At 39.7% G+C, this 70,536-nt stretch overlaps 3 protein-coding genes and 2 long non-coding RNA genes across 11 annotated transcripts in view; 2 read left to right on the top strand and 3 right to left on the bottom strand.

Annotated features, from left to right (window-relative positions):
- The window catches only part of PMPCB (peptidase, mitochondrial processing subunit beta), an 8,708-nt gene extending 450 nt beyond the window's left edge, over window positions 1–8,258 (bottom strand). Inside the window, exons 1-12 of one of the 2 annotated variants that reach the window (XM_080575355.1) lie at window positions 8,099–8,258; window positions 6,403–6,543; window positions 6,003–6,089; window positions 5,413–5,542; window positions 4,752–4,950; window positions 3,993–4,072; window positions 3,345–3,457; window positions 2,543–2,686; window positions 1,873–2,036; window positions 410–495; window positions 242–330; window positions 1–5 (exon numbers count right to left, since the gene is read on the bottom strand). The exon at window positions 1–5 is cut by the window's left edge and continues 71 nt beyond it. In XM_080575355.1, coding sequence (XP_080431481.1) covers window positions 1–5; window positions 242–330; window positions 410–495; window positions 1,873–2,036; window positions 2,543–2,686; window positions 3,345–3,457; window positions 3,993–4,072; window positions 4,752–4,950; window positions 5,413–5,542; window positions 6,003–6,089; window positions 6,403–6,543; window positions 8,099–8,188 — 1,328 coding nt within the window. In that variant the 5' untranslated portion in view covers window positions 8,189–8,258. The remainder of the gene's footprint in view (window positions 6–241; window positions 331–409; window positions 496–1,872; window positions 2,037–2,542; window positions 2,687–3,344; window positions 3,458–3,992; window positions 4,073–4,751; window positions 4,951–5,412; window positions 5,543–6,002; window positions 6,090–6,402; window positions 6,544–8,098) is intronic. The other variant, XM_080575356.1, reaches the window with a different exon arrangement.
- Window positions 8,259–18,303: 10,045 nt separating this feature from the next.
- On the bottom strand, window positions 18,304–26,911 carry LOC308187426. Its single transcript, XR_013944679.1, has 2 exons — window positions 26,176–26,911; window positions 18,304–20,633 (listed from the first exon to the last, which is right to left on the bottom strand). It is a non-coding gene; the product is annotated as an uncharacterized lncRNA (long non-coding RNA).
- Window positions 23,892–49,187, top strand: NAPEPLD (N-acyl phosphatidylethanolamine phospholipase D). Of its 6 annotated transcripts, none has more exons than XM_080575362.1 (5): window positions 23,892–23,973; window positions 38,743–39,046; window positions 44,435–45,081; window positions 45,987–46,101; window positions 48,030–49,187. In XM_080575362.1, exons 2-5 carry the CDS (start codon window positions 38,759–38,761, stop codon window positions 48,153–48,155), a joined length of 1,176 nt encoding a protein of 391 aa, XP_080431488.1. In that variant the 5' UTR covers window positions 23,892–23,973; window positions 38,743–38,758; the 3' UTR covers window positions 48,156–49,187. The 6 variants fall into 6 exon arrangements, with proteins under 6 accessions (XP_080431488.1, XP_080431485.1, XP_080431484.1 ...); XM_080575359.1 differs by having other exon boundaries at window positions 23,962–24,041; XM_080575358.1 differs by lacking the exon at window positions 23,892–23,973 and adding an exon at window positions 27,641–27,855.
- Window positions 49,188–50,866: 1,679 nt separating this feature from the next.
- On the bottom strand, window positions 50,867–60,299 carry ARMC10 (armadillo repeat containing 10). Its single transcript, XM_080575369.1, has 6 exons — window positions 60,143–60,299; window positions 58,777–58,928; window positions 57,151–57,285; window positions 55,674–55,850; window positions 53,894–53,965; window positions 50,867–52,387 (listed from the first exon to the last, which is right to left on the bottom strand). The coding sequence occupies exons 1-6, from the start codon at window positions 60,264–60,266 to the stop codon at window positions 52,133–52,135; spliced, it is 915 nt and encodes a 304-aa protein (XP_080431495.1). The 5' UTR covers window positions 60,267–60,299; the 3' UTR covers window positions 50,867–52,132.
- Window positions 60,300–60,426: 127 nt separating this feature from the next.
- LOC308187439 lies at window positions 60,427–70,127 on the top strand. The gene is made up of 2 exons (XR_013944693.1): window positions 60,427–60,749; window positions 63,554–70,127. It is a non-coding gene; the product is annotated as an uncharacterized lncRNA (long non-coding RNA).
- Window positions 70,128–70,536: the final 409 nt, after the last annotated feature.

The raw sequence follows: 70,536 nt of genomic DNA, 5'->3' as shown, positions 1-70,536 counted from the left end.
ATAGCCTGAAAGGGTTAGAGAGACACATTTTGTTACTAAACCTGTCTTAAAAAAGTATTAAGTCAGTGATCTTAATTTCTTTTGTATAATCCAGAGGAACAGGAGACAGAACAGTTGAAGTATTCTCCTTTGGAAACAGTCTAAACTCTGTACTGTTTCTTCCTATAACAATTAACAACTAAGAAGTTAAATTACTACAGTAAGGGCCTAATCAAAGAACTCCAGGAGGAGTGCCACTTACTTCAATCCTTGCTTCAAGTTCTGGAATTGGGATTCTGCGCTTGTAACAGAGCATTTGTCTTCCAATGTCTTCACAGATTGGGGTGGAGCCTAAAACAGGGGAAAACCCACTTCAGTTATCAAGCATAGAGTAGCAAGAAGTAAGAATAAAAAGCTCTCTGGGTCTCACCATCAAGTTGTAGCAGCATATTTGTCTTTAGAAGGTTTTTTGCTCGAGCTACTTCATTTTCTGTAACGCTTGTGCAAAGTCTTATCCTGAAAAACAGTTTAAATCCAAAAGCATTAAATAATGCGAACGTGTAGCACACGAGATGGTTGTGTACCTCTGCCACAGGCACTGAGTACACCTACCCACGCACATCTTTTCTACAGACAGAGTTGATAAGAGTTCTTGGTATGAAGATAAGCCACAGGACTCATAGAAGCAGCATAAGGAGAGGGTTTTTCTGGAAGCATACCAATACTCAGTCTAAAAACAAGTTTTTCCTCTTAGAAGAGCTGCATTTCATTTTATTAATGTTTTGAGCCACGTGCAGTCCATGCTTGCTAGCTTGAGAATGGCTGTTGGTAAGATAATGGGAGCCAAGCAATTAGAGGTAATTAGCCCAGAAGGCAAGCCGTTACTTCCTGGCGCTTGGTAAGAGATGAGAACTGTATAAATAACATCACACCTCGTAGAGAAGACTCCACTAGGAAGACAGAGGGATGCAGCAGGTATCTTAACACATTATAGCACAAGAATGGTTCGCATCTTCCCTGATGCTAAACTGCAGCAAGCAGACAGCTAAAATGATATATTTACCTAAGAGTTCTTTACAGAGATCTCAGAATAATGGTATATGAGAAGTGCTCTGTGTGATTAAAGAAACTCCTCAGTTTCAAGTTTTCTTTTAATTTCAGCCACTTCAAGTCAATGCCCTTAAATAACACGTCTGTTTCTAATCACATCTGCAGTTCAAGTATTAGCAGTGCCCCTATGGACACTTTCAAATTAGATTTAAGGCCTTAGATTAATGAAATTATCTGTAGTCCCAATTTTTAGAATTCCACATAACAGCTCATCTACTTGACATAATTTCATTTTCCCATGTACTCACTAGAGCTCTGTGTAACACCACCACCACCTGGTGTGCCACGTGGGCCAGTGACTGTAGAACGGTTAACTAGTAATGGTATTTAAAGGTAATTGCACTCTCATTATGCTCATTCATTATTCTGAATATTTACTTTCAGGTGTCAAACATGCAGTTCATGAGTACTGCATGCTGACTTAATCGCATTCTAACGGGTTTAACACATTTTTATAACTCCTGCCACTTGCAAGACAAAAAGAAAATCACTGTCTATTTACCTTGTAAAAGCAATGTGAACTGTAGTTAGTAGTAGTAGCACTTATTCTTCTAGGGCATAAAACAAGCCTAAACCCTAAATTATTCATTCTAAGTAAGGGTGACAGAAACTGGCTGCTGGGACTGTGCATCTCAACTGTCAAAGTTTAGAACTAGATGTGTTTATTTTTCCCAGGCAAGCCTAAGCAGAGAAATAGAGATAGGCTCTTTAAATAATTACTATTTTTAAAAGTTTATTTGTCCACGGAATATAATCTTTTTAGAGAAACCGTTGTTTGCTTACCATTCTCTCTGAACAAAGTGCACCATGTCCTGGATAGTTGATGGCTCACAGACCATGTAGAGGCCCCACAGCCCCGTATCAGTGTAGCAGGTGTTGAAGGACTGGAAACTATGACACAAGTTACCATGGCAGGCAATCTGAGCAAGTTTACTGGATAAGTTCTGCTGAAGCAAGAGAAAACGTATTTCGTTCGTTTTCTGAAAGCTTACTAGTCTCCTGTTTTCAATGTGACAGAACATGCAGCAGTATCACAGGCTCCAGCAGAAGCTATGCAGTCAACTATCAGTTCTCCATCTCAACAATTTCTTCCCTTGCACGTAGTCCAAATAGCTTCCAAATAACAGCCCAGATCATAAAGCCACAGAGGTCCGAGAAAGGGACTGCTACTGATACCCCCGTGTTCTGATGACGTACAGGTATGAAACATTCCACGAGGGCTGGCAGACCTCGAGTCGCCACTATTTTGGCAATTTAAAATCACTTCCTAAAACTTTCTTAGATCTCGGGCAACAAAGTCTTTCAGCCTCCCGGCTGGTTTCCCTCACCCTGCTTCAGAAAGAGCCACGAAGTCACGGCAACGCCCTCAGATACGGCTGAGGGGGTCGGTACCGGCAGTACCCCAGGCAGACACCCTCGTTAACGCCAGGAAGGTGCTTGCAGGTTCACTCACCACGCCTCCTCCGAAGGAGCGGTCCCAGTTACCTATCAGAGTGTTTGCTACCATAAGGGGGATCGTATCCGGGTCAGCCCAGCCAGCTGCTTCCACGGCTATCGCCAAGTGCGCCAAGGGCATCTTGTCGTCTCTTATACGGATCTGTGGGAGCACACGAAAGCAGCTGTAGTGCAACCTGCACGCGGTAACGTACACGGCAAGTTAAATGTCAGGAGACAGCCATCTCCACTCCGTCTGTATCAGAAAGCATGCATGCAAAGAACCAAAAATTAAAGTGCACGGAGCTTTATTTACCATTGGCCTTAATTAGCCATGCTCTGGCCATGTCAGAGCACTTGCCAAACGGGAAGCCTGACACCACGAACATAAAGAGGGCATTACAAGGAATTCTATGACAAACAGCAGCAAGGAAAGTTGATGGCTTTTCAAAATCTGAATCCAGCTGGGAATGGAACACAGACGCCTTGGCTCCCCGCCATACCCTTTAAATCAGTGACTCCCAGTAAGAGGAAATGCTCTCACAGTGCAGGCCAGGCAACGAAAGGAAAGTAGCAGCAGGGGTAAGGGAGGTATTCCCTCAGGAACTGATGAGGCAGAGAAAGTGGTGGCAGTGGAGAGTGGAGGCTTGCCCAAGAAAAGTTGGTAAGTCCTGCTTTGGAAAGCAGCTACTCCAGTTGCCCTCACTGTGGGCAAGAAGCCTTGTAATCTGCTCAGTGTGCAGCTGAGAAGCTCTCCTCAGCAGGCACCATGTGCTCGCAGGGGATAAAGGGCCAGCTCGGAAAGCCGTTGAGCTGCTTACCTCACTGCCCGTGAAGCTACAAGGCGGCAGGGGTGGCAGCCCTCCTTCTGGAGCAGACGGCAAGTTACCGAAGTGGCATTTGGCTAGGTCAAGTAGCTCATTGTGACAGACCCCTGAACAAAGACGTTTCACATACTTTGTCATGTTACTCCGTGAACAGTTCATTTAACTTGCTATGCAGTTTAAAGACTCAACTGATCAGTAACTTATGGGTCCCCCCCCCTTTAATGCCACACTTTCAGATTTTCCCCAGCACCCCGTCATGCAGAGTAAGATCACGATCATACTCCAAATCAAGCTGTTTGCTCTCAATTTCAAGCCTCAAAATTATTTTCCCTCTCTCTGCTTTTCTTGCTTCTCCCCTTTCCATACTGAATTCCTTCCAGGCCCTTCTTTTCATGCCCACGTGGAACAATGACCTTACCCACTTCTAGTTGTTGTTTTAAGGATGTTTCTGAAATATTACTGAGGGAAGAAGGGAACAGAAGTTCAAAGGCTATGAAGGCAGAAACCAAACATGCAGGGCTAACAATGAACATCCAGGACGTACTGAACAATGGGCAATTCAGCATGTTGCTCCCTGAAACTTAAAAGACTATGGTTTTAAGTACAGTTTCACATGACCAAGGGTGAATATCTCATACTAACCTCCAGCAGCAGCCAGGACTATTCTGGGTCCTTTGTAATGTGTTGTTATGTACTCCACCAAGTCATTGCGGTTTATGGATCTAGAAACAGTCAAGGAAACATCACTGCCATGTCAGTACAGGTTTTTTTAAAAGAAGAAATAGAAATACAGAATAATATAGTATCAGAATAATTATAAGTTCTGCCAATGCACAGATGCAAAAAGCTAAAATAAGGACAGCTTCCTAAACAGAAAACTGGAACTTTACACATTTTTCCTTTCAAAGCTCTTACAGCTTCCTGATAAAGAATAAGAATTACAACTCTGCTCCCTGGTGATCTCACTCAGGTAAGAGATAAAATCCACTAATGATCCCATGCCAATTTTAAAACAGTATGCTTAGTAATCTCCTGTTCTGCACCAGTATAAACAGCTGCTGAAAGAGCCGTGTGAACGCAGTTTTATTTCTGGTAACGCCAACACCTGGATGATGGGAAAAAGAAGCACTTGCAATTTTCTGTCAGATGCATTTTTAATGAACAGGAGAAGTAATGTCAAATAATGAAAATGTGCAGTAGATATGTGAAATTCACATACACCATGATGCCTGGAAAAGGAGAACTAAAGCGATAGGAAATTCTTACAGTTACGTCCAGCACAACTTCATCTACCTTCCAGAGTTAAAAAATACAACTGAAGGTGTTCCCCACATTTCAGAGGGATCTTTTAAATATAGAAAAGTTGCCACACAATTAAAACAGCCACAAACTTGGACATACTTAATGTTTTCTGTGGGTCCTAAAATCGTCCTTCCTAGGGCTGTTTTCTGATAGGCCGTAGCATGAAGGTAATCAAAGACAACTTCCTGTAAATTGGTTTCAACCTCTTGCATCTCTCGAAGTATAACTCCTCGCTCACGCTCGATCTCTGCCTCTCCCAGGGTGCTGTTCTGAATTATGTCAGCAAGAATTTCCACAGCTAATTGAAAATAAAGATAGGAATAGAAATTATTTTCAAGCTACCAGAAAAATCTGGTTTTAAAAGTAAAACCCACCCGAAAGCCCAAGTGACCCAAAAGGTACTAGTAAGATTTGCAGCTTGGAATTTTAAAAAAATCTGATTTTTTTTTTTTAAGGATGCTAAAATGCTACAGCTTTACTTTAAAAGACACTTGCTCTGCAGGAATGGAGAAGTCCAAAAGGCATTTCTGGGGTAGGGGGAAAAAATCTAGCTGACAAAAATGTTTCAAGTATCAACTTCACTGTTAGCACACTCCTTTCCAAATCTGCATCCTCACATTCCCGTGAAGTTGAAGAAAGGACTTTTTGCCCGGGAAAGATGGGACTGTTAGGCTGCAAAAGCATCACTCTTATGCCTCATCCGGAGCTGGATAAGCATTTTTTGGTCTTTGCTACTTCTCTAATGAATGAAAGCAGTTACCTCTTGGTAAATCTTTTGAAAAAGCCTTTGCATAATACACTGTTTGTTCCCTGGACGTATAGGCATTCAGATGAGCTCCCATGTTCTCAATTTCTAGTTCAAGGTCTAACTGAGATCTCTTTTTTGTTCCCTGAAACAAAACAACAACAAAGTCAAACTAAACCCTTGAATTCACCCACTCAAAAATTACTACTGCTTGTCTGCAAAAGTCAAAGCCAAAAGGAAGAAAGTCTTCTGAAATGAAAACTGTCATGCTAATCTCTCCCATGTTGAAAGTCAAATATAAATCCTACTATGCTCCCAAATGAAAATAAAAAGCTGGCAAAAGGTAGACTGTGTGTCTTAAGAAAACTACAAGTTAAAAGCAAGTTAAAAATAGAGGTGTGTTACTAATGTAATTGTGTATCAGCTGCACACGACTACGAATTTAGCTTCATTTTCTAACTGAAACCAAGTCTGAGTTGGTTTCCCCTCTCTCCTCGATTTGTAAACCGTATTTACACAGTTCTGACAAAGTTCCCATCACTGATCTCTAAAGATAACTAGCTTAGAAATTCATCATAAATTTGTAAGCCAATACTCATACTCACCTTGAAAGCCATATGCTCAAGAAAGTGAGCAGTTCCATTGTTCTTCTCATTTTCATACCTGCTTCCAGCATCAATCCAAAGTCCAACCTCATTGGGGAAAAAAAAGAAATCATTTTATCAGCCAATCATGCAGCTTTGCTGTTTTTCCTGTACAAGCTAAACTTAGATTTTCAAGACCTACTTTTAAATGTTTTTTTTCCTTAAGAGACCCAGATTTTCAAGGAAAAAGAAAAATGATCTTCACAAAAATCGAATCACAAATCATTTAGGAAAATCTTAATTTCCCATCTTATAACTTAGGAATAACTGCTAGTAAACTTTGACAGAATCCAACGCAGTTCCACAAGGAAATGAACATACACAAAGTTATGAAAAAACATTCCCCTTACAAGTTACCTACTGTGCATGTTGAAAGTCCAGAGTCTTCAGAAGCTACTTGCAAGCCATTTTCCAGAGGACTCACCCTAGTCTCAGGAACATTTAAGACTACTTCTGTTGCTGCCTTGGAAACTCTGAACCTGCCTGTTCCCACATGTACACACTGTAAGAAAAAAGCATCAGTCACGTATACATTGTAAGTTATATCCTAGGATGCACTTCTAAAAATGTATTCCTGAACTTAAATATAAGTTCAGAAATCTATTTTAAAATATGCATTTCAAAAATAATCTTTACACAGAGTTATTTGCCAATACTTCACTTGGGAATACATTAACTGACTTCAGGAAAAAACAACAACAACAACAAAAAAAATGAAACTGTGGAGTAGACTGCATCTCCTTCCCTCCAACCAAATGTCCTGGCAGAAAACCTGCAGGAACTCTAATATGTCCTTTAGCATCTGAAATCTTTTTGGGTACCTGTTTTCTAAAATGAAGGGGGATCCAATGCAAGAAACTATGTCAAGGACTGCAAACCACAGTCATCTGGTTTTCAGCATAAGGCCAGATTTTGAAATTTACACCTTTTGTATAGTAACCTTGCAGTTAAAGCACATTAATCCAAAATAAAAAAAGAAATGGGAAGAAAGGGTTATAAAGAAAAAAAGCTTCACCGAATTTTTTCAACATTAAAGTATGCAAATATATAACCCAAATAAGTACTTCAAGCAATAAGCTATTCCAAAAAAGGATTATTTTAAATGTCCTATCAAAGATTTCCCTCACTATGTTAGACTGCCCTAAACATGAAAAGTACCAAATCCAGTACTCATCCAGTACTCTGCTACCAAAGGGCTAGATCTCAAAGCTCACATATTATGGGACCACAGGACAACTTGGGTTGGAAGGGATCTCAGGAGGTTTCTAGCCCAACCTCCTATGAGGAGCTGCTGAGGGAACTGGGGTTGCTGTGTCTGGGGAAGAGGAGGCTCAGGGCAGACCTTATTGCTCTGTACAACTGCCTGAAAGGAAGCTGTGGGGAGCTGGGGGTCGGCCTCTTCTCACAGGTAACTAGTGATAGGACCAGAGGGACTGGCCTCAAGTTGTGCCAGGGGAGGTTCAGGTTGGAAATGAGGAGACATTTCTTCTCAGAAAGAGCAGTCAGGCACTGGGACGGGTTGCCCAGGGAGGTGGTGGAGTCACCGTCCCTGGGGGTGTTCAAGGAGAGGTTGGACGTGGTGCTTAGGGACAGGGTTTAGTGGGTGACATTGGTGGTAGGGGGGGGGGGGGGGGGTTGGACCCTAATGATTCTGTGATTCAAAGCAGGGGCAGGTATGGAGTCAGACCTGTTTGCTCAGAGGGAATGGCGGCCTTTGGGGTTGTTTATTTATGTATTTATCTATTTATTAGAGTCTTGAACCTCAGCCCGGCTGTGCAGCCCCGTCCCGCCCGGCGGTGCCCGGTCCCCATGAGGGGGCAGCCGCCCCCCTCCCGCCTCCCCTCAGCCGGGCGGGGACTACAGCTCCCGCCATGCTCAGCGGCAGCCACGCACTGCCCCCCCCGCTGGGACTACAACTCCCAGCGTGCACCGCGCCGCCTCCAGCACGACCACCACCACCCCGCCGCCCACATCGCGGCCTCCTGAGCGCCAGCGCGGAGAGCCACCGAGGTGCTGGGCCCTCCGCGGCTCCCCCCCGTCCCTGCCCCACCGCCTACCCGGTTCCCCGGGCCGGGCGATCGCAAAAGGCGAGGACGCCAGGGCAGGAAGAGCCGCCGTGCCGCTAAGCGACCTGTAGGCGCCGCCATTTTGTGGGGCGGCTGGGCGCTTCCGGCGGCAGCTGCGCAGGCTCGCCTCAGCTCTCCCCTCAGCTCTCGCCTCAGGCGGCGCAGCTGCTCTCGGAGCTGTGTCTGACCGTGTCCTCCCTAGGGCTGTCCCCTGCCCCTCAATAAATCAAGAGATTAAAACAATTGAAAACTGTCTCCTCGTCCCTATCTGCCCTTTTTCTAGCCCGCACGGGGGTCCCGGCGGCTGAGGGGGGCAGCCTTGGGGAGTGGGGGAGTTGGTGGTCTCCTCAGGAGCGCTGCTCCCCCTGCGATTCCTATTTTCGGTGGGAAGCGCCAGCAAACTAATTATTCCAGAGCTGGTTAATTGTAAACTGCTACAAAATATGCCTATGTCTCAACCACCCAGCTCTTCTAATGATACTCCCAGAACAACACAATTGAGGAAAGTCAGTTTTCCTCCTAAGAGACCGCCAGCAGCTTCAGTACCCACGAAGCTGTGTGTTTTTATAGTCAGTTTGTGCTCTGCTGTGGGTAGAGCTTTCCAGCTGCTGAGGTTTGCTGAGCCTCCTGTTGCCATGCAGGATTGAGTTCGGATAGGCCGCTTCAGTAGTTGCCATCGTTTTCCATTAGACAGAATGTAGCTCACTAGGGATATCCAGGATAATAATCTAAAGATTTGTTTTATAAAGTATTCTGGACATACGGAACGTATCCAAGAGACTGGACTGCTAGGAGTAGGACAGCTTCATCTGCACCAGTAAACGTGATGCTCCACCGAGGCCAGCTGGCAGGGAGCAGCCCTGCAAGCAATCCCCGTGTGCTCCAGCTGCTCAGCGCTGGGCACGGCTTGCAGGAGTGGTACCGGAGCCAAACGAGGGCTGGGAAATGTTTTAGCCCTTTACTGGTACAGGGAATCTCACTGCAGTGCCAAAGATCATTCTTGGGCATGCTTTGAGTGTGTGGATGTAGATAAACATGCAGACTCATGCAGAAAGCAATGCTGTCAGCCTTCACTTCCTGTTCGATTTTTTATTTTTATTTTTATTTTTTTTACCTTTTTTTTCTGCTGGAGTTAAGGGCTTTTTAATGGCTAATCAAATACTCCCTCAAAAATGAGGGGAGAAGAGAGGTGAAATACCATTATTTGTCTGAGTCCCTGTGTGTTAAATGCAGCACACATGGAAACAAAATGCTATTTCTAAATAAATAAATAAATAAAACCTGTACAACAAAAAATGAGGGAAGCACTAGTTTTTGGTACTATTTTCCAACCTCAGGATCTCCCCTCTGCCTCAGACTGCAGCACAGTACCTGTGACAACCTCTGCCTCAGTACAGACACTACCGAGCTTTTCTACTGCTGTCTTGCTCTGCTCCAGAGAGAGAAAGCTGAGCTTTGGGCAGATGACCTGAACAAACAGAAATGCACCTGGATCTTGGACTCTAGATGTAGTATCAGCTTTTTCCCAGTTCCTTCAGTGTCTGCTTTTTGTGCCTCCTGTGTTTTTCTTTTTAATATATGCAGCCAGTTTCTGAAAGAGCTCAGTGCTTGGGGCTGACTAGTGCCCTCAGTCACTCTGTCTCTTGGCGAGGGCTCTGTTCGCATGTTGAGCTTCAAATATGGTGAGAACTGAGGATCTTTCTGCTCAGTGTGAGTTACCTTCTACAACTGCCAAGATCCTGTTATTCAGGGTCAGTTCACAAGAGCTGTCAGAAATGGTGTTCTCTCCCCCCTGAAATGTTAATATTAATGTAGATTTTAGGTGACAAAAGTACCAGGAATCACAAAAACAGTGATAATTGCTAGTAGCTCCAGAGTTGTCTCAGAAGCTAAAGCTTGAAAAGGTTATTCACTATTATCTACATCATCAGACTCCAAAACATGGGACAATTTCAGAAAAGTCACCATATTTAAATATACTGGGTTTTTGTTCTTGTTGTTTTCTGGAATATTTTTGTGTGGGGGCAAGTTCTTATACCCTTAGCAGCTGAGAATGAAAATATTCTGACTGCCCAAAAAGTTTTCACTGCCACTGCATATGCGGTGTACTTAAACAGAAGCTTTGATTCTGTAGAGGGGCCTGTCCAGTTTCTATTTCGAGGGCTGGAACTGCATGAAAATAGTAAAAACAAAAGCACAGCATAGTGAATATATTTAAAGATAAAAGTGGAAACTGTTGTTTTGTTTTTACTGTTGTTTTGCTGCCCCTACTATTTCAGTACCCACATAACCTATGTCACAAGCATTTTGTATCTGCAGTGTAGGCACAGCCTTTCACCAGAGAATTTACATTGGAGGCAAATTAGTTTCTGAGGAATAGAAAATCTATCCCTACGTGAAGCTATTTTTTTTTAACAGTTTAATTTATCCTTTTTTAGTTTATACATATTCAAAAGATCCATCCAGTTCCAGGACTCCCTATTTCAGATATCTCTCTGTCAAGCTGTAAAATAAAAAAGCAAAGCACCAAACTGTGCGTTTGAAAGTTAAAATTAATCTTCCCTTCCATTTTACAGTTAGATCTAACTGATCTCATTATGCTGGGATTTATCTCAAAGACATTTTACCAGACTTCACTAAGCCATTAGCCATCCTAGAAATTTGAATCCTTGCTAGACATAGAATTACAGCTTAAGATAAACTGATTATCCTCATAATATGTCTCCTACTTAACAAAATAGCAGTGTCTCATATGTAAATGCAATCTAAAATTTAGCATTCAGCAAAGGTCATTACAGCAATGCAACTTCAAATCAAGAAACGTTGTTATTCAGCTGAAAATGCAACAAAATAAAACAAATACCGGTGCTCTATCAGTATGAGATAAATATATAAACATTATCTTCTAAACTCCTCCAAAACACTTTTTTTAAAATGGTTTTAACAATCTCTTTTTACAATTAGATTATTTAAAAGCAGGCTATTATAACAAAGAATGCTCACAATATCCCTCTGGTTTAGGTAAACAGTATTTTCTGCTGCTTTGAGATGGAGAAAATGAGACCTTTCTCCATAGCCCTTTTGCATCCAGTCTCCAGCAACAATGAAATAGAAGGGCTGGGATTAGCAGAGGGGAGTTCTGTATAAACAGTCCTTGTAATTTCTCCTGCATTCATAAACATAATATACGAACAGTTCAGGATGCCATGTAGCTTTACGAAATGGGTAGAAGATATAGGTGAGATTCTCAGGGTGACAATCTGGTTCCTCCAAATCCAGACTACAGATTTCACCCTGAGTATGAGGAGCTTTGCATTGTACACTAAGTAGCTATTTCAGATTAGCATTCCTCATACACAGTACGGCACTTTTGTTTTTTAAGTAGGCTTTACCCTCCAAACTGGTCAGGAACTGCACCAAAGCCTGTAGTAAAACCCAGTCTGAATTATACAATTTCAACTTGTTTTCTGAGGAAATGAAGTTTCCGTGCTCGTTACTGTACAATAGCAACCAAACTCAACACAGAGTACACAGAGATAATGCCATTGCTGTGTTTCATGAAAAGGAGTGGCCAGGAAGCTGCAGCTGAGGAGAAGGCTGTTACGAGCTCACACAGAGTTTTAGAACCCACACTGGGGAGATTGTTACAAATACCCAATATGAAAAAAAAAAAAAAAAGATTCAGCTGCTTCCGGTGCCTATATATCTGTCTGGTTGCTCACAGAGTAAAATTTCCACTTAAAAATAAATAAATTAATAAATAGAAATCCAAGTAGTAGCAGTGAAAGTGATGTAAATCAGAAATCTGCATATTCCTACCTGATGCATACATAACCATGTGTCAACACAGGGGCTGAACGCCATCTTTTGAAACCAGCACGGCTCTAACAGTGCGCTAGAATGACTATCTTGATACGAGCAAAGCATGATCACATCAAAGGGATTTTATTTCAATTGAATAGATAAAATATTTCTTCCAAAATTAAGTGAAAGCTCCTGTCAGCAAGACCCACTGCCACGACCGGGTTACTATAGGAGTAGTCTGGAAGCGCTACCCTGACTTACGTACAGATTGATTCAACCCCAGGCACCAGGCAACAGCAACCCGGCATCAGAACAGCACTGCTGGGAGAAAGACCTTCAAAACTGCTGAAACCAGCACCCAGTAAAAGCATTAACAATTGAAATTGCCTGCAGCTAAACGACTGTTTAGTGCCGTGTTTGCTTTTGTGGAGTCATCATGTTCACTGTTTATTTACAATCCACTATGTTTTTAAAGCAATGATATAGTATTGCACTTAATGAATATGCTGAAATACTGCTGCCAGGAATTGCCTTTAGCTTAGCCAAGCAAGCAGAATTCAAACGAGCCTGAAAACAGGCTGAAGAAATGATACTTTCTTGGAGAGGCTTTTTGTGTGTGTGTGTGACTAAAGCTGGTTTGAGAGTATAAATCAAGCTTTGTGGACACTATGTTGTATGGTTTTCATGCCAGCTGCTCACTGGCATCTAGCTGATTATTTTTGTCATTATTACCTATAGATTATCCTCCACCTAATTAAATTTCAGCTTCCCAAAACTCCAACATTTATTTCAACTTTTTGCTCATTTTAAGAAAAGGTCATTTTAATAAATATTTTCTCCAGAAGGTAATTCAAAGGAAACCCAAATCCTTAGTATAATTCAATAGAAATTAATGCAGTTAGTGAAAACTGAAATTAATGCAATTACTGAAAATATTTGAATTCGGCAGCTGGCCAAGTAGCCAGTATAGCCACCATTCTATGTTTCTGTCATTCGTTCCTTCTCTGCCCAGACATCGTTCAGGTAACAATGCTGCGAGAATCTGAAGGAACTGCAGAAGGAAGGTAGCTTTTCAAAATCTACATTTTTTAACAAAAATGCTGTTAATGCTACTCTTCACAGCTTATAGCATAACAAATGTACAGTCACATGCTATCATAATATCCAGATAACTGAATTTTCTCTTTTATCCCCTCTCTTATACTCTTTTCTCGATCTCTAATCCCCGTAATCTCAGTAACGCTTAAGAAAGCATTAGCAAACACAGCTAGAGACTTACCCCAAACAGTAATTGATCCAAGGCTGGTTTTGGTTAGCTACCCCAGTTCCCTGTTGCGGTTTAACAGTGGAAGCAATGTATACAAGTATACAGCTTTACAGCTCTATCCAGCTTCTTCGCCAGTTTTATCTCCTGAGCTGATCTCCATGATGTTACAGACTGTCTGAGGTCCGTGATGCCATCATGGGCTAGTTGAATTTGAATTCCCATTCATCGTTCTGCACTGTAGGGCTGCCCTGCACCTACTAGGTGGTATCATTCATCACACCTAACTTCAGCTGGTTCTCCACACTCTCTCAATAGCCAGTGGACAGAAACAAGGCCACTCCAAAATGTGGTTATCCATTGTATTCTGGACACCTCTCTTAGGATGGTTACGCAAAAATGTCTCCTGGTGGCACTTACCTCTCCCAGCGAATGTGGAGAAACTAATGAATAGCTCAGCAGATGAAGATACCCAACTTCAAGGCAGCTGCCTTCGGGCAAAACAAATCTTATCCTGAGCTTCAGGCTAGTAGCGCATCCCAGACTTCCCTCATCTAAAGATCAGATCCATATATTTTATGAAATTTTTAGAGGATGTTATAGAGATTATAAATGCATTCACTCGAGGGCACAGCAAGTTGAACTTACATTCTGCAAGGGCCTCCAGCAACATGCAATGAGCTGGAAATTCTGCAGCATCTTTACTTAAATTTAAATACTGAGTTCTTGTCATTAGTAAAATAAAAATAAAACAATCACTTGAGTATTCTCTATGTTACTTAGGGTGGCTAAAGACTGTGTAGCAACTGTATTATTTATTTATTTATTTTGTGAAACAATTAACTATGCTGTAGAAGTTACCAAGAGAAAAGCTAGAAGTGTTGACAGATACCTGGTAAAGAGAAACCTGGGGGCTTTATAACCTGAGAAGCTAGAAGAAGGAGTTTGGGAATGTGGATAGTATTGGTTGGATATTTCTGCTCACATAATCAAGCAGCTAACTCACTGAAGTTATTTAAACTTTTAAATTTCAAGTAAACAATCACACTGAGTTTATTGGTACATATCACTGAAGTTCTTTTTGCAGACTGACTTCAGATTTACTGCCCTCTTTTATGGTTCTCTGAAAAATAAATACATCCTGGAGCTTCTCTAACCTACCATGCTCCCATGTCTCAGAGAGATGCCTTTCTCCAACCCTATTATAGCCCACAGTGCCAGACCTACCACTTCTTGTGGGAGGTGGCTGCTTTTGCTGGTCATTTTCTTCCCTAGAATTTTTCTACTAACTTCCAGATGTTTGGCAGCCAGTGCAGAGCAGGAACTCTGAGCAGGCTGCCAAACATCTACTGCTCCCAGACACTGTGCATGCACAGGTTTGCTCTGTATTTTATGGGCACTGTGATTCTTCAAAATGCGTTCCATCTTCTTCACAAAAGCCAGGTAATTTAGCCAGACACGCTCAGAAAATTGTCAGGTTTGCAATGCAAGAATTTTAGTGCATACGCGTTACTGAGTCGGTCTGTAGACAAGCAGAAAGTTTGAAACGTCCAGGACATACCTTAATTGACATACACGTGTAAAGATCCAACATGCCTTAAGCACGTGTTTCCTTCTGCCTTTGGAACTTGAGATGGTGACTGGGAGGCATGAGAGTACCTGTGTGCCTCTGAAACATGTTTCTTTCTTTGAAAAATCCCAATTAACTATGTAGGTAAGGAAGAACTGGGTTAATACGAGAGGCTTAAGAGATCTACCTAAGAAGGATTTTCAAACACGACATGGTCTTCGTGGCAGATAAGCTGCAGTATGCCAAACAAGAGGAGGTTTGGAGCAGGAATCCAAGTCACAACTAAGTAGATTCAACAGAACCAAGGGCTGGGCTGTTCGTCTCTAGCTGGTTTCAGCCACTGATGGCATTGCATGGTGGTTGCACTATTTTAAGCATTAGTCGTAATCTCATGTGTTTCTGACTACGGCTATCAGTCATCCTGCTAGTTTGATAACACAGGTTCTTCCTTCTGTACTATGTAACATATTCACTGTATTCTGAAACACTTGTTCCCAATCAGATATAAAAAATAAAATAAAACCAGAAAAGCTTCAGAACGTGCTGCCAGCTGCACAATGCACAAATCTCACAGCTTTTCCTTTTGACTTTCCACTTTTTTTTTTTTTCAAACGGTATTCTGCATTTTCTAGTCTTGGCTTTTTACCAGTGGAATTATTTACATCTTATCTTTTCTTTCTGAATTACAAGTTAAGCATTAGGAGTGCTTTTTAGTATAATTATAGATACAGCATGATAACAAGGAATTTATTGAGAAACTCTAAACTCCACAACGCTTCTTGAAACTATTCTTTTTCATTATTTTTCAAGGTTTTCAGCAGCCTCTGGATGAATAAAAGGAGGAATATGTGGCATTTACATTCAATTTTTATTTAATCCATATAAGGTCCTCATAAATTTCTCAGAAATGTATGGATTGGCTCTCATTTCCTACATAAAATCTGCCCCAAATCATTTATATTTGAATAAGGAAAACTCATCTACCCAGTTTGCAATAAGGCACCAGGAGCTATATGCATAGTTAAGATTCACTGTCTGGTCTTTACAGGCAAAGATTATAAAGGCCTGAATCAAAGTTCAGCACGGTCAATGAGATGCTCCAATTTAATTCAAAGTACCTGCCTTTAAACAGACAACTTGCACAAGGTGGTGGCTGACACTCACAAGCAGAACATCATTTTCCCAGTTCCCAAATTACTGATTCATTTTCTATTAAACCACAACGTAATATAATGTAAATTCACTTTATTTTATTTTATTTTATTTTAATATGTGCAGTTGCCTTTTAGCTAATTTAGAATACTTCAGCTTTGGCTAGTGTCCCATCTTTACTGGGCTACTGCTGCCATATCCCTATCAGCATCTGAAACCCATGCTGACTTCTTCCATCACAAACTTTTACAGATTTTAAATAGAGAAAAGACAATTCTGACCATGAGGTCTGTGCCCTTGTATCAAAATAGTCACAGATTTTCATCCAGTACATCCTACCGCAGACTCCCAGTTACTCCAAGTCAGACTACATGTACTAAGAAGGCATTTTAATCTAGTGAAAATGTTGGCTCTGGATTTATTTTCCCTGCCTTTGGTTAGGTGAGACATAGGAGCTTTGTGTAGCCAGTATCATTCTTCCATGGTCATCGCAGACAAAAGGAATTCTCTATTTCATCCCTCCATTAACAATTCTAATTTATGCAAAACAGAAGATATAATTCTAGAAGAAATGCCATTATGATTCTGTCACCACGTTGTGAAGTCCCAGAGACCTGAATCTGCAGCAGAGAATGAATTACTGTCCTGTAAAAGGCAGAGGACCGTCGGCATAGCATGGACCTCAGCACAGCTTATATTTGAGGCTCAGCTGTTTCTTTCCTTAAGGACTATGTGGAAGGTACTGATCATTCTGTGTTGCCCTTTATATGGGTGTTTTAGCATTTCAGGCCAAAATATGCCCACTGATATAGGAAGCATCATGAAAAACTCCAGTGGATCATTTATAAGACTGTGATTCATGTCTTAGTGTGAAGCCCGTATTCTTTTTATCCTCTTCTAATGGGCTTCTGAAAAATGCCAGTCTTTACCACTGTTCCTGCTAAGTCTTTGACTGAAACCTTCATCCACAATTATGTAGCCTATTACTTATTGTAATTTCTTTTACCATTCTTTTTTTACACCTTTATTTACCTCCTTGCTTTGCCTTCCAAAATGCTCGTGTGTTATGCATTGCTTTGATTTGTAAGTTAGAGACTAGCAGATAGAAAATGGGAAGAACAGGTAAAGACAAGAGAGAGAAATTAAATGCTCTAAATTGTGTCAGCCTGATATAACTCACTTAACCATTCACTACTAGTTCTCAGAAGTATCTGCTTCGTTCCTTCTCTAAATAAGGACTGTTTAAGCTAAATGAGAAAGAAAATGACCAAACATACAAATGGGAAAAAAAGAGAATCCAAAAAGGCAGGGTGTCAAGAGGATGGAGCCGGTCTCTTTTCAGTTTTATCCAGTGAGAGGACGAGAGGCACCAAGCACAAACTGAAGCACTGGAGGTTCCTGCTGAATATGATGGGGCACTTCTTTTCTGTGAGGGTGACGGAGCACTGAAACAGGTTGCCCGGAGAGGTTGTGGATTCTCCTTCTCTGGAGATATTCAAAACCCACCTGGCTGCCATCCTGCGCTACGTGCTCTAGGTGGTCCTGCTCGGCAGCGGGGTTGGACTGGGTGATCTTCAGAGGTCCCTGCCAACCTCGGCCATTATTATATCTGTGATGATATACCTGTGATTCTGTGCGCATTGTAGGGTGAACGTGTGCCCTGCCACTTTTGGTGGGTAGCAGGATTTTAGTCCTATAACAAACATACAGGGAAGTCAAAGCATTGCAAAGAGTTTCGGCTTATTCAGAGTCTGTATTCTTGTCTTGCTGCTGCTGCTGCTCCAGCCGAAGTTGCTGTAAGGTGGATGTATACCTGGGTGCCAGACAGTCCTGAAAAAGGCATCACCCAGCACCCTCTGGCAGCTGGGAGAACCTGGCAAACGGGGATCTGAAAAAGCCTGGCCTGTGCCTGGCACTGTTCAGTGTTTGAATTCGGGGCTTTGGTTACAAAGCGGAAAGGATATTCACTAAATTTTAATGACCCTTGAACAGAAATTGCAGGAACTGTGAAGCCTAGAATCAGGAAAAGAAAAAAAAAAAGTAGTAACAAAGCAGAGAAATGGTCTGGAACGAATAGGAAGTTGCTCACAATGGAAGGATGTGAGATATTATTTTTAAGAATAATTAGCTGCAGAGAAAGATGATGAAGTAAGATAATGAAGTGTAACTGGCATGCAGTATGCCCCTCAGAAAAGTGTCTAGGTGTGGCATTGCACCATAAACTGCAAATCCAACGCTCTTATAGTTTTGTATGACATCACGTACTGTTGCAGCCATCGCAATGGGGTGTAGAAACAGCTAGTATAGAAGACACATGAAGTTTTAATCAGCGCTGATAAGACCTCGGCTGGAGCACAACATGCACTTTTGGGCACCTCACTCAAAGAAAGACCAATAACAGAAACCGAGGTAGAGCCATGTAATTTTCAGAGCTATAAAAAACGGGACCCGCGAGGTAAGATTGGAAGAATTCATTTGTTTAGTCTAGCAGCGAATGACTGAGGGAAGATATGATAGCAGTTCTCATACACATAAACTAGTTGCAAAGGAGATATAAACTGTTCTTCATGTCTACAGATACAGCAAGAAGTAATAGCCTTAAATTGCAGCTTGAGCACTTGGGTTGTTTTTTTTACAAAACGCTTTTGAACCAAAAGGAATGTTATGCAGCAGCTCGCTGAGGGGAGGTTTGAAGAATCATCATCACTGCAAATTTTCAAGGTCAGGTTAAACAAATATCTGCCAGGAGCTGATTAGATAGAGTTGATTCTGCTCTGAAGCAAGAGGATGCACTGGAAAGCCTTTTGAATCCTTTTTAAAATCATGAAATCACGTCTGGAGATGCAACTCCTTTGTCCCCACTACTTAATTGACATGAAAAAGAAGTAAAAAAATGTACCAGTGTCACCTCTCCAAGTTTTTTTTTTAAATTAAGCCTTTTTTTATCCCTGATTTTTAAATCTCAGTATTGCTTTATCTAGAATTAAGGCATTTCTGGTAGAAGAACAGTGAAATGCACATGAAGCTGGAAAATTATATTTATTGAGGTTATATGATTTTATGTTTTGTAAATACCTAACTTAAATCACATGAGCAGTTGGGATAAAAATAAATTAAAAAAAAAATTATTTGTAACTACTCATTTTGCTTACATGTCAGGGGCAAGAACCCTTTATGTATTTTTTTCCTTTGCTGGGGAGCATCTCTTACTGTTGCCCTGTAAACCACTTTTGTCCAGGGCAATTTTACACTCTAAACTCCCCGAAGTTCTCCTCGTGACACAGGTGCTCAGACATCAGCATTTAGTTTCCTTTTGGCTAGCCTTGAAAACATGATCACAAGCCAACTTCTTCATTTCAAATCTGAAGAAATGCATTCCTAACTTTGTAGAGGTCCTGGTGAAACAGGGAGAAATAGCACTTGGAATTTCCACTACTTTTATGATTAAACATAAATAGTGGAGTTAAACATCAGTTAGAGAACACCAGTCCCTCACTCCATTTGCCACAAAGAGGCAAATCACTTGATATTTCTACCCCCAGATCCATAAATTTGTGGTTTCTAAAAGCTTCCATCTGAAGAAGCAGATAGCTTCCAATTTAGAAGCAATCTGTTTCCATTTTACAGATAGTTTTATCCTCTGCTTATGTTGTTTAACTACTTTTAATAAAAATTCTTTCATTAATTACCACCATTATTTTTTAATCTGACTCCAAAAGCATTTTCAATGGAAGAAGCTTACCTTTCTGCAGCCCTGTGCTGTATTCCTGAGTCAATTATAAGTCTTTTAAAAGAAAAAAAAATCTATGCCAGAATATTTAAAGACACATCAATCATCTTTAAAGTTATAAACAACATACGTAATAATCACATCCCTTTTGAAAAAGAAAATGACACTACTAATTACCTTGGAAAAAAAGCCTTAAGTTACCTTCACAGAGTTTATTGCCAATAAACCACCATCAACAATTATTTATGCATTTTAGGAAACAATTGTGCAGTTCTGTTCTAGTTTTGTGAGCACTAAAAGGCTCTGTTCAGATGCATGTTTTCCAGTGACATCTATGTTTTTTTTCTTTCTGCTACCCAGTGAACCAGCTGTGTTGACTGATGTCTGAGAAATCAAGTTCACTCCCAGAATAATGCCATTGTAGTCGATTTAGTCGCAGCGAGGACCCATTTGACCCATGGAGCTCCAGAAGGTCATGCAGCCTGACAGTAGCTCAGACAGGATTTAAATAGAGGATCCTCCCGAATCCCAATTCAAATGAGCTGCTTTTGACATCGTCATCATGTCTACACATTCAGAGTGACATTTTCTCAAATGCCACTCAGCATTGCTCATCTGTTGGCACACCAAAACGTGACCTTCCTGGCTCTAGTCGCATGCCCTCATTCTTCATTTACATTTATTTATAACCCTCTCCTCTATTCAGTGCCAGCTGTTGAAACCAATGCAGATTTCCTTTCCCTCTCCCCCAAGGGAGCTGTGAATGAAGACGTGAAGACGAGGTTTCAGCCTCATTTCAGCAGGGAGGTGCCGGGTCAGCCTGGGGGCCCAGCAGCTTCCATCGGTGCCACAGCAGCAGCTGAAAGCAGCTTCCCGTAGCACACAGCATGCCCGTGTGGGGTGCTGACAACTCTAACGCTCCAGTTATCTGAACGTAGTGGTTTGGACTACAGGATTTCTTGAAGCCTCTTCTAGCCCTTGTTTCTATGATGCATCTATAGTAAAGCTGCAAAAACAGTTTGACAGACAAGAAAAAGGACAGTCCTTCACTTTACAAAAAATCTCAAGGAAGCTTTGACTTTTCTCACTGTTACACACCTTCTTTCTAATTCATGACTGTTTCCCCTACATTAACCTTACTGAATCTAAAAAGTCATTATTTTTTCTTGTGGTTTTTCTTTTTATTTTTGTTATTTTTCATTGTTATCTAAAAGCTAACTTATTTTAAATTGCACAGAAGTTCTCAGTTACACTACTGCCAACATTAGCTGATTTTAACCCTTGAACGAAGGACAGAAATTTGAAGGGCTTTCTGTGGATTAGGAAATCAGAGCATTCCCTTGTCTCCCAGTAAAGGCAGACAACTCAGCTACATTTCAATTTTTACTGTGAAGAAACCTGGGATTTCTTTATATCTGTCTTTTTGCATGCAGCCCTGTTTTTACAGAAAGCAAGCATTAAAAAAACTCTGTTTGATGGGATCTAAACGGCGATCCAAAGGTATCTGTTCTGCTCAGTCAAGTAACTAAGGCCGCAAAACATGCAGCAGTGCACCCCAAAAGCAGGCCTAATACAGCCACAGCTATTTAAGTTCGTATTATTTTCTCAGTGCTGGACAGTGGAAGGAGACACAAACTAATCCCCGAGTATGGAAAAAGTAGGTAGAAAACAGCAGTGTATTGTGCTTAGCATGAGCCAGATGACAGTGGGCACACGTGCTGGCCAGCCAGCTTGTGCATATGGCTAACTGGATTAGCCACAGCTCACGCTGTCACTTGCCCAAGCAGATGGAAGGCACGGAGAGGTGGGCTCAGGTTATTGCACTGGGAGGGGGAAACTACAGAACAGTGTCTAAAACCGAACAGAAAACTCAGCTTCCCAAGTTTCATTCTTTCTGAAACAGCCTGCTTATATGCAACTCCATGTTTCTGTTGTCTTTCTATAAGTGCTGTAAAAGTCTATAAGAGGGGCTCCAGCTCTTCCATGACCATCACTGGTTTTATTCTACATTGTTGTCAGAGGCATTACACCAACTCTGTACACAAAAATGAGAAAGACAATGATTTCAAAGTTGCTCCAATCCCAGGCTCCTAGAATGGATATCTCACTATTTAGTAGAAAATAAATGTCTGCAAACCTGCAACATAGCCTGTCTGTAAGACCTGAAAGGTGTTAGGTTCAAACATGAGAATGAAGAGAGAGTTTTAATGCTCTGCAGCTTTATAGGCAGCTCTTGTAAATCACGTAGAATAAAGAGATGAACTGACGGGTCATACTCCCAAGATTAGCTCATCATTGTCTTGGGGCACCCCCGAAACCATCAGGAGAGCAATCTATTTAGGACGCTGCTGGTGAAAACTCAACCTATGCACCCTTTTAGCATCCTCTTCAGGCAGTCTACGTATTCCTTCTGCAGATGTATGCAGCCTGGTACACCCCCGCCAGTGTATTTCCACCATGAAGTATGTAAGAGTATATTCTTCTACATTCTCACACCATGCCTTTTTCCCTTTCTACACACCTTATCTTGTCCCTCTCCAAGTGCTTTGTAGCACTTCCCATGCAGCTTGCCCTCCTAATTTGCAGGCTGGCCATACGCTAACCAAGCAGGATGGATTTTTCTCCCACATCAGAGGACACTTACTGCCAAACGGTTACATTCACAGCCATAAAGGCAGCCAGACCATCTTAAGGCCTTTGCTCCTCTGCTGATGAAGGTTGTCGGATGACAAATACCTTCCTCATATTAACCCACTTGCTCTCTGGTGAATAAAAGCACAGACTTAGGGCCAAATATTTCTTACAGCCACACGGAGGGAAGAAGAAAAAGAAGGACCTGCAAAGACATAAGTGGCATGACGATAAGGTTCATTACATACACAGACAGTGATCTGGTCACATAAGAAATGAAACTAGAGGGTATAGTTATGAGTTTGGCAATGGCCAACATTCACATTCAAGCCATGGCACTACATGTAAGAAATATTCCCTTAAATGAAAGACACTTGCAAGCTCAACCCATTATACTGTGAGTCTAAAATGAATATTACAGGGACGCCTTTCAGAAGTGCATTTAGACACAAATCAGTTTGTCATCATCTTGCCTACAGTGAAAGCAGCACAATGCCTTACGATTTTTAATTCATAACTGAATGTCCAGACGCTCCTAGCTTAACCCTGTTAGGAGCTACCCTATATATTCTTATTGTTCTTCTCATTTTCCTCCCTGGTACATGCTGAATGCTTTCTTCCTGTTTATTAAACTTGTTACTACATCTTGACCCAGTTTAAAATTCAATCACAAAAGGGCAAGGATTGCTCTTTCTGCCAAGTGCCCCTCACAGAGGAATCTGAATCTGATTGGGCCTTTTAGACCCTGTAATTGAATTTCCTAAATAAATTTTAATCAGAGTCATTTTGCAAAATGTGATGCAATATTACAATTCATTATGAGGTACCGAGTGTAACAGCATCATCTCATGGTAATGTGTGTTCACAATGAGGTTGCCAAGCTTCACTGATTCTGGAAACAAATGTAACAGCTTTAATTTCCCCTGAGGTACATGGTTCAATTGCAAAATCAGGTGTTGTCTAAGGCCAGATGAGTTCTGGTAAAAGAGGGCAAAACTTCAATCCATACAGATTTGTGTTTATTGAAGTATGACTACAGGTCATAACTACTGCCAGTATGTCTAACGCTAAGCAGGCCTTGTAGGAGGTGAAATGATCAGGAAAAGTCAGGTGAGAAGATACAGAAGAAAGAAATGGGGATTTTCCCACTGCTAAAGGCAGCAAATTTGCTTGACCACTACATACTTGTTTTCCTCCTTCAGAACAAGATAACTTGGTAGCATTATCCTCCCTCTACCTTACAGAGGTTAAGAGAACGACAGATTAATGACAAGAAAAGTAAGGCTCCTGTTTCTCACCACCCAGGACCTTTAGACCTTAGCCTCTGGCCTTGCATAAGATTTCCTGACAATCTCACCACCAATTCCTGAGATTCAAGATAACACACCTATAAAGTATCATCTAAACTCCAGAAAAGCTTTGAGTTCATACTTCTGCTACATACAGTTTTTTTTATAACACACATGAATAGCTTTGTCCTTCATCTTCCATTTACCTTCCACGTACTAAAGGAGATAAGGAAAGAATTTATGCATTTATTTCTCTGAGAACCTCATTGCTCTGGACTGGGTTCCTCAAAATCCCTCACGACCCAGCTGGAATCAGATGTGAACTGCTCACAGGTGTAGGCAGGGGTGAGGATATGGTCTTAATCCCCTGTGCAAAGAAACTCCAGCATGAGTTTTATCTTCCTAACAGTGGAGGAAAGAACGGAGGCAATGCGGGGGCCTGAGAGCTGCTCTGTGAGAGACAGGCAGGCTGCCTGGGTGGCTTTGCTCCGGCGGTACCCGATCAGTGAGGGCTACTTCCCTCTGGCAGCAGTCACATCACTCCCCTGAGATACATGGTTAAATTGCAAAAGGAGGCATTGTCTAAGGCCAGATGTGTTCCAGTAAAACGAGGGCATGGACCTTGAACACCACTACATTATCACTAGTAATTATTGAATCACTACCAGGGTTTAACAACCTGCATTTTGTCTCCTTTCAGTTAATCTGGCTATTCTCCCAGATAGTGCCCAAGCATGGCTCAGGGATTAGTGTGGGCCAGGCAAAACTTTTAGCAGCAATTCTGATGAAGCCACCTGCTCTCCAGGGCTAGAAAAGATTACCTGTATGAAAATGCATGCATTGTACAATTTGGCTTCAGGGCTGGAGAATGCTTCTGGCCCATTACTAGTACAGATGCAGCCTAAATGGCTCCATTATGGCTCTGGTTATCATCTTGTCCCAGTTATGTCCCCTAAGTAGAAGCTAGAGATACCAGCTTGTCATTAGACAGTATTTCGCATAATGTTTAGATGCACAGTTGTATTATTATTATTTATTTATTACTGGAGTTCACTAAGTTCCTCCCCTGTAGTCCCAAAGATTGTCAAATTCTTTATCATGCAAGAAGTTTGGATTTGTAGTGGTAAATGTGCCCTTTACAGTTACTTTGTTAAGAACTGGATATTGATTCTACATCAGTTTTATATCTATGGCAACTTAAAGCTGTAATTTAAGCTTAAGTAGGCTCTTTTGCCAGATCTGTGTTCACTGATGAGTCTTGAGCCATTTTTCTTTCTAGTTACCGAACCATGCTTCAGCCACAGGGCTTCTGATGCACGGGGGGTAATGTGCAGTTAGAATGACTTTCTAGAACAGTAACACATCTTGAAGTCCAGTGAGAATATTATTTTTCAACCCTCTTTCACAGGGGAATTTGGCATCCAACATGTTTTGAAAATCTGCTTGCCTCTGCCTGCAACGGGTGCCAAATAACTTTTCTTCTTTGACTTCTCTCCTAAACAGTGTGGATACCATAAGAGTGGTTTCCTCTTGACACTACAATTAGAAGGGCTAGGTTAGATCTTTGATTTTGTCCCAGTATGGGCCAATTTTATAGAGAGGCTTTCACTACCATGCAGACTTTATTTTGGTGTAACATTTCTATGCAATAAAAATGTTAGTATAGGCACTATCAGAGCGGTGAAAAATGTCTTCGCTGGGTTAGTTTATTTCACTCAGAGACCCAGCACAGAGTGTTCCAGCAAGTGTGCTTTTTTTGCTGCTATAAACTGCATCCACACTGTAAGAGTAAACATTGCGTAGTATATAGCAAGCCTAAGTCTAAAGGGGTTTGATGACTTGATATTCTAAGGTTGAGCAAGAGATGACAGAACATTTTTTATTTTATCATCTTGGAGGATTTTCACAATTAAGCTAAGACAGATCAATTGTAAAGCTATAGAAATATTTAACTATTAGAATTTTGTTGGTTTTTTTTTCCTACTTCAGATTGTGCTTCAGTTACTGCCCAAGAAAATAAGTACCTTACTCTGACAGAGCTTACGTCAACTAACTAAATTACACTTTGTGAATAAAATATTTATTCTACTCTTTTGAGATCTAAACAAAATACTGATAAACTTCTGTTGCATAGGTCAAACACCTCATCAAGAGAAGCTTTATAATCAAGTTAGTTGAGCTGTCTTGCTCACGATTAATGCACACATTATCTCCAAGGCAAATGCACCACTGCGGATACAATTCATGAAATACTGACTGTGTGATTCTAATTAAGATATAGGCTGTTGCATTAAGCAGATTAAGCTATGTTAAGGAACATCTCCTTCCAAACAGCTAATGAAATGATATACCCTAAAAACTTCCTCAATAAAAATGGATTCTGTTTCAGCTGTTAAATTTCCTTGTGAGAAGATAAAATGCACTGACCCAAGAATAATATTTGATTGATATTCCTCACTATCTGTGCCTCTCTACAATACAAAGAGGCTCCTGGACCTTCTTCATTTTCACATATAGTGGGCATATATAGAGCCAGTCTGAGCAGTAAAATTACCAGGAATGCATGCCACTCAAGAAAATGAAATTATTAAAGTTCCTTCAGACTAGGTATCAAACAAAAATTCTTACCTCATTCACAGATGGCTGGAACCTCCCCATCTGTTAGTTACTTCAGGCCTCCAACTTCTGCAGTGTCAGTCCTTTAAGCATATTAGCATGTCTGTGGTATATTACAAGTCAGACAGATCTCTGTTCTGGGTTTACACTACTTTTTGAGCACAAATGTCCCACTGGGACTTCTCCTCCATTTAAGCGTGTGTGTGTGTGCATAAGACACTGAAAGATCAAAACCTACCAAAGCAGCAGGACCAGACTGAGATCTTAGTTGGCTCGTGGGAATACTGAAACAGGAAACTAATTGGAAATTCTAGGTCTGACGAGGAATACCTCTGAACTCGAATTTTCTCATGTTGTGCAGACTGGTGTGGCAGAGTAGGTAATATGTACAGGATATAGACTTCTAGCTTTCAGAAATTACTTTAACAACCATATAATTATTCACCAGTCGTTACATCAGAAAAGAAAAAAAAAGTTTCCCTTTCAAATTAAAAACTGCATGCTACACATACACCAGTTGTTTTTACTTACAGCCCCCAAATGCTGACAGCTGTGTTTGTAGTACAGACAAAATACATTCACTAAAGCACAGCCTCCTCAAGTGTGGCTTATGCAGCACTGGTGGCTTATAAACTACTTCCAAATGGCGTGTGCAGGCAGCTCTGCCTACAGGGAGATACACAGCTGACCTGCAGAATAAGCATCCCAAATCCGCTGCTGTTGGCAATCAGTTACCACCAGTCTGAAGGCACTTACCTGGTGACTTACTCAAGTTTCCATGTGTAGGCACTAATTGTTCCTGTTAATGGGGATTGATCAGACCTATGGAGAGCAGGTTTGTCATCTAACTCATTTAGTCAGCCTTAGATTCTATAAAGCAACAGTACAAATAACTTAAATACACATAGCTTTCTGTTTTAATGAAGTATGACTACAGGTCATAACTACTACAAAGCCTGCTTAGTGTTAGGCATACTGGTAGGTGAAACCATCAGGAACAGTCAGGTGAAAAGAGTCAGAAGAAATGAATTGGGATTTTTCCACTACTGAAGGCAGAAAATTTGCTTGACCATAGGTAATCACTACATACTTGTTTTCCACATTCAGAACAAGATAACTTGGTAGTATTATCCTCCCTCTACTTTACAGAGGTTAAGAGAATGACAGATTAACGACAAGAAAAGTAAGGCTCCTGCTTCTCACCACCCAGGACCTTTAGACCTTAGCCTCTGGCCTTGCATAAGATTTCCTGACAATCTCACCACCAATTCCTGAGATTCAAGATAACACACCTATAAAGTATCATCTAAACTCCAGAAAACCTTTGAGTTCATACTTCTGCTACATACAGTTTTTTTATAGCACACATGAATAGCTTTGTCCTTCATCTTCCATTTACCTTCCATGTGCTCAAGGAGATAAGGAAAGATTTTAATTTATGCATTTATTTCTCTGAGAATCTCATTACTCTGGACTGGGTTCCTCAAAAGCCCTCACAACCCAGCTGGAATCAGGTATGAACTGCTCACAGGTGTAGGCAGTGGTGAGGAAATGGTCTTAATCCCCTGTGCAAAGAAACTCCAGCATGAGTTTTATCTTCCTAACAGTGGAGGAAAGAACGAAGGCAATGCAGGGGCCTGAGAGCTGCTCTGTGAGAGGCAGGCAGGCTGCCTGGGTGGCTTTGCTCCGGCGGTACGTGACCTAGCGAGGGTTGCTTCCCTCTGGCAGCGGTGTCATCCCTCCTAGCTCCTAACAAAACCGAGTTCAAGAAACTTTCCAGCGCGGCACCAGGTGGTTAAGAGCACACTCACACTCCCATACGGGTCCGCAGGACAGCGTTGACCAACTACCCCATACCCCTGACCGGCCATGCCGACCCCCTCAGCGCCGGTCCCCCCCCCGCCGCCATTTTGTGAGCGCCGCGGGGAGCGGCCCGGCCCATGGCGAGGAGCAGGGCGCTGCGGAGCGGCTGCCTGCAGCTCGCCGCGCTGCCCTGGGCGGCGTGCTGGTCAGGTGGGAAGCCGCAGCCCTTCTCCTCCTCCTGGAGAGTCGCGGAGCCGCCGCCGAGGGGGTGGAGCGGCACCATGGAGGAGAAGGAGGAGGAGGACGGGGCTCCTCAGGGGCAGCGGCACGGGAGGTGAGCGCCGCGCTCCTGAGGGCGGGGGGGGAGTCGTGAGGGAGGGAGCGAACCGGGACTCCCGTGGTCGTGTGGGGGAAGCACCTGCCCGACCCCACCTGCTCCCGGGAGGGCGGCGCAGGCTAAAATTACGGTACCGGGGGCCCTCCGGGTGGGAGAGGAAAAGTTAAGGGGTCCCCGGCCATCGGAGCCTTCCTCAGCCCCGGCTCGGTGGCGGAGGAGCCGGGCAGCCCCTGAGGGGATGCTGAGGGCAGCGGCACCCCCAGCGCCTGTCCCCACCCCCGGCGGGCCCCGTCAGCGCTGAGGAAAGGGAGGCTGGAAGGAGAAAACCCCACTTTTATTGGGATAAAAGCGGCAGTGCCGTAGTTTCCCCTAAGGGGACGGTGGGATATGCTGCAGCGGCGCTCGGGAGAGGCGCGTTATATAATGGAGCAGGGCGCTCCGCGGGGCTGGCGTTTTGGGAGCGTTTTCCTCGCTACAGGAGGCGCGGGCAGATGTTTCTGGCCAGGGTTTTTCTTGCGTTGCATGATGTAAATGTAAAGTGGAAGGTATTAACGAAGTAACTTAGTGTAATTAGTTCAGCCATAATCTCAATGATCGCTAATTATCTCTAGTAAGGACTTAGGGGAAGCATTTGTTGCATGTCTTGACTTCGTGCAGTAATGCTCATAAGCTTCAGCGGAAATGGTTTTTCTAGTGATGATTGGTTTTTTTTCTTTCCATTTGCAAGTTTTCAGGTTTTCTTCTAAAGGAAAGTAGTTTGTACTCATGTACTTCTGTTTTATTTTTCAAGCAACACCGACTAAAGCAACATCAAAAATTAAAGATAACAGGGAAATAAGCAGTAGCTATTGCTTCAGTTTTTTGGCAAAAGACTCTTGAAAATGGTTGTATATTTTTCTTTAATTCATAGTAGCTGTTATCTCAGTTCGTAAATAAAGAAGCCTGATTCATTTTGCTGATTAAACTTTCAAGAAAACAAGAAGTATTAATAACATATATTAAAAAAAAAAAAAAATCCTGACTATTTCAAAAATTACTGCAAGGGTTGCTGCAGTAATGCCTGAAATGGTCTGAAATTGAAATATCTATTATGAAAATATAATGGGAACTCCAAATGCCTAAAGACTGGGAAGTCCAGTCTGATTTCTGCAGTGTGATGGAGAGGATTGCTCAGGAGAGGAGGAAGGGATGAAAGGGAAACTGCTCAAATACACGTACCGGCTAATTGGGCTTCAGGTTGGCCCAGATCAAAAGAGACCTGTGCCCTGTTTAAAAGGAAGTATTGCGATATTATCGTTTTCTTCCCTTGCATAGACTGAGTAGATTGGAGGAATTACCTCAGCAGAAAAATACTATTTTGTCGGTCTTTCAAGCCCAAGATTGAGCTAGAACTACTAATTCTCAAACCAGAAATAGCTTTTAAATTCTGTCCTGCAAATAGGAAAGCGATTGTTTTATCTGTGGTGATGAAAATGCTAATGATGCCGTGTTAATTAGTGCCTTTATGTATAACACCTGCTGTGAGTTTTTTTCTTTTGGTCACATCTATAAATCCATTCCTGATTTCATTTTAATTTTTCAGTCAACTGCTGTACCTTTGTAGCTTGCAGCACATTGGCTAGTGCTGTAATCAGGGTCCTCGTTCCAATATGCTCAGACCTGGGCTGTGGTAAATCACTTGGTCATCTTGCCTCTAAGTGCAGCTAGAGGCTTTGAATAACAAGGATTTTTCTGTAAAGCAGATGTTGTTCTTGGTTTGGAATTAACAATCACGTTATTTACTGTCTGCGTGTAATTGGCAGCTATGTAAAGAAGGTACGACTTAGGTTTGAATAGCATGCAGCTGCACCCAAACAGATGCATCTTACAAAGCTGTTCAGCAAAGAGAATTGGACATTACCAAGTGACACCATGAAAACACTTGGCTGCCATCGTGTCCCTATTGTGAAAAATAAGGTTTGTGTGGTGGTGTGCAAGTGAAAAGTCAGTTGGTAAGGAATAAGGCTGTGGATGCACGTCAAGAGATTTGTCTTGTGTAGGACCTGTTATCGCAGGTGGAGCTGGCTGTACTATCTGCTGAGTAAGCTTTATCATAGTATTTCATTTTTTTATTGCTTATAATGTTTGGAAATAACTTCAATTGTTTAGGGTGAAGTCTTCCATGCTGTGGCCTGGTTTTTGAGGGAAGGTTTCATTGAGGTTCAGCTGTTTCTGATAACTTGTTATTGCCACAATAATAAGTTGTTTGTGTGTATGTAGGTAGGTGTTTTTAAACTAAACGCTTTGTCTCCTGAAAACACCTATGTACTTAGGACGGTGCCTTGAAAATTAGTAGATGGCTCACATTTATGTTGGAAAGGTGCCTTGACTCCTTCATAAGGGGAAAACAAATGAACAAACAGCTTCAACTCTTTTGCTGTTGACTAACAACTAAAGCACTTTGCATTTCATTGAGACTACGTGGAGAGGCATCATAACCTGTAGTTGTGGGGATGGAGTAAAAGGCTGGTCGTGTATAGGAAAAGGAGTTGTCAGGAAAAATGCTGATGTGTTGTGATGGTTCTAATTTCCTTCTGTATTTGTGTTCTGCTGTGTCTGGAGTTCTACCACTTGTAATTTCCTTTAATGGCTGTGTTGAAGAACTTACAGGGTGCTGTATGACATGCTTTTTGTCTTTCTAGCGTGAAGTTTTGAGGATTCAAACATCTTGTATTTGGGAAGGCTGGTCGCCTTTTAGCTTAACGCATGTGAAAGATGGTCTTTGAACAGTCACATTCAAGGAAAAACTATTTTTTTTTTCAATAAGGAAAAACTTTAATTTCCTTATATCAAATGATGTGGAAATGTTTTATTTGGATTTCAATACGTTTGAGGTCAAATGCTACAGTTTTGTAAAAAACCATATGTCTAGGGGGAATGTGTGTGTATATATACAGAAAGAAAGAATGTTATTTGGGCAAGCAAAAATTAAGCACATGTTGAAAACGAAGTGTGAAAGATGGAAAAAAGTAACTTAGGGAAATATTTTTATATTGCAAAGAAATCACATTGGGTCCTATGTGTTTGGACTTTGAACTGAAGAGAGGGAATTAAGTAGACTAGCACTTAAATATGCATATAAACAAAAAATGCGTGGCTATTACCTTAAAAATAAAGACTAGTTTAATGCTTGGGCGTTGCTGCACTTCCTGAATAACTGAAGCTTTGCGGGATTTTAAAGGATTATTCTTAGTGTGAGTCTAGAGAAAGTTTGCATAGCAGTTTGTTCCTTTCTGGCTTGGAGAGAAAAAGAAAATTAAAAGCCTTAGTAAATGAGTTGGAGATAGCAACTGTGGAGTTGCAGACGTAAAAATGCCAGAGCTGTATATATACGAACTGCTTTGGATCCTGCTTTGCCACGTGGATCCCATGGGTGAAGGTTTTGATAGGAATTCTGGGCACTTCTGTAAGAACAGCTCTTACCTTGCCTCTGTGGCCGTGTGCCGTGAACAAAGTCAGATTTCTGCCACTGTACGTTCGTGTGGAGCCTTACTCTCAGTAAGTGTGATAGGGGAGTGTTATTTATTTGTAGTCATCTCTAATTGACAGAAGATGTTAGGCAGGATACCTCTACCCTCAGGCCAGAGCGCAAGCTTGTCGTATTTTAAAACTTCATTTTAGTTACAAAAACCCTGTGCTAACAGCTTCAGCATCACAAAATAGCTTGAAATGCTAAAACCAAGATGCTCAGCCTGTTAACACGTGAGAGTGGCTAAAGCGTGCTTATAAATGCTGAACTTTAACGTTTGATTGTTTCTTCTAACAGTAAGCCCCGTCCTGGCAGGGTTTGTGTCTATGATTAACTCTATTCATGTCAGGAGAGCAACTAAAACTAATGAACTGCTCATCTGCATGAGCAGCTATTACAGCAGGGCTGGTGCCAGAGCGCTACCGCTGGGGTCCTGGTGCTGTAGCTGGATGGCTCCAGTTGTGAGCTTGCTCCTGTCGGGGAACTTTTTTGGAATCCCTTGCAAGTGCAAGGGGCCATCCATGGAGATTATCCTTGCTGTCTGAATCCAAAGGTTATCTGTGCTCAGCTGTGTGCATGGGCTATCTTCTGGTATTTTTTTGTTGACTTTAGAAATTGTCTGCATTTGAGTCATGATGCAGTAATTGTCCCGTGTACCACAGCACGGCTGCAACATGCAAACCTCATTTCCGTAGGTGGTCAGCCGGAGTCCTGCGGAGCCGAGCAGGTAAGAAAACTTTGAATCCCAGCTCCAGAAGTGTTTCCCGCATTCCTCCCTATACATTAAGTAGCTGTATGAGATTGGTTGTGCAGGGAGAGGACAGTAAAGCACTCTTATGTCCTGGTGTAGGGCAGATGGACTCCTGCTTTCCTTCTGTGACTGCCTCCAGAATAGCACAGTGATACGCTGCTCTTGTGCTTAGCCATAATGATAGACCAGGCTGCGCTTTTAAACGTGGGGGCCGCGTGCCAGTTTTTGGAAACCTGGATGCAAGCCTGCAGTGAAAGATGAGGGTAGAGAAGGAGGCAACTTGCTTTAATGGGTATATAAAGGTACAGGTGTTGGATGCTGGGTCTGTCAGCTCTGTTAGTACGCGTGGCCCCTGTAGACAGCGACTGTCATGTAGTGTCACAAGCTAAGCAGAACATGTCTGTAGCACAAGTCTTCTGTAATACTAAATGCAAGTCCCCAGCATGTCAGGGCTGTAAAGCAGCCGCGGAGGACAGGGCCGGTTAGCCAGCTGGGCGCTGGAAGCACGGGGAGAGCCGGTATGCATTGCCCAAGCTCCAGGAAGAGGCATTCTCCTGCAGTCCGTCTGACGTCCGAGCTTGACCACCGGGCTGAGAAATAGCTGGCCCCAGGGGCTACCATGGACCCGACTAACGCATATTTGCATTTGTGTCCAAGGGCACAGCAGGGTGTAGCTGATACGTACTCGTAATCGCTGTGAATAACTTCCTGGTGGTTTAGCACCCTCCCCTGTCCCAGCCAGCTTGTCGGTATAAGTGCTTGCATGGTTACGCGGTGATCCAGGTGAAAATAAGTGCTTCTCTAGGGGATGGGCAGGTAAGGAGGGACTGTCAGCTTGATCAGTTGCTTGACTGAGTTCACCATGTGGACACACGTTTGTTCTGGCAAGCCTAGGGGAGTAACAAGGGCACAGGTGGGTTGGCTGATGGTGGTGGCGTAAGTACTGCAGCTGTTATAAGATGCTTCACGTTTGCTTTATTTGTAACTAGAATTTCTCTCTCTGTTATGACTAAATAAACCTTTGTACTGTTGATTCTCAAAACTAGATGGGACTGGCTAAAGATTCATCCTAATTCTGAGAGGTTTATAGAGAGGGCTACTTCTGCTTCTGTTATCAACTCAGTTGTTCATCTTTAAGAGCACACAAAGCCACTGTAGAGTCAGGATACTTACAGATCTGTAGGAGCAAAGAGAGGGCAGCTGGCAGCGTAGAGCTGTGCTACAAAATGGGTGAATCCAAGGATAGAAGAAGGCTGTACTAGCATGGATTTGGGGGGATTTTGAAAATATTGTGGAGAACAGGATGCCCCCACCGAATCCCAGCTGGCTGTTAAAATATCAAACAATTTGAATGAAAATTTCTGTAGTGCTTGTTCGTGCTTGTAGCTTTTAATTGGAAATCTCAAATAATAAAAGTATTTGCAGATTAGCTAGTTCCATGCTTGAGAGCTTCTTTGTGTGAAATCCTAAGACTGAGAGGGCATCTGGAATAATTGCTGTTGCAACTGGTTTGGACAGCCTGAAGTTTATTATAAAGTTTGAATGCATTTAGAATTTTCCGGTCTCAAACTGTTCATTAATTAATGCAGACAATTTCTGACCTGAGGGAAAAATAAAAGCACAGCCATAATTTAGCTGGCAGTGATTTGATAGTTGAGTGTGCAGGGGGCTTTTTTCAAAAAAATTACTTGTATGCTCCCTAGTGTTTGCAAATACCTTACCTTTTAGCAGAAGCCCTTTTTCTAGTTTCAAGCCAGAAGCGTGCTTTTGGCAGCCATAAAACATATGCATATTGTAAGAAAATCTGTGAGTTGTATAGCAGTATTCAGGTATCGCTTTGGGCTGCACTCTGCATCACCTAAATCCTGGATGTAGTCTATAGAGAGAGACAGCAATTAGAAATGAACCAAACTTGTTGCTTCAAAAACAGAGTAATAAGGATATTTGAAATATATGGGATGTTTGCAAGGTAGGTATGAAGTCTTCTGGATCTTGTTGGGCTCCAGTAAGCCACGGTGTCATAGTAACCATTTCTTAAATTTTCTGTGTTATGAATTTTTCTGTTATATGTTGTTCAATAAGGACCATGTTTCGAGGTAGAAAAGGATAAATTTGTTCCGTCAGACTTTACAATTAGCGTGACTGTACGTGTATCCTTAGTAGGAAGAATTTTATATCCATTTTGTGTGTTGAGTAGTGACTGGTAGAGACTGAATAAAAAAGGTGAAGACTTGTATGCTAGATCCTGTGTTGATGCTCTTCCACTGATGAAGTTAAAATAATGCAGTGCTGGAAGCTCTGCAGTGAGCACTTGAAAACAGAAATTTTAATGATGGTGCTTCTTGTAAATTTTATGTATCCTGTGTTCAACCTTCTTTTTGAACAGATAGGAGGAAGTATTAAAATGTTTAGATAAACTTTTAATGATTTTCCGAAGTAAAGAAAAGACTTAGAGCCAAAATACTTGTATCTGAGTTTTCAGTTACATAAGCAATGCTAAAATAAACAATTGACCCCTACTGTCCTAAAAACTTCATCCTGTTTCCAGGAACGAACCTTTTTGCCAGAACATAAAGCAGGGGTTTCCCTTGCCATGTCCTGCCTGATCTACAACTTCACTCCTGCTTTGTGGATTCGCAGGGGCCCCTTAGCATCTGGCGCTGGAAAACCAGTTGTGTGAGCTCTGTGTTTTGATTCATGTTAGGCTTCGTCCTATTCATCAAACAGGGCTGTGCTTCCCTTCTGTCTGGTGTACCTTCTGGCACAGTGGGTTTGGCATGACTAATGGGCTCGTTCAGCAGTTCCTGGGTGTCGGTACGTTTCCTTCTCTGCCTGCAGCTGAAGCAGGGAAGCATCTCCCAGCGCGGGGATGGTTGCATTGCCTCCTGGTTGAGCCCCTCTTAGGGGTGGTGGCAATCCGCCTGCCCTTTTTTGTGGGTACGTCACCTCATCCCAAAGGGTCTTTTCCATATGTTAACAAATCGGTTCAGTGCCTCGAAGTAGAATAGGAGTTTTCCGCTTTATTTAAAAATGTGGAAAGTGAAGATGTCTCATAGAACCTTGTGATAACAAATACCCACTGAGGACGTGGCCCCTTCCTGCTGTCTCCCTCCACCCCCACCAGTGAACACAATTCTTGTCCAGTTGGGTTTTAGTACCTCTGCCGGTCATAATTTGGCTGGTGATCCAGTGCTTAAATGTAGTTTTCAAATATTATTGGAAGCTCTTTGCCAAACTATTATTTTTCTTGGGGAGGAACTCAGAAAAGCTGGATGAAATATCAGCTCGTTCCTGCTGGATAGTTTTTAATATTTAAAATATAACAGCTGAATCTCCTTGTGTTCAGAGGCTTTCTTTTGCAAAAGGGGTAAGGATCTCTTTAAACTAATAACTGGTTGAGTTTTATTTTTAAGCTAATGATTGAAACATAGTGGCTTTCTCAAAACGAATCTACCATTTTTTAATAAGAAAAGTCAGATTTCTTTTACTGGATTCCATAAATAGTCTTGGATATATTTTACCGGTTTAAATGAAACCGAAGTGAATCGGTGAGACTGATACTTCAAAGGAACCTGCAGTTCATCAGGAATACTTTGTCAGTTACTAGTTTGTAAATTTGTCCTTTTCTTATGCATGTAAAAGAGTTTAAAGTATTCTGTGAGTGCTGAGGTCTTTTCTCCCTTCGGTTGCTTATGGAATACTAATGAAAGTAATGTATGTGCATCATGTGGAAAATATGTTGGCAGACAGATACCTGCAGTGCCTTAAATGCTTTGGCATTGTCTTTGTTTAATCAGCAGAGTTGATCCCTACTTCCCCTAGAGGCTTATACTTTCAGAATAAGATCAAAGGTTTTTATAAAAATGTAAGCAAAGGCAGAATTCACCTATTTTAGAGATGAATGAATAGATAAACAGAAGCTTAAAAATAAAACCTTAGGCACTTTGCTCTCTAATATAAAATGGCTTGTAGGAACAATAATTACAGTAGTCATATATATTTAAAAATCAGACATCTGAGATGTTAACAGAAGAATTTCCTGGAATTAAGTACCTATCTGGTTAAACTTCTGTGATTTGTTTTCATGATGCTTTCTAGAAGAGTAGATGTTTTATGCCGTGTCTGCGTGCTTTGCTAAATTAATAAGAGGACTTGGCACTGAAGATGCTCTTTGAGGAATGCCACATTAGACATTCTTAAGTTAAAGTAACAGTTAATATATCCCTTAAAATTTATTATTACTTTTTTTTTTTCATATTCCATCCTCCTTTTTGTGCCACTGATTCTTTTAATTACCACTTATATGTGTGAAAAACAGCATAGAGCAACTTGGGTGGCTGTTCCACTGAAGGCTGGTTCCAGTAAATCTTTTATGGAATAGGGAAAACAGCTCAGGTGTATCAACAGGTACAGTTAATGTTACGATGCAGATATTGTGTATTATTGCTAAATAGAAAATGCTTAATGGAGTAGTTTCAGTGAAACTGGGCTAGAAAGTAATTTTGTGAAAACAGGATTATGACTGAGAGTATTACTTCTCAAATGTCATCAGGAATGCATTCTCAGTGTTGACTGAACATTTGTCCTGTATTCACAATTGATGTGTGTTCCCACTTGCTGTTTATTAACTGATCCCTGTGGAAGCAGCACAGAAGAGCTCTGCATTTGGAGTCTGAGCATCACCAGCAAATGCATTTGGGTTTGCCTTGGTAACACAGCTTTTCTGCGTGTAAAAGCCCAGCTGTAACGCTGCAGTAGCAACCTATTTTTTTCTGTAATTATGAACTTAGGAGCAGCACAGTGAGTTCTGCCTAGCCAGCTACTTAGAAAATACCACATTTAAGAAATAATTTCAAAGCAAACTGTGGGCTTTATTCAATTTTGTTTTCTGAAAATGTTGTATGAGTGGACTGACTTTGGTACATCAGACCTCTCCTTTGTATACGAGTATACCAGCAAGAGTTTGAGTAGCTGAGTTAATGAAATGGTGGCTAGTCTAAACCGTGTGGTAGAGAACTTTCCACAGGAGAAAGTTCACAATTTCTAATTTTAAAAAACCTTTCTGCATCTAAGCAGCATATCATGCTGTCTGTTCATTACTAGGCATCTTCTAGTTTTTATCAGGTAGACTTTCTAAGTACCTGAAAGTTGAGCACTTTATAAAACAGCAACCTATTTTTTAAATATTGTCAGAACACTGAAATGATGAAAGTAAATGTAGAAATGGAAGCATTTCGCTTTGACTGAATTGCTTCAGCAACTTTTTAAATAAAATAGGGATATTTGTTTTCTTTACCTTGGTTCTAAAGAGATTAATGGGACTCCATATTCCGAAGCTGTCCAACACTGAAGTACAGTTTGGAATAAGAGACTGACTACCGAGTTCAAAGTGTCCTGAGAAATTCAGAGAAATAAACATTTCTCAGTTATTCTCCCACTTCTTTTTTTTCCATTTCAAAATGGAATTAAGAACAAACATCGCAGACATGATTTGAGATGTTCCAAGCTTTTGTGGCCTTTTGCTCATGAGTTCAGTGAAATGTGTATCAAACTTGTCTTTGAAGCAGATTATTTTACTGCTACTACAATAAGCTTTACTTCGGTTTTGGACAAGATAGGAAATGGGACCAAACATCTTTTGTGTTCTGTGTTCTTGGATGTGTGTACATGTCATGATGCATCTCGTAGGCAGAAGTAACACGTTGTTAATGCTACGCGAGACTGCTGCTCTTAATACAAAGTAAAGTCACTATATGGGCAAGTCCTAAGGTGCTATATAGTTGAGCGTCTCTTGGACATGTTTGTAGGATTGTATTACATCCGGCACTAAATGTCATAAGTTCCAGGAGGAACTTAATTTACATTTTGGAAGAATAGTAAGGATCCCCTCCCCCTTCAGTCTTGCAATTGGTAGATAATAGTGTTAGTATCTGAAGCTGTGCATACCAGGGAGTAAAATTCTGCCTGCGCTACAAAGAGATCTCCTGTCTACTTGCCACAGCATGTTTTTGAAGTCTTTTGTGTAACAGCAACTGTTTTAAAAGCATATTTTGTTGAGGAAAAATACAGTAGATCATAAAATGAGTAGGGCAGGCTTGTTTCTAATGTGTGAGAAGGTTCAGTCTTATGAATGTTGACATTAATCCAAGGAAAGATTGATTAATTTAAAATGTATTTTAGTTCTCCTCAAAAAGATATGGAGAAGAAAATAGAAGAGCCGTCTGCGGGCAGCCAGTACCCTAAGGAAGCAGTGAGGAAACCTCAGAACGCAGATCGAGGATCCAGGGGCAGCGATTCCTCCAGGACCTCCAGGAAAAGCTTCAGGCTGGATTACAGGTTAGAAGAAGATGTAACTAAATCAAAGAGAGGCAAAGATGGGAGATTTGTCAACCCATGGCCAACATGGAAGTCACCAACCTTGCCAAATGTTTTGAAATGGTGCCTCATGGAAAAAGATAACAGCAATGTGCCATGTTCAAAACAGGTAAGTATTTTATTTATTCTGTTCTCGATTTAGATTGCTCTTACCTCTGCTGTAACTGATAAAACATGACAATTTCTAACTAGTGCCTTCTGGACAATTTTTGGAGACTCTCCTCAGTGTTGTTTTTCTGATTTTTGGAATTGCTTTCTTTATTCTTTTCAAAAAGTGGGATGATCCTTTCTGCCTTTTCATTTTTTTTGGCTTTCAGTTAGTTCCTCAACCTTTGATTTATCCAGTTCAACTTATATTTATGAAGACAACAAAAATGACCTCCTAGCTCAATCATAAATTACATAAACAGGTATATTGTTTCACTTTTAATAGGTATTGCCTTATAAATTGTACAACTAACATCATTTATATCAGACAAAATAGATGTGGCATATCTTATTTTAATTTTTTTCAGACTGCCATTTAGATAATCTTTTCTTTTGTAGAAAAAAAATATATTAAATAGTTGCTGTCTTTTACTTATGGAGTTTTCTGTTTCAGTATATCAAGAGAAAAAATGCATATATTAAAACTAATCTGAGCAAGTATTTGCACTGAAATATTAAAGGTACAGTGCCAGCTTACTGAGAAACACCATTTTTTGTTCTTTGTGTATTGCTTCTGTGAAATGTGTATATAAAGAAGGTCTGAAAAAGAGGAGGTGGGAGAAGCAACCTCTGAAAGATGCTTCTTTTCCACGAAGAGTAATGGATATTGGAAAACCATTGGTTGGATGGATCCAGTTTTGACAGCATTACTTCTCAGTTTATTTTCTAATGTGTTGTCTTGCGCTGCAGAAAAGCTGTGCTAAAGGCGTACACAACCAGGGAAAGCATTTTTGAACCAACAAGAGTTAATAATGCTTTTAAGCATCCAAGAAGGCAAGTGTAAGCTATAAATCTCACAGGCAGTATTTAGCAAAGAGCTTACGTTTTCATTTTTATCTTAGGTGAATTATCTGTGAAGGAAGTAATTTGATCAGCTTTACTGACAGGAAAGTTGTGTTACTTACTAACACAAGGATGAGAAATTTGGGGATTTCTTTAAGGATATGTGACACAGCGTATTTAAGGGAGAATTACTCCTGGCTGTAGTTGTTCTATAGTAATAATTGACTTCAGCAAAAAAGCCCAACAAACTTATTTGGGTCTTGGGATCCCTTCCAACAATTTACCAGTTTAATTTCGGTGTTGTGCTTCTGTGCATTATCTGCACCTTGTAATAACAGCAGTTGTGTCTCAGCATATACAGCTTTCAAGGCGGTGTGTTGCATTACGATACTTCGGCCACATTTATGTAAAATTCATAACTGGGCTTTTCCCAATTGCCTTTGACTGCTGCCCTATTCTGTGTGCATACAGTGGCTCTAATCATCGCTGCAGATCTTGTCAGCGCTGGTCAGAAACTGGTTAGTGACTGAGCTACCTAGAAGGCAGTGCTCGGGTGTAGTGCAGGCAGCAGAACATACAGCTTTGATGGCAGTGGAGAACTGCAGTGCTCCTCTTTAATTTACTGGTTATCCCTGCAATAAACGATGATTACAAAGAAATCTGCACACTACCAGTTGTAAAGTGTTCTCTCTTTGACCCAGCTGGAATTCATTTTGGACTAATTTTATTGCTTTGCATCTGAAATTGTTGAATTAAGTACCTGCAATTATTCAGTAGCTCAGTAAAGTAAATCAGAAACAGAAGAACCTAGATAGGGATCAATGAAATGCACTTCTTGGGTCCTCAGCCATTTTGATGCTTGTTCCAGTTACGTTTGTTCCACACCTAAATCAAGCTGTAAAGCACTTCTGAGCTTGTTTAAAATTCAAACTAAGGGCTCCATACTTTATTTAGCACTGGTAGATAACATATCCTTAGAAGAGATTCCTGCTCCAGTTTCCACTTTTGAGTGTGCTGCTATACTGGGCAGGTTTGGTTTATCTGTACCAAATGCTTTGCATATGTTTCTTCAAAAAAAATAAATAAAAAAATTCTCCAGGTACTTCAGTGGGTAAAAGCTATATGTATTATAATCATGTCTTCACAACAAGCCTCTATTATTATCTGGAATACATAAACTTTTTGTACTTTTATTACAGGTTTTATTAAAAGCTTTTTTTTTCAGTGCCATTGAAGTGCCTTTTAAGTATTAGCTGTTGGATCAACAACGGAGAATGTTCTTATTTCTGTAAAAATCCAGTGGTATTCCAGCATGAATTAAGTGCCAAAAATCCTAAGCTAATTAGCAAGTTTTACCAAAGCCAGTCATGTGTTTCTCCTTCCTTTGCATTAGGTAGGAAAGAACTGGGGGTGGGGGACACAACATGACACAGTAGGGAAAGTTTTCCTATTCTACCAGTGATCCAGTGATAAAGACAAGACAGCTTTAGGCACGTTTTCCAGGTTTTCTTCTGTTGGTAGCAGACTTGAAATTGATGTCATATTTCAAAACTGTTATAATTCTTCTGGTGTTAATGTTTCTGGTCAGTTTGACAGAGAACAAAATGTACTATAGCGGGCTAAAGATTCTAAAGGATTATGTATTTTGTTTGTTATCCTGGTGTGCAATTTTTAAGAATTTCATATGAAGTATACTGCCAGTAGAACTTGTGGTTTAGTTTAAGATATTCTAATTTGAGTAGCGAGTGCTCACTGCTTTAAAAGTAGGCTTTCAATCCAGGTTTTGAACCAAGAAAGTCTTCAGTTATCAGGGAACAGGTGCGGTTTTTGTTTGTTTGTTTCCTCTTTTTAGGAACAAACCCTGAAAATGCTCCTTTTTTTTTTCTTATGACTGATCTTAAGGATGTGGTCCACTTTGTTCACCGTTTCTCAGTGAAACATACGCTGTATCTCAGTGAACACATACTAAATATGTAATCTCATTGACTGAACTGTCACGTGGCAATTAATTTTACTACCTGTCCCCTTTGCCACCAGTTGAAGCTGAAGCTGGCCCTGAGGAGACTTGTTGGGTCTTGGAACTGAGTCTCATCTTCCTTTCTTCAGGATGAGTGAGAAATCATTGAACATAAGCAGCTCCTTGCTTAGTATAAACTCTCTCAGGCACTACTAGTACTGACCAGAGAATTTTGTTTGACATAAATAGTGTAGCCAATAAGTAGAATGACTTCTTTTACTCATTTAATGCAAAAGCCAAGCAGTTGCCTTCTTACGTGAAACAGAATGATTGAGCTGTCTTCTTACCTGAAATGGCAGAATTTATTTTTTTCCTAAGAGTTTATGTCCTTTGTGGGCATAGTTGTGACACAAAAGTGTGAGGACGCAGTGAACTTGTCTGACCTTCAGTGCAAAATGATTTGTAGTCCCACTTTAAAAACAAGTACTTGAAAAGAATGTTTTCCATAAAAAAAAAAATGCACTTACTGACATAAAACGCATTATGAAAATTATTAAATTTCATATCTGGGTTTCATTTCCTTGATATAATCTGATTTATTGATTTAACCACATAATTTCATGGGTTGACCTGATTTTCATTCTTGAGTATTATGGTGCTGCTGTGTACTTAGAATGAAATAGAAACATCACTTTCTTATTTTTTTTCCTAGAGAAGTGACAGCTTTTCTCAGTCTACTAATCATACTTTGTTTATTGTTGTATGAATTAAATGATTGTATTGCACTAACCGTTCTGCTTTAGAGGTTCTATATACTGTAAGTATATGCCTCTTTTTTTGGAGACAGTAATGAAACTTTTTCCAGGAGACACATGTCTTGTCCATTAGCGCTCAGAGAAAGCAGTTTCATGAATATTTTATTACTTACAGTAAGATTTCAGTATCCACCCCGACATATGACCTCGAAATCAATAAAATATTGCAGAGTAAGTAACTTCCCTGAAGCTACCAGGGCTATTTTAGCAAAGGAAATCCTAGACTCCTAAACTGTCACAGCATCAGCTGGGCTTTCAAGGGAGCGGGAGGCTGGCTCTGTATGAGCTATCTGATAGTGTTTATCTGCTATGCTGGAGGCAGAAAATGAAAGCAACAACCGTGGCAGGGAGAATGTGAGTAGGAACCAGAAGTGTTGGGACATGAGTCATAAGGACATAAGGGAGAGAAGAGTTGTCAAAAGTCACCTAATACAGGAAAGCTCCGTTCAAGTAATATGAGGAGTGCAGACCAGAACTATTTGGGAGGAGAGCTGTAGCAACCATAAGACAGAGATGGAGATGGTCAGGAGCTCTGAGAGGACTTTTTTTTTTAATAGAAAACCCCCTATTTACTACAAATAAAGCTTTTTCCGTTCGCGTTTCAACCAAACTGCAGTGAAGAACATGACTTCTGTTCAAGAAGAGAGAATGGAGTGGTGGTTTGATGATCAGTTTCAGTAGATAACATCCAGCTGTGGCCTCCTTTGTGCTGAATACAGCACTCTTGAGGCTGAGCAGAGTCAAATTTGGAAGCTGACCAAGCTGAAAGCTTTGTTTTTTCCTCCTCTGGATTAATATTCAGCTGAATCAGTTCTCTGAGGTGTCAGATCTGAGAACTGCGTAAGCATTCCTGCTGGAACAAGAGGGCAGGTGGGGGAAGGTTTCGTTAACTTTGTTACACGGGAGTATGGATTTTGGTTGATGTAAGTCATTCACGGGACTGCATCCTGAACCTACAGGCAGATCGGTACAGTGATTTATTCAGTAATAATTAAACTTTAATTCCTTAGAAGATTTCAATAAAACTCCTTGAAAAGCATAGCTAAGTGCCTAAAGGACCATCTTAAACATGAGACCTGAGTTTTTGCACTGTGCTAATATTCAGTGAATTACTGGCAGGTATGATGAGAGATGTGTAAAAGCCAACAGTACCAAGTGAGGATAACCTCCAGGTGGTCCTTCTGTATGTAGTGGGGAGAGAGGGTCTGCTACAGGCTGGTAGAACAGAGCTTTGGCAAATATTTTTGGGAACGTTGTATTCTTTTATCCCTGGGTTTGTGACTTATTTGTGCTAGGGCTTGGGGAGGCATCGCTTAGTTGCACAAGCTGAACTAGAGCATGTCACAGTAACAGGGTTACATGCTCCTTTCCAGGTCAGGAGGACCAAGCATTGTGAGGCCTGTCTCAGATGGCTGTTAACGCCTTGCAGGGCTTTCACTGTAATGCTTTCAAATGTGATTTCTCTTGGTAGGTCCCTTGGCCTGATGAAATACTCTTGAGCTCTTTCCTCTCTCTTGAGAGAGAAGTGAAAATGTGACAAAATCAAAGGTGATTTTAGGAGGAAGCTGCTGGGAAAACAGCCATTATAAAGGCATCTGTATTGCAGTTGTTAGGTTGCTTAAAGTATAAACAAAACAAGTCTTGACTGTAATGATTTGTGCCTTATATGAAGTTTTTATTCCACAGCCAACTATGTTTTCAGATATCTCATGCGTATTGTATTCTTTTTTGCTAGGAACTTGATAAAGAGCTTCCAGTTTTAAAACCGTACTTTGTCCAAAATCCGGAACTTGTCGGAAAGACTGGAACTGGTATGCGAGTGACGTGGCTGGGACACGCCTCACTTATGGTGGAAATGGATGAAATCGTATTTCTTACTGACCCAATCTTCAGCCAGCGGGCTTCCCCGGTGCAGCTGATGGGTCCCAAGCGCTTCCGAGGACCTCCGTGCACAGTTGACCAGCTCCCCAAAATCGATGCGGTCGTGATCAGCCACACCCATTACGATCATTTGGACTACAACAGTGTAAAAAGTTTAAATGAACGCTTTGGCAGCGAGCTGCGCTGGTTCGTGCCTCTAGGGCTCTTAGACTGGATGCAGCGATGCGGCTGTGAGAATGTGATTGAACTGGACTGGTGGGAAGAGAATTGTGTCCCTGGCCACGATGCGGTAACTTTTGTGTTTACCCCTTCGCAACACTGGTGCAAAAGGACTGTGACAGATGACAACAAGGTTCTGTGGGGCAGCTGGTCTGTCTTGGGACCTTGGAATAGATTTTTCTTTTCAGGAGACACCGGATACTGTGTTGCTTTTGAACAGATAGGTAAAAGGTTTGGACCTTTTGATCTCGCAGCCATCCCCATTGGAGCTTATGAGCCAAGGTATGAAAATCTATGTTTGATCCAAACAAGCAAAAAAAAACCAAACCAAAACAAAAACAAACAAAAAAACCTGAATGACATCAGGCAATCAGAAGATGGAGTTAAAATGTCTAGTTTGCTTGCCTGTGTATGTGTGGTGTTCTCAGAGGTTTTATTCTTCAGTATTAAGTACAGCAAGGGTAAATCAGCTTACTTTCTTCCATGAAAAATGTTGAGTAAAAATCTGGAATTACTTCGTGGCTTTTTCTCTTAAATAGTATTGCATAACCCACATCATTTAGATGCATGCAGCTTGCTGCATTTTTCCCTTGCTTCAGTCCTTATGCTGCTTTTGCAACTTACCTGGAGACAGAGATTAATCTGTTGTATTATGAGACCTATTTGTTCAGGAATCTATATCCTACTTATCATGGGGTATCTAGACTTTTTGGTGATAACATTCATACAGTTTTGGAAGCAAAGCATGTATAGGCTGGGAAAGGAAGATAGGAGTCAGAACAATGTGGTAAATATCTGGTATTTTTTTTCAAAAATTGCCAGATTCTCTCCTTTGCTTTACCACCATTTGCTTCAGTTGTCTTCTGAAGCACATACTTTTTGATAAGCAATACTAGATTTAAGTAGAATTTAAATCTATTGTTTTACTACGCTAATACTATTAAAAATATAGGGAAGAAAAAAAAATTGACAAGGGGAATAAAATACATGAGCTGCTGTTCTATGGGTACGTTGGTATATTCCAGCTTGTCGATTTTGAGTTCTCTGTATATTCTTCAGGCATGTATACTCTATAACTTTTTGATTAGGCAAGTGTATATTTAAGACTCCTTGCAACTTAATGCAAGTAAAAAAGAAATCTGGCACTTAATTGTGTGACACAAAAAATGTACTTTGTGTTTTGGTAGGTGGTTTATGAAACACCAGCATGTGGATCCTGAAGAAGCCGTAAGAATCCATATTGATGTTCAAGCAAAGAAGTCTGTAGCAATTCATTGGGGAACCTTTGCTTTAGCAAATGAGGTACATTTGTGCACTGTTTATGAGTTCAGATTACCTGAGTATACAGTCATTAATGAAACGTTGTTCATGCAGTTTACATCTACAGATATGTAGCATATATTTAAAATGTGACATTATGTAAGTGAAAAGTTTTCTTGTAGGTACTGCAGTTAAAACATTTCCTACCTTTTCGTAACTGCATAACATATTTCCATGGTTAAAATTAATTTCAAAGTACAGAGTTACTGAAACATCTGGAGACTTATTAGCATTTTGTAACTTTAGCAAAAAATATTTTTTAAGGTTGAATTTCTTTCTGATGGAAAAGCCCATGAGACAGAGGAACATGTTGGGAACCTTGTGCTAAGCAGCATATTTAAAGTTCCTTCTTTGTTGTCAAAGGAACCAGATGCACAGAAATAGTTAGAACTGTAGTCCTGCTGATTTAGAGAAAGTAAATATAGGTAGTAGATCTGTCCAGTAGAGCACACTTGCACACTTTTTTTTATTTGCCCACCTTCCTGCTTTGTATAGGGTATAAGGTTAGGAAGTAAACACTAAAATGTAAAACATATGGGGCAGAGAAAGATTAAAGTAGCCAAGAAAATTACACTTTAGTCAAGCATTTCAATAACTTCACGTGTGCCCTAAAGTCTGAACCTTTAGGTTTTAATCAATCAATAGATTGATTCTTACAACAGCTCCTCTTTCTTTTCATTTGAAAACAAGAAAGAAAGAAATTCGGTACAGAAGCCTACAACTCTTTGGTTCTAAGCATTCCCTATGGAAAATAAAGTAGATATGATAGTGCATTACCAGTAATTTTAGAATATGATGGCAGAAAACAAACAAAAAAACAGCAAATAAATTCTGAAGAAATAAGATGATTGTATGGAGGTTTAAATAACTAGAACATAGCCTGTAGTGTGAATAATGAACATGGTAGGTAGGGACGTCTGTGCAGTAATAAAGTAAACCCAGCAGTGCATCACTTGGAAACCATAAGCACTGAGTGCCCTTAGTTCAATACAGTATTTAGTAATCATGTCTGTCTAGTAAAGAAATTAAATACTATTTTTGATTCATAGTTAAACATCAACTTCTTTTACTGGCAAAAATATGGAAAAAATCGGTTATCCTGAATTGTTGCTGATTTTTTCCCCCTGCCCGTGTCCCCAGTTCTAATAAGCAGGGACCTGGTTACCTAACAGTGACCAAAAAATATAGTAAAAAGGAAGCATCTGCATATACTTTGCACCTTGTCTGGTAGCTGTTTTTCAACTTCCTTTGCAACATTTGCACCAGGTTATCATGGTAACTTTGTTCTGAAGCTGTGAAGTATGCTCACCTGACACACAATGTTTTCTTAGTTAAAACATTTTCTATCCATGATACTTGTAACAAGCTGTGTCACTAGCACTTGAGATACAAATTAATTACTTAGCAAAAAAAAAGGGCGATTCTCCCTTGTGATGCCTTTTTTGAAATATAACAAATACCATGAAGTAACTTCAGAGGAACAATATTGAAATGGCACTAGTTCTTACACAATAAAACTGACAAGTTTGTTTTACTAATGCAAGAAAGCGCCATCTACTGCCTGTTAATGCTTCTTCCTCTGTGCTAAGAATAACTCATGATCATGTTTCTGCTTTTAAGAGATTTAATTACACTGAAGAAGACTGAATTTTGGATAAGTTGCGTCTTACTAGTTACTTGAAGAGTGTAAATCAGTATTCTTACTGCTGCAGCTTTCGGGAGAGTGTGTTTAAAAATTAAAAATTACACCAAACATTTTTGTTTGATTTCACAAATACATTCCCCACTTTTTTGGGTAATATTTAAAATGTAAACCAGTCTTTTAGAGCATTGATACTTTTTTCTTTTTTTCCCATTATGTGCTTCAATTGTTTTTGTTTTTTTTCCTCATATTGTTCTTACTTTTCCAGTATTACTTGGATCCTCCAGTTAAACTGAATGAAGCTCTTGAAAGATACGGCTTGAAAAAGGAAGACTTCTTTGTGTTAAGCCATGGAGAATCACGGGACTTGAGCACAAATGATGGGTCTGAGTAATGAACCAGTAACAGTTCCTCGTAAGCCTTGTTTGATTTGAACTAGAAATTAATATCACGTTAATTTGATGTACTTACAAAGCAGATTGAGTGAATTTGAGTTCTAGATTTCAGGTTTGTCAGCTTCATAACTAAAGCTTGCATATAAAGTTCATTTTATGGTTACACATTTTTGTTTTCCTGTTAAATTGATTTTACTAGTTAAATTGTTTACAAATGTTGAGAGGTGATCTAAACACTGGTTAATATACAAGATATTGTCTGGGCATGACTTGGAGTTTGTCTTACGTTCATCACTGATGTACGCTGTACAGTTTTTTTGTTTTTTCAACTCTTCATCTTACCTATAACAGCAATAATAGCCTCGGAGCAGGATGTAGTCTTATAATTAATGGCTAACTTGAATTATTCATTGTCAAAATGTCATCTCCCACTTGTTAGTCCTTAATTTTAAAATTATGCCCTGTTTCTTGATAGCTTCACTCTATGTTATGTGGGGAGTCTCCCAGTACAGCTGTGTTGGTAAAGCACAAGCACAGTAAAATAATTATTTTACTGAGTGCTTCTACGCTTTCATTTACTGAGGAACCACAAAAGCTGAATTTTAAAATGATTTAAAGAACTGTGCCTTTAAGAGAGAGAGTGAGAGAGCACTTAATAATGCAACATTAATGTGTAAATACTTACTGGTGGCCAGAATATCTGCACCCTAATATTGTTTTGTCAGTGTCTTTAAGTTAGGCCTGAATGTGTCTAAAGTAACTTTTTTGTCACATGCAGCACATGAGATGGAAGAGTCCCTTAATGGCGCTTGTCTTTGCATTGACTCAGCCTATTATTAAGTACTTTTTTTTTTAAGTGAAAAGTCTGAAGCAAGGGCTGTGGTAATTTTTCCTTATAGCTTCCCTATAATTTTAAAGTTGAATGAGAGACTACAAAATTACTTACTATTGTAATACTTGGCTAAATGTATCTGTATCAAATTGCCATGCTCATTTACAGAATTAAAGCCTATTGTTGCCAAAAAATAAAAGGTTGTTATTCGCCTTCATAATTCATTGGAAAATATACCATTTGTTCATGATTTTTCTCATCTGTGGGATATATGGGTCTTTTTTTGCTCTTGTGCATTAAATTTTGTGTTCATACTCCATGAAGATCAATTTAAAAAAAGGTAAATTATTACCCCGTGATTTAAAGACATTAACTTCTGGCAGCAAATTAAAACCAGTCAATGAGATTTCATGCTAGGAGCAAACTGAAGTGATCTCTAATTGTTAACAGTTAGCCTTTTTAAAACCTGTGCTGAGAAGTCCTAGAAGTCTTAAAAAATTTAATGCCAACAAAGAACAGCAGAAGGAGGCAAAGATCAGTTAGTCCGAGTTCATTGTGAGGAAGGGTTCTGGAACAGATGATTAAATTATGCGTAAGAAAAAGTAGCTCATATTCCTTTAGTGAAATTCACGTCCAACAAAAAACAGTATTTCTTTATTTGAAAAGGTATTTCTTCTAGGAATGTTATCACCAGAACATATAGATGTAATCACCAGAATATATTCAAAACTGGTTTAAAACTACTGCTGTTAGTTCGATGTTGATTTAGGGGAGGACGTTTCAGATGGCATCTGTGTTGGGCCTTGTATTTAAATAACAGCTTCAGTAATGATTTGGGTAATGTAATGTATGTTACACGTAATATTGTGGAGGAGACAAAGCTGCACGATGTTATGAGTGCTTTGAAGGACACAGTTAAAACTCAAGTTTTTTCAGTTTTCAAAATCAATACTGTATTTTGTAAAATTTTGCGTTTTACAAAGGAAAAAATGAAACTAAAATAGGGTAAAATATGGAGTACCTGTTATAGCTAAGCAGAAATGTAGAGTACTGAATTATAAGGACCAGAGCCTTATATGTCAGTAATGGAATATGTTTTGTTTTAGATGCATTTGTTCACAGCATTTGTATGTAGAACAGTGACTGCTATGTTTTGTTTGGTGCTGGTAAGATTCCATATGGGGTATGGAGCAGGGGATGAAAAATTAAGACAGTTTTATGAAGACACATTGGAGAGTCTTGCATTGTTTCAAAACATCTCAGTAGTATTGTTCTATGAAGAAAAGGCTTAAATATAGCTCTTCCTAGGCCAGGAAAAAAAAAAAGATTGAGGCAATGCTGCAAAAAGTTTTTATGTATTTTAAACGAAGAGGACAATGGTCATTTGAATTCTTATCCTTTCCTTTGGTAGTGGACAGAAACAACTTTATTAAAAAGATGATGTCTGAAAAACTTATTTTTAGGTTGAAGAACATTGAGGGGGATATCTAGGCATCTCCATTGGTGAGGTTAAGAAAACACATGCATTTAGTATCAGATATATCTGGAACAGACTAATTTCTTCTTGTGTCAGAAGAGAAAGGTGAGATAAGAAAATTTGCAGTGTCTGACCTAGACTACTACTTCAAATACAGAAGCAGAAAAAAAAACACCATCTTCAAAAAAAAATGGCAAAACATTACATAATTGTACTGTAATTTGCATATTGCAAAATGAACAGGTTTTTTTGGACCAGTGGGAGGGAGAAAGGGAAGCTCACTCTAAATGCAGTGATTGTCAGAGTTCTGGAGTGGGAATCATGACAACTTCCACTTCTGTTATTCCTGTTGAGTTAAAAACTACATATACACAAATTATATATATATATATATACACATATAGCTTTACCTGTTTATTGATCTGGGCATATTTTTCTTGCAGTTCTATCTATTTGAAGACAGTTGTCTACTGAAAAAAAAACATTATTAACAGCGGAGTGTATGTATTAACTTAAAAAGATGGAGCATCTGGTAATGATTTAGGTAATGTAGTTCTCTTAAAAGTTGTCCAGCCTATACATCCGACATTATCTTCTCCAGGGTTTGGCATTCTGGAAGTTTCAGTAGTCTTGTTTTAATGTAAAGTGTTTACTACATGTTTTGTGTTCATCAATGAAACTTCCTTCAGTTTCCTTTACGATGTTTAGATGTATTCCATTTCATTTTGAATTGATGCTGCAGAGGTGATTGAAAATTTGTGGTGGCTAACTCAACAGAAGCACCTATTCCAACGATGTTGATGAGAAGAATAGCGCTCTCCAAGAGCTCCTTTCATTGAGTCTCTCCAAGCAGGCTTGAGGGCTCCCACAGAACAGGAAGCTTTTGTAAAAACATGCATGATACTTCTCTAATGAAGATAGTAAAGCAGAGCTGCAGATAATCTTTGACTCATACATATTTTTCAAAATACTTTATTATGCTTTCCTTTAGAGTTATCGCTTAAGGGAGATAGAAATCCTTATGATTTTGTTCAAGTATGGAAGCCTTCCACGTTGCTGTTAACTGCACTGCAGTTTAGCTAAATGGAATGGATATATTCTCGTACTACATTTTCATATGCTTAGTATTCTCTGCAGTTAAGGTGAAAAAACAGCATTGAATAACTTTAATCTACAATTTTCATTGAAAATACTATTTCTGCAGGAAGTCAGTGGTAGTTTGGCACTGTTTTTGTTTAAGATTTTCCAAGAATTGCCTGTAGCTTTTTAATAGCTGTCAGATTAATAAAATGTAAATGCCTGAACTCTTAAGTCCTGAATCTTTAATGCATCATTCTATAGATACTCAACAGCTGTAAATACATAAGGCACAAAAACTGACATTGAGAATATTTAGATTGACTTTATTCATCTTAAAATATTCACTGTATATATAAAAGCTTTCATGCTTTAAACTGTGCCTCCCTCTGTTTACGTGTACCACCTGGGTAGTGGTTTCTCAGTGCCAAAACTTACTGCTTTATCTCATATAAGACATCTGTTATGCTCTCTCTATTAAATATATTGCAGTCTCTTTTGTAATAACTGATTTGTGCCTAGTACTATTCAGTACTCTTTTATATCTAATCTTAAGATTAGATATTTTTGTCAGTCACTTTTAAAAATTACTATTGCGTTAATATTCTCACAACTTGCTCTTTCACTTCTGGATCAGGGTGATGCAATAAAGATGCCAGCTTCTGAGCAAATGGGGTAGAATCCCTGCAGAGTATAGAGAAAACTGAATCCTCACTGTATTGGTCCTGAATCATCGAGCCACCTTCATTGTTCGCATTCTTTTTCAAGTTTGCTGCCAACACCAGGGCTCTAAGCAGAATATCTCTGTTTATACGGTTGTCAAAAAGTAACAGCAGTGATGGCACCTAGGATATTAAATAAAGAATCCATACTTAATCATCAGAAGATTTATTTAGATCTACTTAATGTTAGCTTTTAAAAAATTGGAAAAAAATATCTTCACCCTCTAAAACAGCAGCTATGTAAACCAGAACTACATATGCTCTACAGCATGCATGTTTCCTCTTTAAAAAAGACTAGCTTGTGTGTGTATCACAGGCTAATCAATGCTTTGTACTTTCAGTCTCCAAAATACAGTGGTCTAGAAAATTCCTATCTGTGAGAGAGTCTGCTTTCATTATAAATAATGCTGGGTTTGCCCTCTGTGGTGATCTGAATGTTTGTATGTTAACGTATCTGATAGAACAGAAAAAGATACACTTTTAGCAGAGAACTGAAGGTTTAGCTACCCTAATCTTGTGTTAGTCATGAAAATCTGGCAGTATCTAGACTAGCTCTGCTTTTGGCAGATACGTCATAAAACAAAGTTTGATTTTTATCAGCCATTGCATATTTTAAGGAACTTATTTTGGAGAGGAGAAGGAGGATGCAGAACCATTCCAGTCATAGATCTTTGTTTTGTTGTGAGGAAAGGATGTAACTGAAATAAACCTGTATGCCAAGTAGCAAGTATCAGATAAAGTTCTCCATGGAGACATAAGTAAAGCACAAAGAGAGCTTATTTATAGTGCTTAGAGACAAAGATTTATGGATGCATTTGAGAAAGGAGGTGGGGATTTCAGTAGAATTTGATTTTATTTGGTACAGACCGTTAGCTATTGAAACAGCTGTTGAAAACAATGATCTATAGTAGTGGTTGTATTTGAACTTTGTACCCTATCTTCAATCTATATACTGACTGCAGGTCTGGAAAGGATATTTTGAGCTTGTTTTTGAAACTCATCAGGGTACTCTGTATATTACTTTAAAAAGTTCATGGTACTACTTCTGTGGTGGAAAGTAAGAACAGTCTTCAAATTGTTACTAATTATTTGGCTATAAACTAAAAGAGGGTAGGTTTACATTAAATATAAGGAAGAAATCCTTTACTCTGAGGGCAGTGAGGCACAGGCTGCCCAGAGAAGCTGTGGATGCCCCATCCCTGGAAGTGTTCAAGGTCAGGCTGGATGGGGCTTTGGGCAACCTGGTCTCGTGTCCCTGCCCGTGGCAGGGAGTTGGAACTGGATGATCTTTAAGGTCCCTTCTAACCCAAACCATTCTGTGATTTGGAATGGTGCACAGGAAGTATGACCAAGTGCCTTCAAATGCATATGCTCTGCGACTCTCCATTTGGAAGTAATACAGTCTGCAATTAATATAATCTGTAATACACTACAATCTAGAAGGCTAACCTGTGAAAGAATGCATACATCTAACTTTTAATTTTAACCATGTACTTGCTAAAATTTTACTCTGGAATTGCACGTGTACTTGTAATATACTTAAATTCTTCTAATGCATTTACACATCTATACACATATGTAATTGCTTAAAAAAGGGGATAAAAGTTAATGAAATAACAAGAACCTTACTTGAGCTCTGAGAAAATGTCTTGTCATGGCTGGATTTGCAGATAGGTTCACAAGTACTTTCAAAACTTGGATCTGAAATGAGGAACATACAAGCTCATTGCAAGCTCTAAAACCAGAACGTGTGAGAGCAGAAATTAGTGCTTCCTTATCATCTTTAGCCCTTTTGTCTGCCCACAACTTACCCCATTATGTTTTACTGTAGTCCACTATCCTCTGATTTTTTCATAACACCTCCTTTCTTCTTAGTCTTTGAACACAAATTTTCAGTAAAGGAAGGAAAGATTCATGCAGTCAAGCTGCTGCTCTTAATATTGTCACCAGACTGCAATGACTCCAATATTCTCTCTACTGGCTTACTTTTTTTTTTTTTTAAGATGAAAAAGACTATAGAATCTGCCTTTTCTCAGGACTTCAGTTTTCACACAATTACATCAGCAAATTAAATGAATCAACTCACTCTGTAATCCAGTTTTATGCAATTCTTAAATACAGGACTGATACTTTCTAAAAGCAGGATATGACAGTGAAAAAAGATGCCAATCTAAAGAATAAGCAGATAAAGAGCAGGATTCAGAGGAAAAAAAAAAGCAGGCTACTAAATTCTGATACCCAGCAAATCCAGTTTATTTTTTCCATTATACTAAGAGCTGGGATTGTTCCTGATGAAATGTGTTTTCAACAAGCCAAAAGTACTTATTTACTCATTCACTTATGCATCTGTGTTTTTCACAAGATGGACCTAAAAATCATTACGCATGACATCCTTGTCTCTAAATGGGAGAGACATGGTTTTGATGGACGGACTGCTCCGTGCATAAGGAGTTGGCTGGATGGCTGCACTCAAACAGTTGCAGTCAATGGCTCAGTGTCCGGGTGGAGACCAGTGACAAAAGGAATTCCTCAGGGGTCAGTATCAGGACTGGTGCTGTTTGACATCTTTGTCAGCAACACGGACAGTGGGATCGAGTGCACCCTCACCAAGTCTGCCGATGACACCAAGCTGTGTGGTGCGGCTGGCACGCAGGAGGGAAGGGATGCCATCCAGAGGGACCTGGGCAGGCCTGAGAGGTGGGCCTGTGCGAACCTCATGAGGTTCAACAAGGCCAAGTGCAAGGTCCTGCACCTGGGCCGGGGCAATCCCAAGCACAAACACAGGCTGGGTGGAGAATGGATTGAGAGCAGCCCTGAGGAGAAGGCCCTGGGCGAGCTGGTTGATGAGAAACTCAACATTTGAAGTCCCCATTTGAAGCTTTTCTCTTTCAATACTTCTGGCAATAATTCACAAATCAGCACAGAATCACAAATAATTTCCCATTGCAGCCGCACAGTTGCAAGAGATGTAACAACCGTAAGGAAAGGAAATGGAGATCTTAGGTTATCGCAGCTTGGCGTGTTTCCCCAGAGATTTGTGCATCAGTGAAGCCTTTCACATGCAGATAGATTCTCCTTGCTCTGTGATGCAATTGCAATGTTTCGGAAGTAGAAGAGAATTCTAGAGTTGCTGTAGCAAAGGCATAGAGCAACAGCAGCGCACACAGTGCTGGTTTGCTACAGCTCTAGCCCAATGAATGCACTATTGAGATGCTCTTCCCTCTCCCCCTTATTCCTGAATCTACATAGAGAAAGTAATATTGATCCACCTTTTACAGATTTTATGGACTGCTATCATCATGGAATATTTGATTTTCTAAGCACAGTCTAAGCCACGTAACAAAAACAGTAGAAAGGAGGCTAGTAAAACAGCTTCGTAACTGGTTTGTAAGAATACAGTACTCATTACCTGTGTCCTTTCAGATCCTTCCGAAAGCACATGAAGAAGGCATGGGATCTTGTTTATCATCTTATGGTGGTAGTCACTGGTAACAGACATATTTGTCAACAACCTGAGCCCAGCGAGCTGCAGATCAGAGTTCAGAGGGGCTGATTCAACATTCTTACAAACTTGCTCAATATATACCTAGGGAAAAAGGGAAGGTTCCTTTTTAATACAAACACATTTTCTATTCACAAATAGTACCAATGGTCTAGCAACAGCAGCCTAAATTGAACACTGTTCAATACATGATCTAATCAAGGTACTTGGAAGCAAGTACTTTGCTTTGTTTTGTTTTTAGAACACACAGATACTCTGTTGGCCTGACAGAAGCAGACAGTACAGACTCATGCTAAATAACTTCCCTGAAGCAGAAATTACTCTGAAAACCCAAATTGCTTTGACTCCATTCTAGAAGTGACTTACTTCATTTAAGGAGTTGTTTCAAAAATGACTTAAAGGCCTTCTTAAATATTGAGATCAAGCTAATGATAAGTCTTGGAATGACATCCCTCCTTCCAACTGTGTGGCCCATTCACTGGCATACTCCTCAAGAGCAATGATGACAACTGACACTTGCAACTACTATTTACCTAGATTTCTTCTGGGTGACAGCACACAATGAATCTTGGAGCCCTAACTAAGAAAAAAAAATACTTTGCATTTATCAAAGGAGTTATTTTCTACCTATATGCCTACATAAATGTTTTTAATTGGCAAGCACCACTTCAAAAAAAAAGTTGCTCAGCACTAAAGATGCTGCAAATGATCACATACAGTCAAAATGTCTTTTTATCAAGCTAATGAAAAAATGACCAAAAGTCTTAAAACCTGCACATAAACTCACTGCTTGGACACTTCTTGATTAGATAATGTCAAAAATGGCTGCTTTTTTGATGGCTGGTCCTGTCTCATTCATACCATCTTTTGTATCTACCAGCCGGACTTGTTGCCATCATTACAGACTTATCTTTTAGGATTAAAATATCACAGTGAAAACTGCGTTGCAGACAAGCCCAAGGGATCAATTACCATTTTATTCTCCAGTTCCTTTGCCTAGGCATCACGCTAGGCTCAGCCTGCTACTCGTCTTATTAAAAAACTGTTGCTGATGTTCTAGACGTATTTGGAAATCATGTTGTCTCACATAATTTCACTATAAATTAACAGCACAATCTCTGTTCAGTGGTATTTGGTGAAAACTAAACACAGGCTGTCTAGTTTCCTAAGTGTCTTTTTTTATAAAAGGAATTGTTAGTGTTACGATGCATTTTTAAGTCATCCATTTGGCCTTAGGATACACAGATCATCCAGATCTGATGTCTCATATGTCTAACCTCAAAACATTTTAGCATCCTTCCCTGTATTTAATAAATATGTTGGAAGCCCTGTACTATTTTCTGTGACTCAATTACTCTTATTTTTTTCCCTGTACGAAACTTACCTGTATCTCTTCCTGATTTTTAATATTCATACTCAAATTATTAAGTGCATTTAGTGCTTTTTCTGTAACTTTGGGAACACAACCTGAGAGCATCCCTCCAATAACAGAAAGGCCATCCAAATTTCGAATCATATCCTGAAATATAAAATACATATAGTAAGATTACTACAATTTTTAAATTAAGTGCTGAAGGCTTTACTCAAAGTTTCTGTTTTAATCCACATGGAATGTGTGAATGACTTCCACATGACAGACTACTTTGTTTAGAGGGTGTTAGCAGTTTATTTCTCTGTGTTATCATCCCATACAAAAATAAACTATGTATGGCATTTATTTTGAAACTATTACCAGCTTACGGTGTCAAAAATATGTTGGAAAGTAATTTCATTTCACAGACATCAATACTATACATCCTTCTGAAGAGCTGCTCAGAAAATAATAGAATTTTGAAGAGCTTGCAAATTCAGACAGCTCCTAAAGCTGGTAGAAAAATATCCGTTATGCTTTGCTTCTGCTAAATGGGAGAAGGATTTGATACAGCTTGTTAATTCTAAGATGTGCAATCACTAAGCTGCCCTTTGACTTTGAATATATTGCTTCCACTGAAATTACCAATAGTCCTGCTTAGGGTCAAAGTATTATTTGATGTTATTTGGCAATGGCATAATGCCTTTACTTCTAAAACTTGGTGCAAAGAATGCTTAAAGCATCTCAGATTATGCACAATCAAAGGTAATAATTGCATATCAAGTTTATAGAATAGTTGAGACAATGAACAGGTCACAGTACCTAATAGTCCTGTCCGATCAGAAGAGAGTTTCAAGATGCAGCTTTATATTATTACAAGTAGAAATTATAAAACTTTGTCTTTCTTTTCCCTTACACTTAGTGAATTGGTCTTTTGGTGATTTAATGACTTCTAAATGAGAAAAAAAATAAAAATAAAAACTATTTTCGAGAAAATGGAAATGGGTCTTGATTCAGTTACATTGTGTTCTGAGAGATTTCTATTAGGAAAAGAGTTCTAAGCAGCCAGAATAGACAGCTGTCATAAGTTCCATACAAAAAGAAAAAGAAAAAAAAAAGAAGTGTGTGCGGGGGCAACCCTGGAGGTTAAGCCTTTACAGACATGAAAATGTGCATCCATCTCAAAGCTTTTCTGCATCATATTCCCAACTGAATTGAAGAGACTTAGTTGGGAAGCTACTAAGATGCAAATGGCATGCAACTTTATAAACATAAAGAACTACATTAAATTATCTCAGTAGATTTCAGATCAGATCCTGAAATTATTTAACTTCTCAAATTCAACCCTTTAATTAACATTACACAACTGTAAGCAACAAAAGATATAAAGATATTTACAGTACTTTGAAAACACAGAATGCTGTACAAAGTTGTATAAATGTAATTTGTACAAAGATTAAGCTTAGATAAATCTTCTGAGGCTGGTAAATTACATTCTTTGTACTAGCAGGAAATAAAGGCATAGACAGAAAATGGATTTTGGAACACAAGATAACCTAGCTCTCAGTCTTGTGTCTCAGTCTCCAGCAAAACAGCACCTTTCATTTTCCATACCGACTGGTATTGAAACACCATTGTTTTCTACAAAACAATACTTACTTGATTTACAGAGAAGGCGGCACTGTTGCTGACAGTGATTAAAGCTTGCTCTTGAATTAATGGATCATCTGTGGCCTGGAGCAAATGAATAAGTTTCTGTAGAGCATCCGCATCCATGGTATGGGGTGACTCTGGAGGACTTTTTTCTTCCACTGTTTAAAAATTAAATGAAATACTTAATAAAATTTCACTTAGTTACCACTGAATGCTTTTTTTACCAAGCTGAGCCCTAGCTCTTAGTTATAGTACATATTGTTCTGAGTTTGACTGTACCCAACCACCATATCATAGCAAAAAGATTCTGTTTTACCACAGCAGGACTCCCATCCTTTTTCCTGAATCCCATGGCTATTTCTTTTCAAAGTAGGGAAAAAAAAATAAAGGAGTATGTAAACAGAGCTTGGTGTACATTACTCTTTGGTTAACCAACAGCAAACTTCCCATTCAAAATTATAGGGAATATTCACCAAACATGCTAATTTTTTTCTAATGTTCCCTGAAATGAAACGTGGAGATCTGTCTGAACACTGTGGGAAAAGAGAATAAAACTTCTGATTTGAGGACTACTATTTCCAGAAATTATGCTAATAACATTTTGCCAGTAAACTGAGGTTCTTTGACAAAGTAACAGCCAAAATATTAACAATGCTGCTGTTCACAGAGTGCAGTCACTTAGCTAACTGAGGAAGGCCACTTCTCAGTCAGAATGATGCTATGGAGTACCTGGCTTTCAAAAAAGCGTGACACTAGTGACAACAAGGACCATTTTCAACCAGGTTGGAGGCAGAACTATTTAGCTAGCTGAACTGTCTGAAGGCCCGATCTGTGACTACTGGACTAGTCACGGATAGCTGGAAATGACTTTTGAAAGCTAAGAAATCCTTCACAGGTTCTCATATTTGCTGCCAGCACTTCCTCGGGCAAACACCATAGTGTTCCTTGATTTAAAAAATAAATAAATAAATAAAATCAAAGTAAATTATGACAATCCAACAGCTAGCTTGGAAAACAAACTAAATTGGTTCTTATCTGCACTTTCATATTGCAAGTTCCTTCAGGCCCACTTTGCATAGCTTTGAGTTATGGGGGAACACAGCTTCAACACCAGAACAGCATATAAGCCTGTTAAGTTGATACATCGATTGTATATATACATTTAGGAGAATTAAAAATGCGTATATTTGAGGGTGGTTGTTGTGTTTTTTTTTTAAATAACGCATCCTCTGCACAGCCCTGTAGGGGCACCCCCTCACACGGAGCCCAGCCCCTGCCACACACGGCGGCTCCTCCCCGCGGCCCGGGGCCTCTCCCAGCCGCTGAAGGCGACCGAGCCCCCGGCCCTGCCGCCATCCCCTCCCCGCCTCACCTGCGGGCGGCCGCCGCCGGCGCCCCCCGCCCGCCGCCCGCCGCCACAGGCAGTAGCAGGCGGCGGCCCCGAGCAGGAGCCCGGCCGCGGCCGCCCTCACAACCGCCCCCCGCCGCTCCCCCATCGCCCCGGCCGCGGAAGCAGCCGCCCCATCCGGCACCGCCCCGCCGCCGGGGGGGACGCGGGGGGGCTGAGGGAGATGAAGGAGATGAAGGGCTGAAGGGCGCCGGGCATTGCCGTACCTCAGCGTGACTTCAGCTTTCGCGCGCACAGCAGCCGCGAAGAGCCTTTGTGAGACACTTGGGAGAAAAAGGAGAACGCTCTTTTTTATTGCTATTATTTTTATTTTTAACTATTCGTCTATTTACAGAGACGACTAAAAACAAACATAGTAAAGTCTTAACAAAATACACGAACGCATTAGAAATAAACGCGTTGAAAATATTCGCCCCGGGGGTGCTGCTGACCACCCCCTCGCCCTGCCCGCTCTCCTTTACTTCAGACACCGACGGGTGGAGCCCCGGCTGCCGCCCGCAGCCCCGCGGGGCCCGCCGCCATGGCGCCCCTCAGCACCTCCGGGCCTCCCTCGGCCGCCGCCACCGACGAGGTAATGGCGGCGGCCTCGCCTCAGCTCCGCGGCCGAGGCGGGCACCTCGGGAAAGCGGGACCCTGAGCTTCCCCGTCAGCTCGGGGGGAAGGGAGCACTGAGCTGCTTTGGCACCTTCCACGATTTGATAAAAGTTCTTTGGGTTTGGTTACGGAAATGCTTGTAGGTTTCAGGAGGAAACTGGCGTGTTCAGCGGCTGCGTACTTCCCTTCTTGCTGAGCGCTGTGTGTAGTTTGCGTATTTTATGGCCTGTCAAAAATGGCAGTGGGCCACGTCTTGGGTATTGGTGGATTAGAGGCTTATTGACACAGGAGGAAATACATTTCCATGAAACATTAGGGCGTAAAACCATGTCACAACATGAAGGACTGCAGAGCAAACAGTTTGTATTTCCAGCTTCAGCATTCTTCCCTATTCTCTATATTTCTTTGCTTTCTTCCCTTTTTACCTATGTCAATTTCACCTCTGTCTAGTTCAAAGTCTGCAGCAGCCCTTTTGCAGTTTCCTTGAACAATAACAATACAAAAAAAGCAGTTTAACAGTCATCCTGATACTTTTCGGGTACCAAAAATAGAACCCACTTGCAAGCAGCTATTACAGCCAGGATTTCCATGGAAACAGTCATAAAAAATACAGAGCCAATTAGAATAATTATGGAGCAGCACGCCAAGCAGACTGAGTACCTCTCATGAGAATCCTTCTCTTGATCATTCTTTCTTTTTGTTTTTTGTTTTAAGCTCAGAAAAACATAAGATAAAATGTATCCTATGCATATGGTGTATTTCTTGATTCGGCACTTCAAAAATAGCTGTAATTTACATTTCCAAGCAAAAGTTATAAATACCTTTATAGCAATAGTGGCATTAAGTTAATAAACTAAAAATGAAAGAACTCAGGTTCAGATTAAAGGGAGTTTCTTCAGGGAAGGAGCCAGTTATAAAATTAGTCTCTGTTAGATCTTTTCATCTTTTTTTTTTTTCCCCTTGTTTATTAGATATTGGTGCTCACTAATGCCCAGTCATATTTTTAATTTATTGTATTTTCATTTCTTTATGAGGTTACAGTATGCTTGGTACAACGATAAATTAAATGATACTGGTTCCTATATTAAGGAACGTCAAAACTAAACTGAGATCTATGAACGTTTATGTAAATATTCTCAAAATTAAGAAGGGTATGGAGTTCTAAAATGGACATTTGCTTAAGTCATTTTATGATTAGGTTGTGGTTTGAACATGGTCCAGACACAGTTGGAGTCCAAATAATTGTGTCCAAATAATTTGGGATTCCCTGCTGTGTCTGATTCTTTCATTCCTGTGTGATCTCTGTCTTTCAGATCCCGTCCAGATTTACTTTTAAACTATAACCATAAAAAGTTAGGTAAACTATAATCCTGCAAATAGTATATATATGATGATGACTTTCACTGCTATGAGTAGCTGTGTTCATGCAATGTTAAAATTCAATTTGCGTGCAGAACTGGCTCAATATTTTTCTGCCATATGACCCAGTTTAATTTTGCCATGAAGGATAAATCACTAAACTATTAGGAAGAGGAATGGGAAGTTCAAGGATTATGACTGGAATAGAGAAGCCTTTCAGAGTAATCAGGCTTTCTAGTCAGGATTAGTGGAAAACTGAAGGTCACGGCCAGTCCTGGCCTCATTGTGTTTCACCCGCCCCCCCTCTTTCCTTCTCTTCTGCTTTCAGGAATAGCAGTAGCAGCAGACCAGACCTGGGTCTCCAGAATAGATAAAGCTGACAACTGTTTTGTCACATTTTTGCATCAATTTTGTTATCAGTGGTAGTTATCAGTGGTAATCTTCTGTAGGCTGCAGCCCACCTTGCTGGAACTCATCCCAGGGATGCAAGCTTTTACTGTCTTTGCTAAAGTGCATCTGGTTTACAATGTATTCTCCTATTGCAGGTAGACATGAAGTAATTATAATCCTGCATTGACATTTAAGCAAGGTGTCATGGTAGATCTAAAATGTAAACAGTAGAGTAATTTGAATATGCGATGAGCAGCATGTCATCAGCACTGCGAGTGTGAGGACAGGACCTAACACATTTGTACCAACAAAACAAAATACCAAAATTAATATATATATAATATTTATTTATTTTTACATTGAGCTCACATACTACTACTTGTAATAGTCAACATCATTGTAAGGCTTAGAAACCTTGGTAATGACTTGGGATATTATGTTGTGCTTGGTGCTGTACATATATCAAAAGATGTTCTCTGCCCAAGTGCCTTCTAAGCAGTTGGTGAGTCAGCAAATGGATGTAAGAAACACAAATGGACATTAAAAACACACAGACACTGTAAGATCATCACTGGTGAGCAGGAGTTGCAGTAGTCACAACACATCAAAAGCAACAAAGGTCAAGGGCTATTATCCAATCTTCACGCCAAAAAAAAAAAAAAAAAAAAAGTTTGTTGTGGAACATCATTAGTTCATTTTCCAAAATTTGACAGGATACAGCCTCTTCATTTTAATAGGTGTTTTTGGAAAAGCACTGCAGATTATGAAGGTTTGCAAGAAGGCAACAGGAGCTGTTAGCTAAACCACACTCAGTGGCATCTACTGATTCTGGATAGCTTATGGGATTTTGGAGAATCATAAAGATTAAAAATTGCTGTATCTCTAATAAATTACTATGAAGAAGCTGTGTTGATTATGTCCTGGACTAGAAGTAAGAGAAAATAAAAAAAATATATGACTGTTAAGAATTGTTGGTAGAAGTGAATCTGTTGCATTTAGATTACCTGTTTTTTTGTTTGTTTGTTTTTTTAGGCATAGAACACAGATCTTGAAACTATGAAAAGTTCTTTTGCTTTGGAAAACATTATAGACAAGACATGGATGTTCCTTTGTCATCTTAGAGAGTGTTTTCTAAGGCACAGCTGACAGTCATCACCCGTGCCATCCTGTCATGTTATTTTCCGTATTGAAAATAAATGGAAGTTACTGTTGCAATGTCTGTTAACAAAACTATTGTTCTGTGTACTGAGGTCATTTCAATGGCAAAAAAGTGTCACAGCTAAAGAGTTTGTAAAGCTTCTTGGATATCAGGTATTTTTGTTCAGCTGCTGATTCTTAATAGCTTTCTATTTCACGCATGAATAAGAAGTAGGAATATATTTACATATGTAGGTATGAATGTATTTTTAACAGCTGCTAAAAGCATGCAGAAAAGGGGTTTAAAATGATTCTTCCATTACTAAGCTGTGTAGCATTAAATTGAATGCTAAACAATTTTAACTTTTTCTTTGTGAACTTTTAAACAACAGATGACCTTTGTCAGATTGCTGAACAGAGGCACTTCATAGGAAGATTGACCTAAATAACTGATAAATGTACTTCAACAGTTTTCCTGATTTTTTAAAAAAGAATTCATAGAATCATAGAATATCCCGAGTTGTAAGGGACCCACAAGGACCATCGAGTCCAACTCCTGGCTCCACACGGAACCACCCAAAAAACAGACCATGTGTCTGAGAGCACTGTCCAAACGCTTCTTGAACTCCAGCAGCTCGGTGCTGTGCCCACTGCCCTGGGGAGCCTGTCCCAGTGCCCGACCACCTCTGGGTGCAGAACCTTTCCCTAACCCCCAGCCTGACCCTCCCCTGTCCCAGCTCCATGCCGTTCCCTCGGGTCCTGTCGCTGTCCCCAGAGAGCAGAGCTCAGCGCCTGCCCCTCCGCTCCCCTCGTGAGGGAGCTGCAGGCCGCCATGAGGCCTCCCCTCAGCCTGCTCTGCTCTGGGCTGAACAAACCCAGGGCCCTCAGCCACTCCTCATACATCTTGCCCTCCAGCCATCTTTGTACACTTTGTACATCTTTGGACACATTCTTTGGACGCTCTCCAGCAGTTTTATACCTTTCTTACACTGTGGCACCCAAACCTGCATGCAGTACTGGAGATGAAGCTGCACCAGTGCAGAGCAGAGCAGGACAATCCCTTCCCTTGACTGGCTGGCAGTGCTGTGCCTAATGCATCCCAGGGTACGGTTGGCCCTTTTGTTTGCCAGGGCACACTGCTGGCTCGTGTTCAGCTTGCTGTTGACCAAAACCCCCAGATCCCTCTCTGCAGGGCTGCTTTCCAGCCTCTCATCCCTCAGCCAGGGTTGCCCCTTCCCAGGTGCAGAATCTGGCACTTGCTCTTGCCCTACAATTACTTTGTAGTTGATGAGCTGGGGATTGTATTGATAAGTAACTAACATTTGATGTATGAATGTTCTTTTATTTTATTTATTCAGTCTTATCGAAAAGTAAATTTTCTAGGTTGCGAAAAGTTAGCAGTTGCTGGGAAGAGTGTAGAAGTCTAATTGAAATAGCCAGACTTATGCAGATTTGGACTAATTTTTTCTTTTTTAAATTTCACACCCGGCCCAATTATCACTGAAGATTACCTGAATGAGAATGGCAAGACCAAGTGCTACAGTTCCTTTCCTTACCTAGGTTTTATAAAGAAATTCTCAAATAAGTTAAATAGAGGCCTTGCAGTCCAGTGTCTTGTTGGATATTTTGGATTTTCTGCGTTAAATCTTTCATAAATTCCAATGGAAAAAAGTTGCTTGTGTTCTTTTGAAAAGTTAAAAAGAAAAGAAAGTAAGTAAAGCTCATAATAATAAAAATTGGGATTCATATGGCAGACAGATCCTGGCTTGATCCAGGAGAGGGAGTAGCTGAACAACCTTAGGATTGGCTTTGGAAAATCTACCCATAGGAGAACTTGTGAAGAGTGCTATATAGCTGCCTGCATATTATTTAAAAGGGTATTATTTGTCATGAATTACAACCATGTGTTAGATTTATAATATTTTCTTAAAATAATCCACCATTGAGATATACCTTGAAAATTAAACTTTTATTAAGAGCCCTGAATAGATGTTATGGTTGTAATTAGTGTGTTAATTAGTATTATTAAATACTCAAGGTGTGTAAATTGAAGATAGTTTCATTGTGTCTGTGCATAAATAAATATTTTGCTTTGCCTTTTTTTAGTAATTTTAACTTGTAGGCATGTAAAAATACAACACATACACATGGCCAAAAAGGTCTGTTAATGTGCATCTATGTTCCAACTCTCAGTGATCTCTTACCCCAAACTGCTCTGCAAAGTCACAAATCATTTGAATTTGTACAGTAAGTCATTACATTCCTGCATTGACTTGATCCATCAAATATGTAGGAATTGCTCCAGATATTTCCTGTTATTAATATTTAGTTTTATCCTTACATAGATCAGTTGTATTACAGTAATGGAATCAATATGGATGTTAGAAAATGAAGTATTTCTTCTCCCAGAGTGCATACGTAAAAAGACATGGTTTGGGAAAATTAGCTGTAACTGGACAGCGAGATTGCATCATCAGAATTTTGGTGATGAGCTTACAGAGACTAGGCCAGAATGAATGGCAAAATTGAGACAAGGAGATTTAGTACCATCCAGCTGAACCATGGAGAATGACAGTAGTGAAAAGTGGGTTGAGAAAAAGAAAAGTAGTTTTCTAAGTGTCAGGGCTGGAAGAAAATCTAAAAACTCAGGTGTTGGTTTTGTGATAACTGTTAAAAGCCAGTTTCTTGGTAACCAACAGAGGGAAATATAAGCATAACTATGTGTCCCAGGATAAAATCTTTTGCATTAATGTAGATTGGTGTTTCATCAAAAATACACAGTCATGTTCTGAAATTTTTACCTGGAAAACAACCTTCTAATTTATCATTTCTATTAAATATTCATTTAAATAACCAGACTTCGCCCATATGCTTTTAAAAATCAATACAATTTAGCAGTTCTTCCTGTATGTGAGCTCACAACCCAAAAATAAATGAACTACATCCTCTAGCTGAAGACAGCTAAATGCAAGTGAGAAAAATAGTTAATCAGTTATTGTGCATTATTCCTAAAATGTAATGCAAAGTAGTGTGGTAACAATCTTGAAAAGCAAATCTTACTATAAACTTTGTTTTGTTTACAATATTCGTTACAAGATTGATTTCTGGTCATGTTTCCCAATTCAACATATTCTTAGCTGCACAGAGTTAATCTTGCTTTAAATTGTGTGTGTGTGTGTGTGTGTGTTTTTCCTTTTATTAAAAAATAAAAGTATCTAATTTCACAAATATTCATTTTTTAATGCACATTTAAAATGAAATTATTAGTAGGGGTAGTTACAGAAATACCGCATATTTTATTACTGTCCTAAACCTAGTGCTTTGAAGTCTAGCAACTGAAATATGATGATACATGTAATATTCCGTTTAAAATATAAATGAAATTAAAGGTTAGTGATAAGAATAAATGTCTCTATTTTACAATATTTTAAAAGAAGCTGGTAATCTTGGATTTATTTTAATATTTTCATATCTAGATGCTTCTTTACTGTTAACACAAAGATACTAATTTGCAGTTTCTTTTTGCTGGCTCTGCTTTGTGGTGTAATTGCTTTGCATCCAGAAGACCCGCTTACACTTTTAGACGAAAAGATCAGAGAAATAATGTAAAAAGGAATAGATTCTGTATTATGGCATGTATTAAATTGTGTGTATGTTACGTGGTTTATAATACTGAACTTGGACTTCAAAATGCTGATGCCATTTGTAGCGTAGACTGCATGTTGAATATAAATATTAATGGCACGCAATACTGCAAATACAGTGAGACTGATATTGGAGGTACTTTCTAAAAACATTGCAAATCCTTTTCTTTTGATATCTATTTTTTTTTTTGTCTAAAGAATACGTAATGAATATGACTTCTACTTAATGTTCCTCAAAAACCTTTACTTATGTGGTAGTTAAACTGAGGTAGCGTTACTTGTTATAACATCATTGCAGTCAGTGACGTATTACCTATACAAACCATGGATAAATAATTAATTTTACTATTTTTTCTCTTCCCTTTGTGTTCTTTCACTCTTGTAAGTGAAGTCATCACAGCACAAGATAAAAGAGACTGAGTATTTAATTCTGCTTACACTGTACTCTTAGAGAGTAGAGATTGACTTAAATGGAAGCAAGCTTTGGCCACTAAAATATGCTTATCAAAATATATGCAACTAGCACAGGCAACAAATGCCATCCGATTATTTTTTTGTTGTTGTTAAAATGTGTTTTACAGGAAGTGGTTTTTCCTCAGACTTTTTGCCCACTGTTAAGAAAAAAAATAATAAAAAAATAAATCTTGTTTAGTTTGTGGTTAGTCTGTAGCTGACGAAAGAGAAAAAGCATGTATATGTATTTTTCGCTTACTCTACAGAAAACAGTATTTAGAGTTTTGCATTAGATATGAATATTGTAAGATTGTATGTTCTTACCCTTTTCTGAAGCACGTTCAGCTGTTGGTGCAGCTCATGTGAAACTGATTTTCCCCTCCTGCTCTAGCTTTCACATATAGATGAGTTGAGGTGTGTTTCAATAAAAGTTGTGTTTGTAAATATGTGGTCTCTGAGATTACAAATTCTAGTCCATGAGTGAAGAGAACAAACTATAATGATATTTGCTTTGACATGAATCACTAAGAAGATGAAGTACCCTCTTTTTTTTTTTTTTTTTACTAGCTGGACTTCATCCAAGAATGCAGTTTCATTTGTAAACATGCATTATGAAGTCTGATATTTTATGATATAATCAGGAATAAGCTGTGAGAAAACTTTAAATACTGAGAAGAACTTCTGAGATTGTAATGTAAGGGAACAGGAAGAAAAGAAAAAAAATGAGGAAAAGTTCGTAGCTATGCAGACACCTGGAGAGAAAAACTCAGGTAGTGAAAGAGTTTTGTACAGGAAGGAGACGGAAGGCTTTAATTCAATATGTATTAAATTTTGTGTTACAAGTAAAGTCTATACTATATAATTGTTTTAGAGCTCAGCTTAATTGGGTCTGCTGTCATCGATAGAACCTTTGGTAAGGGACTGTTCTATTGTGGTATGAATTCTATAAAATCATTTCAGAAAATTGCCGCGTTCATCACTGGATTAAAACTGACCCCAAAAGAAACCGCTGATCTATTTATATGGGAGCTAGAAAAACGTAGAGAAAGATAGATGGGAAAAAAAAAAAAAAAGGAGGGATGGGAATATAATGGATAAAGTCATGGTTAATGCTAAAAAAATTATGCATCTTTTGCAATGTGAAGAAACTCTAATTTCAGTTAACCAGTTAACCAGTCAGGTACTCAGGGAATTATCTTGCTTACATATTCTGTGCAATTGTCACTTCTGGTTGAATTTTCAGTAGGAGGTGGATAATAAATCCTTACTCTTTGGGCCCATATAAGCAGGGATCTCAGGAGCTGTCTGGAGCTCAGATACTCTGCATGCACTCAGGCTGACTTAGATACATCGTGGTAGCAGATAAAATCGCTACAGTGAGTGATGCAGGTTTGTGCTCTTATTGTATCTTTCCCATGGAGTAACAGAATTTCTCATATCATAGGGTTCATCAACAGCCTGAATGATGAGATTTTATTGTTTACATTATTTATGACGTCTTTCCTAAAAGTTGAAAAATGACTTGATTTTCTTTTAATTTTGGCCCTCTGGTAAATACTTTTCATTTCCATAGTTTTCACAGATGCATAATGCAACATATTCTTTTTAAATTTTGGCACTTGCAGTGTGTTATCTGTATTTTAAAATTAAAACTAAACAGTTTCCTACCTGAACATGCCATGGCCTGTCTGCAACAGCATGAAACATTGCTTCAACTGCTGAAAATATGAAATATCTGTTAATTAAATATTAATTCCGGGTTGGATGTGGCCCTGGGCGACCTGATATAGTGGGTGAAACCCCTGTCACGGGGTTGGAACTGGGTGATGCTTAAGGTCTTTTCCAACACAGGCCGTTCTATGATTCTATGAAGATGAGAAACAAAGTAGTATAATCTGATAGGAAGTGACTAAGACATTGAATATGTTGAACTGTGATGTACATGGTATTTCAAAATAGCTCTAAGAATAGCATTAAACATGGTCATTTGTTTTTGCATTTTGTAAACATTTTAAAATGTCTGCTGTAATTTGTAATTAAATTGTAATGAAAGTGATGCAGGTCTTAATCCTTCAATAATAAAGTTAAGTATCATAACATGTAACTATAATCTATTAACTATAAAGAAAAGATGCATTTTCTTTTCAGGATAATAATATTGTTAGTATAACTTAATTCCTTTTTGAAGGAATATGTGTATTGATCCATTTTTATACTCAAACTTTTCAGAACACTCTTTTTGGACTAGATAGTGAACAACTGGTAAAAATCATTGAACGTTTGCATTAACTCTGTACTGTGAACAAATTTTCCAATACCAAATGTTCAAATTCTGTTTTTAAGTCTTCTCATGTTTTTATACCTAATGCCAGGAATGTGACACTTTGCATTTCTTTCTATTGATACTGATTTGCAATCTTCCATAAATTAATATAATGGGAGATGAGCATAGCATCTAGTGTTATGGTAGGAAACAGGTAGTACCTTTTTCATATTTTGTCATAATTTAAAAAAAGTTCCATATGAACATGGATCCAGTTTCAATATATATTTTTTTCTATGCATTATTTGGTTTCACTTACTCTGATTCCACTAAATAGTGTTATAAAACCATTAAATAATGAAGTGAATAAATTTTATTAAAACTGTGCATTGACACAGGATAACTATTTGTAGATAAAGTATGTCTGGTAGTATTTCTGATCACTGCAGCCAGCTATAATGGCATGGTTTGTGTTTATGTTAGTAAATTATCTATGTTTCTTGGGGTGCATATGCAGA

The sequence above is a fragment of the Anser brachyrhynchus genome (assembly GCF_964034855.1).
Source record: "Anser brachyrhynchus genome assembly, chromosome: 1".
NCBI classification, from domain to species: Eukaryota; Metazoa; Chordata; class Aves; order Anseriformes; family Anatidae; genus Anser; species Anser brachyrhynchus.
The sequence above is the reverse complement of the archived record's forward strand: the minus strand, read 5'-3'. Positions and strand labels throughout refer to the sequence as shown.

What these genes read in the sequence shown, in the direction of transcription:
- NAPEPLD (XM_080575357.1), top strand. Translation starts at nt 28,104, where the DNA reads ATGGCGAGGAGCAGGGCGCTGCGGAGCGGCTGCCTGCAGCTCGCCGCG. An exon ending in CAGGGGCAGCGGCACGGGAG is followed by an intron (nt 28,301 to 38,742) that starts GTGAGCGCCGCG and finishes AATGTATTTTAG; the next exon opens with TTCTCCTCAAAAAGATATGG. An exon ending in ATTGGAGCTTATGAGCCAAG is followed by an intron (nt 45,082 to 45,986) that starts GTATGAAAATCT and finishes GTGTTTTGGTAG; the next exon opens with GTGGTTTATGAAACACCAGC.
- ARMC10 (XM_080575369.1), bottom strand. Translation starts at nt 60,266, where the DNA reads ATGGGGGAGCGGCGGGGGGCGGTTGTGAGGGCGGCCGCGGCCGGGCTC. An exon ending in CCGCCTTCTCTGTAAATCAA is followed by an intron (nt 57,286 to 58,776) that starts GTAAGTATTGTT and finishes TTTATATTTCAG; the next exon opens with GATATGATTCGAAATTTGGA. An exon ending in AAGGATCTGAAAGGACACAG is followed by an intron (nt 53,966 to 55,673) that starts GTAATGAGTACT and finishes TCCTCATTTCAG; the next exon opens with ATCCAAGTTTTGAAAGTACT.